Source organism: Mus musculus, chromosome 3, assembly GCF_000001635.26.
Source record: "Mus musculus strain C57BL/6J chromosome 3, GRCm38.p6 C57BL/6J".
Lineage (NCBI taxonomy): Eukaryota > Metazoa > Chordata > Mammalia > Rodentia > Muridae > Mus > Mus musculus.
Window position 1 is genome coordinate 143,737,088 of NC_000069.6, and position 72,089 is coordinate 143,809,176.

Genomic DNA, 72,089 nt, shown 5'->3' on the forward strand with positions numbered 1-72,089 from the left:
TCTCTCCCTTTGTATTCCTGTTGCTCCCTGTGGCTGATGGGGTGTGGGGGTGAGGGGTGAGTGCTAAGAACAAGGGTTTTGCCCTGTCCTCTAGATGCACGTGGTCTGAGGGGAACTGTTACACTATTCCATTTCTTCACATGGATCTCTTGATTGCTACATACATGGGGAACTTAGACTAGATGGATGACAGTTGGGTACATGAGATCTATACTCAATCCGATCTCTGGACATGTGAAGGTTTTCAGTGATGCCTAATGTGTACCTTCAGTATCTGTTTGCCAATGCATGGCATTGCCATCCTACGTGTTTTTTTCCTCTTGTTCTCTTTTTCATCTCACACCTTATTTCTTCAACTATAATGTAGACTACCTGAGGAAAGAGAATATAATATATAATAATACATCCTGAACAACACGTCTTGACTGCTGACCACATTGCATTGCTACCAGATGCATGTCAGCTAACTAATGCGATGATAAATTCTTACAAGCAAGGCAACAGGAAAAGGGTTGGCTGTGCCAAATCAACCAGGAGTGGAGGTGTGGCAAGGTGGGAAAGACTGGAGTGAAGACACAGATTCATTGGTACTTTTTTAAAATAAAATATACATTTTCAATGTACTAATAATATAATGGCTCTATGATTTAATTGGTAGGTAGAAGCCAAGAATAGACCTCACTAACTCACACTAATGAGAGGTAGGCCCATTGCAGTCCAACTGAGGTCTTTCAGTAATTGATTTTTTTTTTTTATTTTTAAAATATGTGCTTGCCTCTCTCCAGCCAACATACACATACAAGTTGACTGCCATACAGAATACACTTTGTTCTTTCATTTTGTCGGGCGTAGTTGTGTTTTAATTATTTATGATAATACTTAATAGTATATTAGTAAGTGTCCTGTAGAGTGGCATGTAAAAGTAATGAAGTCTTAGTAACATGAGACCACGACAAAGCTCACAGCTATTAAATCTCTGCCCAGAAGTGAAGCGAGACTGTGGGGTTCTTTGTGAGCACCGAGGGCTTGCAGATTAGGGAAGTGAAAAGCAGCAACCTTCTCTGACTTACATTTATTAAGTATATACTGATATTTTAAAACTTATTGAATATGACTAATGGATTTGAATATGACCAACACGCTAAGATACATGTTTCCTCTCTGAGTGCTGTTTAGGAGGTATTAAGACTTCTCTAAAACTGGCTCAGCTGGCTTTCTACTTGATACCATTGTGCTGTACACTTTACTTTTATTTCTAACACTCACAAAACCACATTCTATCTCCAGAATATTAAGGATAATTAGAGCCTGTGAAGATTTTTAAATTTTAAATTAATCTCTTGTACAGTCATGGCTGGAATTATAATCATTTCCTGAGGAAAAATAAGATTAATGTTTTAAAAGTTATGTAAGACTTGACTTTACATATTTTTTTGCTATTGGTATATTTTACATACATTTATTTTTACTTAAATATTCTGTTACGTCCAACTTTCCAATTCCAAATTCCAGAAATAAATTTTACAAGATCCAGTTGAATAAATTCTGCCAAAAACCTCTACCAAATACTCCCTCTGACACCCTCTCCCTACAAGACAGTCCCCTCCTGGCAAGAACTTTGTTCTGCTCTGACCTTTTAAAATGTTTGCCCAGTGCCTTTGTCTAGGTAATTGAAGATGTCGCCCAGTCCTTGTCAGCCTTGCTGGATAGACGGTGTCTTCCCACTCTAAACTGCTCCTTCAGCATCTCCTTCCAGTTTTCTCCTTATTCCCTTGCTTTCTCACAACTCATCCCACATCCTCTTGGAAAAAAAATGCACATTGGCACCAGGCTCTTTTTCTAATCAGCTCTGTTCCCTCTCCTGCTAATTTTACAGAGTTTATTTTCTCACCTTGTACTCTACTCATAGAAAACTGAAGAGTGTTTGGTCCTATTACTAAAATATTGAGAATATGTGTGTTTCGAGACTGTACATTTAAAATGGCCATTTTTTAAATTATGGAGTTCTTATCACTACTTCAGTTTCACTAACAAAAGAATGGAAATTAAGCATGCGAATCAGAACAACAGTGGGAACAATAATAAAAGTCCAGAAAGGATGTCTTATCTCCATTATTGTGACTAACACTTGGTACAACCTCACAAATATCAAAACGATTAGCTTAGCTGAATATTTTTATGGGCGCCAGTCTTTTATAGAAACATACTGTTTACAAAAACTTAATCATTTTATTTAATCATCCGGTCATCTGAATTAAAATAGTCATCTTATTAAAATAGTTGATTGTGACTCGTGTACTTAGAAGAAGTATCCACGGGATACTGATTAAAGACCACAGCTAGAACAAACTTGGAATACCACATACATAGCTTTTCCAAGAGGAACTCAATCTGGAGCCTATGTCGATGGAGAATCTATACAAACTACAGTTGGAAAATCTCTTGGAAGTATTTGACCTTTACTGTGATATATTCAAAAACTGGTCATTTGCAGGGAGAGCTACTTGCCAGAAAGAAATAGAGTGGAGTTTAGATTTATGGCCAGATCACTCAAAACAGGGATTTGATGATCATGTTCAATTCCTAGGTAGATCTCTAGTCTACAAACTTAGGCTTAAGAGACAAGCAACACTTAAACACAGAGTATTAGAAAATCAAACCTTCAGGGGATAACTATGATTCATTCAAGAAGTCTGCATTCAAAATTAATTCCCAGCTTGGAAATTCCAAAACATAGAATGCGACTGTTTATAAATGGGAGTCATTATGCATAGGAAGGAGAGAGTTATACGTAGCTTATTCTTCCATAAAAAAATCTATGTATTATAAAGTATGTTTAAATGCTCAAATATTTCAAAGGGAATGAAAGAATGATTAAAAGAGTAGTATTGTGTTAGTTTATATACATATATATATATACTTTTTTATAAATATATATTTATCTGTGTATGTAAATGGATACATATATGGCATAGATGTGTCATTTGGATATAAAAGAGATTAGTCAAGTATTGGAAAATGTAAAACAAATGTGTGAGTTTTTTAGTATAGTCGTTACAATTCAAATTTAACTGTCTATTTAAATAAATGATTAGATCTAGTTAAAGATGGAATTAAAAAATAGGAAGATAAGTGTCTGGAAATGACTCATAATACAGCATGAAAAGCAGAGTTGGGTAATAAGAAAAGGAGATATCCCGAGGAGAATAGAAGAATACAATAGAGAGGATGGAGAAGGTGCCGGGTTGAAATAATTAAGAAATCATTCCAAAATCTATATCTATGAATTGCCAGACTGAGCTAGCTCCAACATGATAAATACAGTGGAATCTAGACCTGGGCACATCATAGTAAGACATCCAAGCACCAAAGGATCAAAGAATCTTCTAAGAGCAACTAAAGAAACTAAATAGGAAACGCACTGTGAAGATAAACTTATACTGACAGAAGAGTTTTTCATAGCAACTAAAACAGAATCCACATAATGTAGCAGAAATCATTAGTAAGTAGTTGAGAGTAAACAGCAGTTGACTAGGTCTGCTCTTGTGACCCGATCACCCTACAAAGAAGTGGACTATGGCATTTTGCGATCCAAAATTCTGCCCAGGTTCCATGGCTGACGCTGTCATATACAAGCTGTGTGTGCGTGCACACACACACACACACACACACACACACACACACACACACACACAATCATCAGAGTATGAAAAGGCTGATTAATACAAATCAAGTATTTCTAATGCCTGAAAAGGATTGAGGTTAAAGGCAAAGGAGATGACTCAGGGATCCATGATTGTATGGTAGTAAGGAGCTCCCTGTAATGATCAGGGCTTGCACAGTTTTATGAAATCAGTTAAAGGTACATTGCAATCCATAGAAGTTAGACACATAGCAAGCATTGAAACAGGTCTATAACAGACATAGCCAAATCCATGATGGGTACATTCCAGTGGCTGGTCTTAAACAGTAGAGCACATATGGGAAAATATGTCCTTAGTCAAATTGGTACTGTCCAAAAGCAATATGACACAATCCAAATAAATCATTTAAAATTATGTAGCAACTATATTCAAAACAAACAAAAATAGGCAAAAATTAGATTTTTTTTACTTATTCTACCTATGTAAAAACCATAAAAATGTCATTGAGATAGTGTCTCATATTTTCTCATGTGTCTGCAAGTTTAATATTTATTTTATTTTTACTATTTTTATTTATGTAGTTGGTGTGTGTGTGTGTGTGTGTACATGTATGTATGTATGTGAGTATGTATTGTGCATGTGTTTCGTGGATGTGAGTGGGTGGATATGCTTGCCCATACACACACCTGCATTATCCAGAGGAGGACACAGACATTAGAGTGTTTTCTTCCATCCTATTGGTCTCTTTGTCCCAATGTCTTGAAAGAGTCTCTCACCGTGCTATAAGCCTACTCTTTGAACAAGAGTGCCCAGCTGGGGAGCTGCTGTGAGTTGCCTACCTCCATCCCCAGTGATGATGTTACAGGCACCTGCAGCCATGCCTAGCTTTTATGAGGGTATGGGTAACCATCTGAACTCAGATAGGTCTTCATGCTTGTCTAGGGAATGCTTGTACCCAGTAAGCCATTCCTCAGGTCCCAAATTCCACATATGTTTAAAAATGGTAGAAAATCTCAGACACTAACATCTTATTAGAAGTATTTGATGAATGCTTAGTATTTATATACTTTAGTGTTGCAGGGGGAAAAAAAGAGCTACTCTTACTTCTAAGTGGTTCTGAGCAAGTAAAAACATCCCCAAAACTTAGTTAAGCATCAGATTTTAAACTTAAGCTCCCATGTGCCTTAATTTAAACCAAAGAGTTACTTTTTCCATCCCCATATAGAAACTGCCAGCTCTCATGCTGGAGTGCACAGACCATCACTGGTAAGCAGTCTGTTTTCAAAGCTTCTCTCACAATTTTGAGTCAGACTGTCGGACAGGTGGGAGAGAACTTCAATGTCCTTCAAATAACGTCCAATCATTTCATAGCGGGCATGCAGAGAGTCAGAACAGCCATGGACAGTGGAGCAACTGAGAGTCCATGAGCAGCTTCCCAGTAAAATGAGAAGAAATCAGTTCTTCCTCCTGAGTATAGAATTTTCCCTGCCTCTACTCTGCTTTTCTTCCAATGAGCTGCTAGCACTATCCGATGTGTCCTGGGAGAGCTACTGTAACACAATCTGAACCCCCCTGAGTTCAGAAGGTCTAGACGTGATTCCTAGACTGCCCATTTATTGGTTGTATGGTATTAGAAAAAAGTTGCTTGTTTTATCTGAGCCTCAAATTTCCTATCAACAAAGTGGAGGAAATGTTAGTAATTAATCACATGGTTTATGGAAAGTTAAGGCACTTTGCTTCATGCTAGACCTTGGTCGAAAGAACACAGTGCTGTTAGCTAATGCTGTTCTGATTTCTACAAAATGTAAGCCTTTTAAGGTAAGGAGCTGTGCTGGTTTGCTTGGAACCTCCCTTAGAACTTCTCTGGGCATACATTTGTGTGCACAATTATTCAGTGAGTGACTGATTTGAGCATCTGTGCAGATCAAATGCTACCGGCACCTGGATGTAGACTCCTCCCTGTTTTGTGCCCTCTGTTCATTGCTTCTCTGTCTTTGTGGCTCTTTTCCTCCCTTAACTCTTATCCTTCTCAGCTCCAACAGTCACAACAGTCTCCAAGATGGATGAGAAAAATAAGATATAAAAAGAAATCTCTTAAAAAAAAAGTTTAATAAGGCAAATCAGTCACGGAACAGAAGTGAAAGTTAACGTCATGGCTGTAGTGGTATGCCCATGCTATCATCTGTAATCTCTAGCCATAGTTCACAGTGAGTGACCCCCTCCATGTGCGAGGACAGTGCTGGATCACCCTGTAGATGGAGCTAACTGCTGCTGTCCCCTGGATCAGCACAGTTGCCCTGTGTGCAGCCGTCCTCCCAAAGTCTGGCAGCGCCATCAGGAAGGTCAATCTGCCCGAATCTGACTCTTTGAGTAAAGAACTTTATACTCTATCACAGTGGCTGCCATTGAGTGTAGAAATCAGTTAGGTTACTGTCACAACCTGCTGCAGGATGACCAGCAATGGCTCAGAGGAGGAGGTGGTGGCCACTCAGTAAAATTGAAACGAGAGGGAACTGGACTAGCTTCTCCTTCCGGTTTAAGAAACCCGAGTCCCATCTACATGCTTGTTTTTATCCCCTGCCCCCCGCAAAAAAAAAAAAAAAAATTGCTTCCACAGCGAAGCTGAGCCACCCTGCTCGGCTTCATTCCTTAAACTAAGTTATTACAGCTAATACTGTGGTTAATGGTTTCTGGAAAGATGCCGTCTATCAGCACTGGAGTGTACACATTTTGGCCCAAACGTTGAGAAATCGCAGGTATGTGAGGTAAAGCCTGGGTGTGCCCGCCTGGAGAAAACGGCTCATTAGGATTAATCTTTTACAGACTGACTAACATGGGGGGAGGGGCGGGGGGCGAGGAGGGGGCTCGCCTCGCTAACTCCTGAGCCTTCCTCCCAAGCTTTCAAACAGGTTCTGCTGAAATGCAGCTGGTCAGTCTTGAAGCAATTCCTCACACATATGGAACTGAAATGTCTTGATTTTTTCTTTTTCACTTTTGTATACTACCGCAATTTCTTGAAAATCAAATGGCAGAACCTAAACAGAGGACTTTTCCATTGCCAAAAACGCATGCCTGCTCGGGGAGAGTGTGTGGGGATTCATCCAGCATGCTTCGAGAGCTTCCAGTGTAGCCTGGGAGAACTCCGTTTTACCTTCTGTTCTGATTCCTGAGTTCTGCCAGACTTTTGTTTGGGAAGAATCTTTATGCAGCCTCGCATTTGCTGTGTCGTAGCAGAGCAAGCTTTCTACACTGGATCCTACTTTTAATTTGGGTGAAAGGACCATCCTTAGCTTTTTGGTAGGAGAGACCAAAAGAACTCAAGGCAGGTAGCAGTCAGTTTAGGGTACAAGACATTCTTATGGGAACGTTGTTTTTTGTTTTTGTTTTTGTTTTTGTTTTTTTTTCCGTCAAAATTCTTACAAAACAATATGAGTTTTCTGTCTAAGTGCCACAGTCAGCTAATAGAAGTAAATTCTCTCCCAGGGTAATGCAATTGTTAGTCCTCCTAAGCAAAAAGAGGCAAGGAGACTGGCGCTTCATCAATAAGAGCATACAGGCCCAAATACCTACACAAAGAAATACTCAGTATAATTTATGGCATCTCATCATGTTGAACTGCATTCCCAGTAATTCGCTCTGGCAGTTTTTACTCTCAAAATGGAAATCTTGGTATTTTTATATTTTTTGCCTTCATAAAATAAGATGAGTTTGTGTTCAACTGTCGTCCATATACTTGATAATTTGTCTGACTGGGTAAGGTTATTAGCAATTTAAGAAGTAAACCCACTTGGATTTTCTGAGTGTTAACAGAAACAGGAGATGGCTGTGGTGATCTCTTAGAAGTAACGATGTAACACACAAAAGGAAGACATAAGTAACAAGATTTTCCATAGGCCAATAACACCAGGGAAATTCAAACTCAAACTCCCTCGATTAATTTCCAGGGATTAAGTGGTTTGCATTGAAGTCAATGAAAGTTACATTTTTACAGCACTGTGAGGTCAATTCAATTCAGAAAAGCAGACAGAGCTGCACATTGGCATTTGAGTACTGCAGTTGCAGTGAACTCAGATCAACTGGGTGACTCATTTCCTTGGAAGGCTCTCCCTGTTTGTCATAGAAAGGTGGGAGACAAGTGGTCCTAGCCCGGGAATCCTGAAGGTCTCTGTGGACAGAATGCTGGGCCTTGGAGGGCATTTAAAGTATTTCCCCAACACAATACTTTCGCTGAGAAGCATAATGGGGCTTAACAAGATTGAGTGAGTTCTCAGTATTGGGGTTCACTCACCTGTCTTTCAGAAAGAGATGTTTTTAATCCCCTCAGCAAAATCCCTTCAGGTAGTATTGATTTTCTTGAGTTGGATGTTGAGTTTTAAGCTTTGTAATAAGGATATTAATTTCCATGTAAAACTATCTACAAGGATAGCTTTGAGAATTGTTATCTGCTGTTTTTAACATTCTCACTTGGCCTCTTAAAAAGCTACAAAGAAAGTCAATAGAATTTCACATCTGACTCCCATGTTCCTGTTCACAAAATGATTAAAAAACTAGGTTTGGCTGATAATGAAAGACATATACTGTATAATCCAGAATGGAAGGTCACTGAGTTTAAATGATATTGGCAAGGTCACACAACTGGGCACTGGAGATTTCAGAACTTTAATTTACAGCACATTATTCTTGGGTGGATCACTGAGTTCAAGCATGGACATGGCAAGTCATTATGGGTGAGAAATGATATTTTGCTGTATTTGGTCACCTCTGTGCTAATTTTGGGATATTGTTTGAAAGGAACTCTTTTAAATCTCTATTCTTTCATCTGTTGAGTTGTACTAATAGCATCTATAAGTTTAGGAAACTTTTAAATCGCTGATCTATGAAGGGAAGGAGTTAAGTGCTCAACACAATGTTACTGTTGCCATTCTAGTGTTCCAAGGGAGCCCATTGCTCCCTTGCTTGTTAATATACACCTGTATGCCTGTAATTTTATGTACATATGGTTATGTTTATGTAGGCCTCAGTAAATATTGTCAGTAATTAGACTGTATAGCTTTCAAGATATAAACAATGGAAGGTCATAGATGTGTGTTCTCTCTTTTAAATATAATACTGGAAATGACAAGGTGTGAGCATGTTCTCAGGGCTCACCAAAACCTGCATGCCTACAACCACTAGTATGGTGCCCATACTGTGTGGAGAGGAGACCAACTCCATGTCACTGACCTTACAGTGTTGCCTGGGGTTATAGGTCAGCTCCCTGTTGGCGAATATGTTCCATTGGACTGTTCTTTTACCATCTGTGGGGCCAAGCTCTGTTCCTACCAGAACACACATTAATTCTGTATATGGATTTGATAAATGCAGTCTGTGGATGTGCACACAATGCTCTTTATTACCATGTGAATACTGTATAGGGTAGGATCAATTAACTCACTCTGTGGCACAGGGAGGGCTACAGTGTACTATGTTCTGTGATCACTGGCTAAATATATCATCTTCCCAACTGTCTTCATTGGAGTTTTATTACTGTGAAGAGATATCATGATCAAGGCAACTTTTATAAAGGACAACATTTAATTGGGGCTGGTTTACAGGTACAGAGGTTTAGTCCATTATCATCAAGTGGGGATCATGGCAGCATCCAGGCAGGCATGGTACTAGAAATGAAGCTGAGAGTTCTTCATCTTGTTTCAAAGGCATAGGAGACATCAAAGACCACCCCACAGTGACACACTTCCTCTAACAAGGCCACACCTACTCCAACAAGACCACAAGGAGTTCCACTCTCTGTGGCCAAGAATTCAAACACAGGAGTCTATGGCGACCATACCTATTCAAACAACCACACCTACTATCCCTCAGCAGCTGCTCGATAGAACAATTGAACAGTATTTGGAAACCCAACTATGTCATTGGTTAAAATAGAAACTGCATCCCCTGGTAGACCAATATACTTCACAGCAGTATCTAATACAGGGTGCTGTTTCTTCCACATTCAGGAATCATGAGGCCAGCAATGACTCTCCTAGTGAGGCACTATCATATATTTTGGGGCCATTTTAACAGACTTATATTTTCTTGGTCTAGGGGTCATAGTTCAAAAAGCATATATTTCCACTTAAGATCTGGCAGCTGTACTGCACTGTCTGGGAAAGACTGATAATGTCCTAAACTCTTTAGGAAGGAAGGCTTGAACCATGCCATCCAAACAACAAGGGCTAAGGAACTTGATAAGGAAGAAGTATGAGGAATGGAAAGTGGGAGAAGGCAGCCATAAGCACCAAACACATCTTTGCCACAGTGGCAGACACCATGAAGGCACATGGTACAATCTATCTTCTTCTATTGCTTTGTAAATATAGATTAGCATGTGTGACTGCAGAGACATGCATGGCATCTTTGTTTTCTACATCTTTTTATTGTTTTATTATTTATTTCAGATGTATTGGTTGACAATAGTTTCTGGATGCTGAAGAAAATGTCACCCGAGGACTTTGTATCCTCTGAGGAAAGGTGTAGGGTGATTTTCAGTTATATTTCAGATATTTTCATGTGAGGCAGAAATATCACTTGTTGAGCTTTTACTTGGAGATTAACAATAGACAAGAATGCATATTTGACACATTTTCACGAGATGGACTCGAGTAAGTATTACCAGATGGTGCTGTGAGGATATTTTTAGAAATGATTAAAGTTCAAAATCAGTTGACATTAAGAAGGATATGATCTCAGATAATATAGGTGAGCCTGTTTTCACCACATAGAAGGCCTTTCTTAAATGACAATTCTCTCTAAGGAAGAAAAACTTTACCTCTGGATTGCAGTTGCAGCCCCAACAAAGTTCTCCATTCAAAGGAACCAAAAACCATGCCATAATTCTCTTAACAGATTCTGTTAGTGTGTTCCTTCTTTGTACCTAAACCCAGCAGTATAGTGTGTGTGTGTGTGTGTGTGTGTGTGTGTGTGTGTGTGTATGTGTGTGGTGTTTAATCTTTCCAAATTACCTTTCACTCTGTACATTGTATTTTCTTGTTGAGTCATATAGTCTATTTTTGTATAGATTCCTTATATGCCAAGGTTATATATAAAATAATGTTTAAAAGATTTCCTCTGCCTATTTATGCTTTATCATGCTTTAAAATTTGGAGATATTTTTAAACTTTAAGAATTTGTGTTTTTTCAGTGCTTTTTATGATTTTTGTAATCACGCTTAGAAATAAATTTTTATATTTTCAGTGAAGAAGGATGATAGTTCCAGTGCCTAGAAGGTTGAGGCAGGAGAATTACCATAAATTTGATGCTAGCCTGGGCTACACAGTGAGATCACATTTGAAAAGTCAATCAAACTGAAACATTTTATCTATTATTTATATCTCAACCTGCTTGACTCATTGAAGCCACAGGTGACCCTGTCAGTGTTCTTTACCCATCACTGACTCTGAGGCCTCCTGCAAACCCCTGTGACATATCTCCTCATCTTTCTCCTCTGTCATACTGGAGGTAAGACTCAGGATGCTGTGTATCCTGATGAGTGAGCACCCTGAGTTTGATTTTTCCATGGTTTGCATCCTACCTTCTCAAAGAAACATGACTTTGGCCTGCCTTCTGCATGTAAGCAGACTCTATTACTTTCAGTAGAGACCTCCTCTTCCCACACTAGCCACTCCCCAGTGTGACTCAAGCTCATGCCCTCAGCCTTCTAGAGTGGTTCTTAGAACCAGGAGAATTCTGAAGCAATACCCAATTTTTCCTTCATTTTGGACCTTTTGTGTTCAGATAAGGACTGCAAAATCTTCCTCTGATTGATGCAAATGAGAGAGTGATTAAAAACTCTAGGAAAACTGAACAGATAAACAATAACTATGACTCACAAGAAGTGATACAATAAAACCTGAATAAATGGGACAGGCACAGGGCTGAATTTCTATATTCCCAACACAGGAAAGACTGGATTGCTGTAGGTTCAAGACTAGCACGAACTATTCACAGCAAGTTCCAGATTGCCCAAAGCTACATAGACAGGTTATTTCATTCAATAAGGATAAAACTACGACATTGCTTAAGGAATTGTGGAAGAATCACCAAATAAATTAACCAGGGGTCTATAAAGGGGTTAAAAGATGCCTCACTGACAGACCAACAGGTTCTTGAAGAACTAATAGAAAGTAGCCAGTGAGATGCTCAGACATGCCTATACCATGGAATGTCACGGGTTTCATGCTACATCAAGGCCTGTTGTAACAGCTTTGGCAAACAATCAGCGTGGCCTAAGCTGAGTGTGTGGTCGTGAAACTTGAGAGGCAGAGAGAGAGATTAATCTGGAAGATTCTAGATACCAATGCATCCATTCAAAAACAGCATTCGAAATATATAATAACCAGTTTGGCTTCTCACTGACCACCAAAGAGGGTGACAAGCACAGACCAGCACTCCAGACAGAACACTAGGAGTGTTCGCTTCCATGCTAGTGTTTGAAGTGTTTGAATTCACAAGTTCAAATTAATAGAAATTCTTGAGCATCGGTGTGACAGGAGGAGCAGTGTAGGTAAGCTATAGATCTAAATGAATTGGTAACTGTAATGGCTGTGGTTTCACAACCTAATGGGAGGAGGGTCTGAGAGCATGTCATGAGTGCCTGTGTCGCACGCAGAGGTCGGATGCCTGCTCCCTAGTCACACAAACCATACGTTGCATGGGCCACTCACCCATAAGGATGTCTCTCCAAAGGACAGAATCAAAACTGTGAACAGTTCATGAAACCAAAAACGTCATTGTTAAGTTGACGATAAGCCTGCTCACTGTTCATTCTGATACAGCCCAGGAATGCCCCGTAGGGCATGCTTTAATGTGTTACAATAATCCATCTTTCAAATTGAAAGGTTAATTTTGGTAAAAAGTAAAAAAAAAAAGAAAAAAAAGTATCACATACTTATTGCATTTGAAATGGTAAGATGGCAGGTCATTTTGAGGCAATAAAACTTTTCTCTTTTAAGTCTCTAACTTTGAAAAATGTATCAGTAGTACAGGAAACAGCTAGCTAACAAGAATAATGCTACTATCCTCTTTAGATTTCCAAAGTACTAAAGGACACTTTTAACATTAGTTAATTTACATTTGTTGGAATTCTAGTTTATTTTGCCTCTGAGTTAAGTCATGGCTATTTTTAGCCATCTGTTCTGCTACAGATAGATACAAAATAATGCTTGTTTATTGACGAGCAGAGAGGAACCTAAAAACTTAATGCAATATATTTTGTAGGTGTTTGCAGATCCCAAGAGGAAACAGGAATATTGTTTATGATTTTGTTCTTACCTAATTCTCCTGTACTAACACATTTTCCCTTCCCTTATGTGCTAATCCGTTTTACAGTATCTGCTCCCCTTTGTTCCTCATAAAGAGGGGTGGAAGGCAGAGTCCAGCTTGGTTAGACATGCTCTGACAGAGAGCTCTAGCAACATGGAAAGGTGCAAACCTGTTCAGGATTTCACCTAAGAAATGACAGAGTAATTACAGGACAAAGTGTCCTTCATGAGTAAAAACAACCAGGCTGAAGTGCTTTCAAGGCTAGTGTGGCCTATTTCTCTCTTGGCACGCTGCATAAATCATCTACCGTGGAGGGGTTGTTCTCTCACCACATGGCACACATGCATGAATGCATGCACCAGGGAGAGAACATGGGAGCCTACTTACAACCACGGTGTGGGTTAGTGGGCTCAGGGTCAGCATTGTGGAAATCCCACTTTACTGCCACCAACCCCCCGCCCCCAGTCATGAAACCTCAGGCACAGGAAGGGGAAATTTAATCCATATATGTCTGCCTCATTTTCATTTAAATCATGGAGGAAAAAAGTTGTTTTAAGAGTTCTTTGATGTCCTAGACTCCCTTAAGCCTTTTCTTAGCCTATATACTTAAAAACAGGAATTAGCATTTTCCCAGGTATGGAGGAATAACCTATGCTCTCCCCTCCCTCCTACTCCACACCCTCCCTCCACAGTCCGTACCCCAGTTCTCAACAGCAGGGAAAAATGATGGAATGCTAGGAGACAAAAGAGCTTACCTGAGGATCAAACACACTGACAATATGAATTCCTTATGTAGGGCCCACAGCGAGGCTGAATCATCAACATTTCTGGTCTCTCAGGACCTCATCCTGCCTTGAGGACCTGCCCAGGAACAGGCTGATCTCCCACACTTGACTACTGTCTGAGTTCTGTAGGAGTCCAACATGGATCTTAATGCAAGCAGCTTTTCTGCCCTATCATATTTTTGATAGCCCTACAGTCGTGCCCATGTTGAAACCCATATTTTTGACCCTCTGGGGGGTACTTTACTTCTTTGCTTTGTGTCTAATGCGTATCATTTCATTCTGGCTCTCACATTCAGGACAGAGCTTCTTAATCATTTTTAGATACACAAGAGTAGGCATATTCCGTCTCCCTGTGCACAGTATTATCCAAAGAGTAATCTGTGTTTGGCTAAAACTCAAGGATTCCCACAGTGAAGCCCTCACACTTTAATCAATGGAGAAATCTGAGGGAATTGTTTAGAAGAAACAATTCAGTCAGAGAAAGAGAAAATATTATAGGTCCTTGGTCCAGAATTCTTACTTTTGGGGGAAAATTTTTAAAAATAAGACAGCCATGATATGAACACATGTTGTCTCTCTTTCTCTAACACAACTAGAGTGCCATAGTCCCTTTAAATACAATTAATATCAGGAAGAGTGACTGTCGTGACATTCTATGGAGTACTGTGAAGAAATCTATTCATCCCATGTCATGTAACAAGCCACTTTGGAATTTAGAAATAAGATTCCATTTCTCATGGATTCTTTCATGTGAGCTGATTCCACACTGGTTTGAAATGCAAGGTTAATTTTATCAGCCTTCAGAAATTTCATGCTGGCTATCAATGGACTTCATGGTGGGAAGAACATAACAGTGCCTCTTAGGTTCTCATTGCTGCCATGGCCTCTGCTCCATCTCCACGAATACTGGGTCTGAGCCGAGAAGTCCCATTGCTTTCTCAATGGCCTGCACGTACATCTCTGTGCCTTTGTGTAACCCATGCCTGTCGTAGGACCAGTCTTCTTTCTTGTCTGATAGATTATCCCATCAGTCTTTGAGGGCTATCTGGAAAGAGTCCTCGGTGTATTGTCTCCCTAAAGTCTATGGGGCAGGGGTTTGGTGTTTTGTTCCCTTAGCTTCCCCTAGGGCAACATACTTTTAGAGAGGGATGTCACATACTGTTCCTATATTCCAGGCCTGGCTCAGGAAGTCTGTGGCAGAATGATGCTCCAGGAAAGATACACTACATACAACACCTACTTCTCCCTATAAGATAGGAGCTTCAAATGCTGCCAGGACAAAGAATTAGCTGGTCTTAAGCCTTACTGTTGTGACAGATGCTGATGGAAAAGTGGGTGGGTAGGAGATTGAACTGATATCTGGGATGGATAGATGGATGGATGGGTAGATAGATGAAGATAGATAGATAGATAGATAGATAGATAGATAGATAGATAGATAGATAGATAGATAGATAGATAGATGTAAGCATAAATGGGATTAATACATGATTATATTCTGAAAATCTTAACATTCAAACTAACGTAATAAATTCATCAATACTTAGTAAACCCTGTGAAGGGCAACAAAAGCTATACAAAATGAGTTTCGGGTCAGTTGGTGAGTTAGTGTTGACTAGGGAAGATAAACAGAAATTCCAGAGAAACACAAGCATGTGCATCGTAGAGATACTCTTTGAAGCAGAAATAGTAGATGTTGTTATCAAAGCAAAGTAAGGAAGGCTACAGGCTGTTTAAAGTAACTCTAAAAATGCTCTAAAAAACTGTGATTGAATGAACAATTGACTGCACAGCAGAGCAGTGCTCTGCACTATGAGATTTCATTAGGAGCAATTATCACTCAAGTGTCCATTTCTGTAGCTGAAAAAGAATTTTAAGACAGTTAATTTGGGAAGGATTTAAAGAATAGTTTTAAAAGATTTATTTCATTTTTAAAGTGTACATGTGTATGGGTCTGTGTGGTTATGTTCATGTGCATGCAGGGGCCTGAAGACACCAGAAGGAGGCACCAGATCCTCTAGAGCTGGAGTTATGGGCGTTTGTGAGTGGCCCTGCATGAGAGCTAGAGATGCAATCAAGTCAAGATCCTCTGTGAAAACAGCAACTTCTCATAACTACTGAGCCATCTATCCATGCACACAGATAGTTTTTAATAATAATAAATAGCCAGTTGCTGGAAAGAAGAGCTGCTCTTCCATTCTCAAAATAGGACATACTACCTAGAGGACAGAAGCAGACAGAAGGTAGAAGATTCAAATAGTCAGTGGACAGAAGGTTCTGGGATGCTTACCCTAAAAACATTCTTCATTTCATTGCTTAGGAAAAAGCAGGTTACTAAGTCATCAGAGATCTTCTGTTGAGTTCATAGTGACTGCTTGTTGATGGTACAAGGAAAACTGTCCCCATATACTCTGCGTTCTCACATTTGATATTCTCACTTTCACACTTATTTGTCAAGGGCTAATATTTCTCATTGGCCCTGAAAAGTGTAGACTCTTACTAGGAACCCTTCATGTGTGTTCCCTTTGCTGTTTAAAGTAGAAAGGGGCTGGAAGGAGTGGACAAAGCCAGGACACGGCCTCTTTCTGTTCTTCCCAAGGGTGATCCTCACAGGCATGCATCTTGTCTTGTCCATGCCAGCCCAATTTTCTTTGTTAGCATATGCATGCACACAGCATCTCCTGCTGCCTCTAATGATCTGCTTTCTAAATTACTCTCTGCGCAATCACACTGCCTGAACAACTCTGCTGGGCATTAGGTTTGGAGACTGGCATCAATCTCTTTCTCAACCATACAGCTACAGGAGTGCTAAGTCATGGACTTAGGAACACTGCTTCCTTCCAGTACTCAGCCCTTCATCTGAAAGTGCTCATAAGCCTGCTCCACACTCAGGCCATCTGATCTTGGTTCCCCTGGTTTTTTTCAATCCTGTATTTAAGCACTTCATCCATATATCCTACAATACAATGTTATTGTGGGGGTAAAACCATAGGATTGGCAAAGCTCTGACCTTTGAAGTTGAAAGCTTTTGTGAGCTCTGCCACAGAACTGTTGCTTCCTATGCTCCATCATGATTTTCTTCTGTTATTTTGCTTCATTCATGTCAAGGTTTGTTTATTGAACAGCTGAGTCACTACCCATTTCAATGGGAAAAGAGAAATAAAATACACAGACCCATCCTCTGCTCTATCAAGTTATCTTAGAGTGGCATCGCTAAGCAACCTTGGAGAATTCTGTAGAACAAGTTACAAAAATAGAGCCAGCTTATTCTGGTAGAAGCTCAATGAGATTTTTCTAGACCTCTGCTAATCAGAACATGGAATGGCACTGGACATCGTTAAGATATTTTGACCTTTTTTTGATGTAGGATTTTTATCTCTTTATTCTCCCAACCTTTGCCTAGACAAATCCTAACAGCCCCTCAGAGTTCAGCTTGGAATTAATCACATTTTAAATGTTATTTTATTTAGTGTGCTCGGGGAGTCCACACACACATGTGCACACCAGTGGAGCTGTCAGAGAACAACTTGCCAGACTTGGTTCTGTCCTTCCACAACATGAGTCCCAGGACTCAGGTTACCAGACTTGACAGCAGGAACATTCACCAGCGGAGCCATCCTGTTGGCTCTTATGCTTCAGCTTCAAAACAGCGTTGCGTTGCGTCGCATTGCTTCGGAACACTCACCAAGGTTTATTGATGCTTGTTTCTGGTCTCTCATCCCTGATAAACTGTATTCCCCACGGAAAATGAGACATCCACCCCTCCTGTTTGTAGCTGCTTCCCAGTTCTAGCTGACAGCAGATACTTAGTATGCTTGTTGACAGATTCTCACTTTGAACTTTTCATTAGTCATCGATCTTCAATAGGGACTTCTCTGGCTTTGTGCTGTTTTGGTTCCAGCTAGCTCTCCCCTTTCTTGTTAAATAGATTTATCGAGTCTGTGATTGCTTGGTGTGTATGCTCATGTGCTTGAGTGTGTGTGTATGTATGTATGTGTGTGTGTGTGTGTGTGTGTGTGTGTGTGTGTGTGTGTGTGTAGCCTTTTAGTTTCAGGGGTAACCTAAGTGTATTCTCCTCTCATCTGCTGTTCTCTGAGCAGCTGGTCTCCATAGTCAAGGTGAATCTGATCTTTGGGGTCCTGGGACAGATTGGGAAGCGCCATTTTGAGAAAAATAAGGCCAAGTTCTTGGTATGTTCCTAGGGCTGGAAAACTGATCTCTGCCCACTCATCTCTTCTCTGTCATTTCCCTGTAGGATCGGCAGGTGTTATTGTCTACCTAAGACATGAATGGTGACTTGGAAAGCAAACAGAATTTAGTTTTAAAATGTCATGTATCAGCATGAGGAGATAAAAGTCCTATATAGGTAAAAGGTGTTGTGATGAACGGTAAACAGAAGTGGGAATGGAGAGATAAGTCTGTCACCCACCTGGCAGTTAAGTCAACGTGACTCTTGAAAATCAATCACAGCTAATCAATCAATTAGCAGCTTTTGGTTTTATTGCTTCTATTTCTTACTCATTCATTAACTACACAGCCTCAGGAAAATGTTTTAACATCTCTGTGACTCTGTCTTGTATGTTGGCTTTATAAAATACTTGACCATAGAGGACGTGATTAAATGTGCGGGTACATGTTGAAGCATTTATGCACAGTGCTCACCAAATGATGGATGTTACAGTCCTAGTTTATTTGACCTATAGGAAAACTGTGGGTTAGGAATCGAGGAAGAAACAAGAAGAGAAGAAAAGGAGAAGGAACACAAACTAAACTGGTTTCTAGTTTCCTCTGTGTTACTCTACCTTCCACACTGTGTAACCATCACCAAAGCCTGAAAGCCACCTAAACCTGAAAGCCAGTAAATGTTGTGTTCTCAGGGCCCCGTTTGCTCTGGAGTAAAATATGTACATTCCAAAGGCCCAGCTCCTGTTCCTCAGTGGGTCACAATGGATCCACTATAAATGGAACGTGAGTAGCACACAGCCATCTCCCTCAAACAGCATCGCTATTATGGCTGAGGTCTACAGTGCCAGAACCTGATGAATTTGCTTGGGGACCCTTGTCTGCTGAAGGCTGTGCTATTGATGGTCATGCTAAAAACACCCATGAAAAGGCTTGGCTTTTTCTTTGTTTCCTCCTGTAGGTAGTAGAGATGTGGAAAGACCTATTTTTCTAAGGTAGTTTGCCTCCAAGCTATGGCCTATATCATAATGATGAAATAGTAAACACTCATGATCAGCACCATGCATTCGCAACTAGATTCATAGCACTGAATGCATTCCGTATAACAAACCACCACCCTTGTTTGTGGATCCTTTGCACAGCATGAAGCAGGACCTGAACAAATAACTAACCCCTAATGTTTAATGTTTAGGCCAGGCACTTGTTTCTGGCTTTAAGACATGTTCAAAATGTTCAAAAGTCCTGCCAAACACAATTTCTTGTTCTTGAGTTACAATGTATTGAACTCTATTATTCCACTTTCATCTGCTCCCCGTGTAATCTCATAGTGTGGAGTAATTTAAAAGAAATATTGTTCCTACATAGCCTTCTTGTTCTAACTTGAAACCAAATTCTGGTCTATTGTAAAGCTCAGAAAAACTCCCTCAAAAATCTGAAGACTTCTCTGGGTTCACCACAGATGTTTGGTCACATCTTTTCCAAGTACTAAACTAGATATCCCAAACCAGCCATGTCTCAAGACACCAGCGCAGAAACTCTGAAGCTATTTCAAGGAATTATATGAAACACTACTCCTTACTCATCCCAACCCACTGACTGAAAACAGCGTATAACCCACTTGGCCCAGAAAGCCAAGTAGAATGAGAATGGTGCAAGAATGTGAAGTCTTCCACACAAAGGTCTCTCACACACAGACAGTGGCTGCTCTGGCTTGCTCTGAAGACGCTCCATACGCAATTAGGGTTTTCTACTGAATTCCCAATGTCGTCTTGGGCTCGGCTAAGAATCATTCACTTTGATCCACACCAAATCCATATTTTATAGGACTGTCCACAAAGGAAAATGCAACTCTGAGTTTCCTCTTGGCTGAGTCTAAAACTAACCTCTCACCAGGACAATTTATGGCAAGAATGTACTCATCAGACCCTACTCTCTTTATAGCAATGCTCACCTGAGAAGGAAGCCTTCCTGCACTGTTCACTGAGAGTTTGCCCCTTCCTCCATGCCTTTTCCCCTTCCACCAGTATTACCTTCTATTAATATTGAATTGTGGCACACCTCCAATATACATCTGAGCAAACAATGTAATAAATATACTGGAAGTGTTCTGTTGCCAGAGATATGACTTAGCTGATGGTCAACTAGTGACAGAGACAAGACAGATCCTAGCATGGGCCAAATGGGACACATGGCGAAATCTCACTGGGCCACTCTTGGTTTTGGAGTCTGGGACTGCTTATTCAAACATGGTAGAAGAGGCTATCTTTAAGATGCATGGCTAGCCACCAAGGCAAAGTGGGACGGATGCCATTTAAATGGAGACTATATCTGCAACAGCCAGCAAACTTTTTTTTTCAGAAAGAAGTGTTTGTCGAGGACTTCGAATCAACTTTGTATGTAAATGGATACTAAAAATAAGCCATGCGCTATGCATGGTAGGTACATGGCTCCGTCTCAAGGATTTTGCAGACGAGTTAGAAAGCAAGGCCCTTACCTACAAAACATTTCCTCCACACATCCATTTCTATTTTCAGCCAATGCTCTGTGCTGTGTGCCCCCTCCCATTGAAAGAGCCTCCAGACTAGCTTTCGGGGTGACAGACATTCTGCCTCATCACCAGCTCCATAGACCAACATATGGAAAAGTAAAAAAAGGATCCGCAGCCCAAACAATGTGCTTCTGTTGCTTGTTTCTGAGTGTTCTGTTGGGCTGGTGTTCTCCCTGTCCCACTGATAATGTTTTCTCGTCTTAAAAAGTGGTGAAACCAAACATAAGTTAGAGAAGTGTCCAAAAAGAACAAAGAAAAAAATGTGGAAAATATCTGTGGTTTCAAATGATATGTTTCTGTTCGATTTCTTTGAAAATATTTGCAGATTTAGAATATTTGAAATGGATGGGTCTCCCTTGGAAAATTCAACTTTCAATACAAGAGAGAGATTATAGAGAGAGGATCAGCAGGTGACAGGTGAATGCAGGCTTGGCTGAGAATACAGTATGCTGCACATGCTCTCCTACAATTTCTGTAAATCACTTCTGCCTGCCTGTTCCCATCTCTGGATTCACTATGTGTACCACTGTCCCCATAGCCCCCGACTCACACCGCACACTTCCGGTTCTGAGCTCAAAGAAAATGATAGCACTTTCCATTTAGTCTTTGGCTTTGTGTCCTGAAGCTTGGTCCATGTCACATAGACTTGAAAGAGGGGCTAGGATTGGACCTCAAATATTTCTTCAGAAAGATACAGCGATCTTAATCCCCCTGAGTGCTTTCATTTGATAGTATCATCTTGTCAGAACAGATAACTATCTTTGGACTGTAGTGTATTCTTCTCACCCATATTTGAGAAATGGAAGGAATCTTCTTTTGGCAAAAAAAAAAAAAAAAAATGTACTGATTTCAGCTTTTGTTCCACTGCCTTATTGCACCAGGAGGTTCTGACTACAGATGATTGGCTTTTGAGAAATCCAGAGGGGGCCACGATGACAGAGCCTCTGACACAGGCAGTAGTAGTAGATGGATATTAATTATCTATAACTACAAGCATTTCTGTGTGTGTGCTTTCTACCTGCTGGGTCAGGTTCTGTGATACTCTGACTTCACTCGTTGTGTGAATCTCCAAGAGTCCTTCTAAGCACCCTGGGAGGACATGCCATGAAAGAACATTACAAGAGGTACTGGGAACCAGAGAGAGAGAAAAAAACACAGACCTCCCAAGCCCCTGGAGCCTCATAGTGTAAGTGAGACAATATTGAACAAAGCTACAAAGGCATGAAGAACATTCCACTCAATGCCATCCAAATGACAGAAATGGTATTGGTCACAAGATTTTGAGAAAAATACTGTGGTCTAAAAATATGACTCAATAGACATTTGAATTTTTTATGTGTATGAGTGGTCATGTATACTCATGTATGTACATGCATGCAGAGGTCAGAGGTCAAACTTAAATATCAGCCTTTAGGCTCCTTTGAATTTTCATTTATTCATTATTATTATTATTATTATTATTATTATTATTGCCTTATCTATTTATTCCTGTGGAGGCCAGGTCTCCCATTGGCCAGCAACTTGCCAAGTAGGATAGGCTTGCTTTGCTGGCTAGCAAGTTCTAAGGAACTGTCCGTCTCTGTCCCTCCAGTGCTGGGATAATAGATATGTTCCAAGACACCGAGCTTTTTTATGTGGTTTCTGGGGATCAAATTCATGTCCTCTAGCTTGAATAGCAAGCACTTAACCAACTGTCTTCCCAGCCTGAAATTCTGGCTTCAGGAGACTATTTAGTCCTTGGAGACAAGGGCTTTGGTCTGATGCCATGGACCACGGTAAGGATAGATGTTAATAAAGCAAAAGCCATGAGGTTGTTTTAAGAAACATGTTGCTTGCAAATTAAAGTTGTGTGCCACCTTTCTTTTTTTCAAAGAAGTAGCTAGAGTTATAGAGGCAGTCAGGCTGTCTGGATGTGTGTTAAGCTGGGCAGTGAGGGCGCCTTATAGATGAAGCTGCTGAGGCCCTTGTTTGCACAGCAAAGACTTGGGAGATAAGGGGGAAAAAAGCACTGAGCTGCAGGCTCCAGCTTTGAACTGTGCAGATGGGAGATGTGTAGAGAATGTTACAAGCCCCCTGCTTTGACACAGATAAGAGAAACAGAGAGAAGATAGAGCCTTGGGTCAGAGGGCTGAGTGGTTGGAGAAAGGCAACACTCATGCATTTCAACCAGCCATGCTCCCAGCCACCAGGATGCAGGAAGAGGGAGCTAGCAGAATGTCGGCAGGAAGAACTGCCATTTCCAAGATAGGAAGGCATATCCAAAAGTATAGAAACACACACACAGGCAATCAATTGGCTTCCTAAGAGAATCATTCTTGCCAGGGAGAACTCACAGCCAGAACACAGCAATGAGCTATGAATTTTCTCTGATACTTGGTCTCCAACTCCAGGCTGAGACCTAAAAAACTTGTAAGTCCAGGTTGCCCAGTTGACCTGTTGGTTCTTAATAAAATTTGATGGCAGGGAAACTAAATTGCTAATGCCCCAGCAATTGACCTGGCGTTGACTCCACTCCATCAAATTCTATAAAAAGATCAGTGTCCCCAGAATCACACACATTTCCTGGTCAATCTGAGGGACAAGGTGTGCTGGTAGTCGGTGTCAATTTGGGCAAGCTGATGCATTGGGGAGATATCAACCCTGCAAGGCTGAAGTTTGTCTCGTTTGGGTTCAAGCATGATAACAGAGCTATGAGTAAATTTTTAAACTAGCCGTTAAAGATGCCTTTCCTATCAGAAATTTCAAGGGCAACAACAGCTGGACTAAAAGAAGAGGTAAAGGTAAGATTTATTTAAAAAAAAACAGAAATTGCATATTTTGAATGAAAAATAAAAGACATGCAACTTCTTTCAGGGTGTTTTGAGAATAAAGCAGTGCGCTTTTCTAGATGGGCTGGTATCGAGGGGACTGATAAGCTGACCTGCCACAAGAATCTAACTTTGTTTCTTTACTTGTGAAGGGAGGAAATGAATGAAGGTACCAAGTGTAGAACTCACAGTGAGCTTTCAAGTGCAGATCTCGACACTTTTATCCTGAAATTTAGGAAAGATAACTTTTAATTACAGTAAGAAGAACCACAAAAGCAATGATTGATGTGAACCTGGTGTGTCCTGATTCTTTATTAATCTTCTTAATTAGAAGCAAACGTGCTTTATCTGCCAGGAAGGAGAGGAGCTGGGTGGTAATGTCCTGCCTTTGCCTCACTATGGGACTATGGAGCCTGATTGCTCAGAGAGCGGCATGTCTAACTGATGTCATAAGCTAAAGAGACCTAAGTGTCTAGCACTTGTTTTCAGCAGGGAAAGACATCTTGTGTACATCTTGCAGCCAGTCGTGTGCTTAAACAGCCCTGCTAGAAGGAGGAAATCCTGGAGGAAGTTTAAATTCCTACAATACCAGTATTGAGAGCCCATGCCTACCATGGAAATAAAGTATGGTAATAGAAAATGGCAGGTGTTAAGGAAGATAGAAAAGAAGCCAGGGCATGATGGAAGAAGGTGAGAAAGTTGGATGAGTAGAGAGGTAAAAGGGGAAGGAGTTGGGGGTATGATCAAAATATATAGTATAAAATTCTCAAAGAATAAATAAAAAACATGATTAAATAAGTTAACTGTGGCAACAGAACACAGGTACAGGACAGGATGCTGTTGTTTACAACTACTGGGCACCTTCACAGTTATTCTGGATTACACGCAGTCTCCTAGACACAGGTGACAAAATATATTCAAATAAGTAAGATTCCATTTCCATCCTCTAGACCTGCCTTGGAGCAACCTAGACAGGCTAATACTTACAGAGAATATGCCTGGGATTCAAAGCAAAATGAAGAGGAGAGTAAGTTAACTGAGGCTTGAAGCCACATCTAGGCTAAGTGAGGCCAGACTGGCAGCGTAGAGGGCCTCGGGTCGAAAGGTAGAGCTCAGCCTACACAGCACCGCGTGGTTTACTGCTATATGTCCTGACCACACTTCCCTCAACTCTTCTGATCCTACAGTTCTGGAGAATTTTATATCTTTTGTAATACAGTCTGTGTTCTTGAACATTGATCAGGTGGAATAGAGCTAAACATGGATACTTCTGAGGTTTTCTTTTTCCAAAAATTCGAAAGCTTTTAAGTCAATCCTGATGAACGAGACTGGGCCTTGGGTCCTTTTGTATTCGGCCTGGTCTTTTATGGAATAGAGATCGATTGATGGTATGCTGAAATTCCTTCAACACATGACCAACTACCTGAAATGGCAAGCTTTCTTGGCTCTTGATATATATATAATAACCCAGAAGAGACAAAGTGTGGAGAAACACCAGGTGCAGACCACCCTGTGCGGAGACCTTTCATAAATTATGTTTGTGCAGATAACATGTGAAGGGTTTGTTGGCTTGCTGCTGTTGCCTCAAGTAGGGCTTGTCATTATCCCTCCAAGAGTCAGCAAGTCTCCTTCTCTTGTTGATGGGGTGAAAGGAACACCAAGCATTTGTTTCAATAAGAAACACAGAATAAGGACTTGGTCTGAAACAGACTGTCTCCAGGGTGTTGTAGCTTCTATGAAGCCTTCTATGTAAAGGCACAAAGAAGCTATGAAGTGGCTAAACTTTGGGAAAGCAGCTGCCTGTTAAATTGTGTCCTAGAGTATCCTGATGTCCCCCATCAACCAACTCCTCTTAGCTTCTTTTTTTCAGGAGCGCCTATGCCAACATGAAGTCAGAGTGGTGAGGATTTCAGGAGGGAGTGCAGTATATACCCGACTCAATCTGTATCTCATGTTAAACTGAGTAAACCTCAATACTGTAGATCGTGGGTGGTCTGACCATCACTGATTTGGTATTTTACTATTATTCTGATTCGTCATACTTAAGCAAAGCAACACAGTAGACAAAAATCCTGGGGCATTTAAAAACTTCTTAGAAGATTTATTTTATTTAAAAGTGTGGGTGGCATATGTGTGTATCTATGTATGGGTTTATGAATATGACTGCAGATAGCAGTGGAGGCAAGGAGAGAGGATCAGAACCCTTGGAGCTGGCAGCCTTGAGTGGCTTAACGTGGGAAGTAAACTTGGGTCCAATCAGAGAGCTGTAAAAGTGTCTTGTGGCTGAATCTTCTCTCCAGCCCTATCAAAGGCTTTTAGTATCCAATCTTTGCCTTATAAGGTGCCATTAACTCCTGTGGTAAGGCCAGTTCTGAAGGTCATAGATGGCATCTGTGTGCACACCTGTACAAATGTGCTCCTCCACTGTCCCCAGAGTCTTAGGTTTTGAAGTCTTCATTTCCACTGGGGATGCATTTATTCCCACTTTCTACCAGGTGTTGAATTCTTTCTTATTTGCCCGAGCTTTAGGGTTTAATTCTGGACCACTAAGACTCTTTTGAGTTGTAGCCAGCAGAGAACCGCTCCAAGACTAACTTCATCTCTTAAAGATTACTTATTTGATGGAAATGTGGAGGCTTAGAGGAAATGATGGAAAATGCTTTCACTTGGATTTTTCCAACTGTTTTACTTCTGCCAACTGAAGATCAGAGGAAGGAAAGATAAAAGCAAAGGCCTAGTTAACTCAATCCCATCCGACTCGCCCCTCTCGGGATCCTATTAATTTATAAGTCAAGTTATTCAACAAATTTATTGAGCACTTACATTAGGCTAAGTAGTATGTTGGAGCTAGTGATACAAAAGTTAATAAGATGCAGTTCCTGGTAGAGCTTGGTTGTGTTAATATATATTCTTAACAGCCTTGCCAGGAGATTTTGATGTAGGTGGTCTGAGGACCAAAATGTACCAAACTCTGGTGAGTGACAATTTACTTTTAAAATCTCAAATTTCTTTTCATTATAGACAAAGGAAGGTACAAAATGTTAAATGTCTTTTAAAGTTTCTCTCCAGGGCTAAGCCTAGCCATTGGAGTTCCCTATAAACAAAGAACCATGTTGATAATACCTTAACTGATGGCATTAATGCCTCCAAATGAATCCTCTTTTGATGACTATAATTGTACAGTCTAGCTTCTCTGGTCATTCCAGGCTTTCCCACAAATATGCTGTTGGTTCTCCAAACTTTAAAGAGTTTGAGTTGGCTCAGTGAGCGAAGGCATTTGCTGCTGGGAATGCTGACGTGGGATCTACCGGTCGAACCCTCAGAGTCAGAACGAACTGATACCAGAAAGCTGTTCTCTAACCTTCTCTAACAACTGCACTGTGACGCATCTGCTATACCACAGACCGGCACCCAACCGGTCTTAACAAACATGGCCTCTGACATACATAAATACAATAGTATTTTTTTAAATATACTTAAATGTAAGCAAGGGTTGGGGGCGACAAGAGACACAATGTGCCTAGTGGATTTGTGGGACTCCATGTCAGTGGGGAAGAGCAGGGCTAAGCCACTTACATAACTCTGCTGAGACAGAGCAGCCTTCTCCATTCAGTCTTGGCGTGGATTTCCAATGTTCTTTCCTCTTGCCTGTAATTAGAGTGTTGATTTTAAGGCCCTAACAAAGTGCTCACAGAGGTACAGGACACTCTGGGCCTGCAGAGAAAAAAATAGAAGGCTCTGATCTTTTCAACTAGTCCCTTGGACTGAATGCAGAGAACCCCATGATAGAATTATAGGCATGCCCCAAGCAAAACATGGTCTGTGTTTTCAAGTCTTAGGATAGCTGCTTTTTTTTCTTCTTTTTTTCTTTTTCTTTCTTTTTTCCTTTTTCTTTTCTTTTTCTTTCTTTTTTTCTTCTTTTTTGGGGGGGGCAAGGGAAATAACCTACTCTGAGAAAAATAAAATAATGGTTGGGGTGTGTGTGTGTGTGTGTGTGTGTGTGTGTGTGTGTGTGTGTTTGTGAAAACACCATTGCCTGAGAAGTGTATGATTGCCTAAGACTATCTAATAGAACCAAAGAACCCTCATCCTTAGCAACCCCACAGTTACGATCATGACTATTTAGGAGTGACCCCAAGGGCCAGGACCTGACATGTTTATAATGTTTCAATTCCTAGGTTGTTTAAGGCCAGCATCTGTTCTGACTGCCTGAGTATCCGTCCCATCTGGCAGGATCTGAAGACAAAATGGGCTTCACAGCATTTTGATATGACACTCTGGTGTGTGGCTGTGTGAAGTTGTACTCTGGAATCCCACTTATTATGAGTGAATGGGCCCAGCTGGATCACTCTCATCCCCGGTCTGAGGGGCTCATATATTTTTCAAGCTAGACTTCACAAAACGATGTTTTATTGATGCCCGCACCAAACAAGGATTTTCACAGTTTCAAAATGTGTTCATCACAAATGTGGAATTGTCTGCTAAGCCACAGGTGGCATCAGGGAAATCTCTTGTTCTTGGCTTGAAACCTGAGTTCTGTGCTTCATCCCATCTTCCTCATTCTGCCACTTGAGGTTTATGAAGTGCCTCGCTCTGATCTCCTTTGTGTAGGAATTTATAAATCGTAATTATGTATATACATGTCTTTGTGAAGGTGTGTGTGCATGTAGGGTCCATTGTCTATGGAGGCCAGAAAAGAGCATTGGATCCCCTGGAACTGGAGTTACAGCCCGTGAGACTAATACTGGGGTATGACATTGAAGAAGCAGGCTTAGCCCATGCTCTCCAGAGAGTGCATTCTAATACCTTCAATTACATCCAGTTACATTCAGTTACGTTGCTGAATCCATGGGCAAGGACTGGCACTGTTACTGCTATCATTGCTGCTGATCAGGTAGCCTTACTATTTGTTATTTATCCATAACACTGTTACAGATAGCATTTTAAACACTGTCTATGCAGTGCATATATATATATATATATATATATATATATATATATATATATATACCAAATGACATCATGAAAGGATACTATTAGCAAGCCCACCTTGCATATTGAGAAAGCCCATCTTGCAAACCCTGTAATTTCTTCAAAGTTATGAAGTTAGTCTCAGTTAAAGCCTCCATGAACAGTCAGCCTCCGTCAGTGTAGAGCGTGGAAAGATATAATCATTAACCAACTTAAATCAAAACTAAGTAAACTACATTTGAAATAAAGAAATAAGCTTGGTGTGGGTGCACGCAGTTTCCCTGGCTGAGGGATGTGAGTTAGGGCTGAAGTCCCTGGCTGTCCTGGCTAGATCTCAGAGCAGTCAGAGAGGAACTGAGACATTTCTTTGGCAGCCTCTCTACTGAAGACCATTTACCATAAGGCCGAAGCTTGGATGCCTGTCATCTCATGAGCCAATCCATTTGACTCACAAAAGGTTCAGTTTGTAGACTGCTCTACCCTGAAGCACCAAAGATGTGTTTGGTAACTTTCAGCCCTTGTGACTTCCCTCATATAGGGTGACCCAAAATGACTCTGATAGGTCTTTGAGAACTCCAGCTCTCAGCTCTCTTTTCTCCAGGATGAACCACTGACACTCTTGGCTCAGTTTCCCTGGAGATTTGACTTGCAGCATGTACCTCCCTGGGATGCTTTACTTACACTTAGAATATAGTTTGCATAAAAGTTGGAAGAGTCACACATAAGCCAATGGAGCTCCATCTTCTAATGATAACGATACACTAAAGAAGCACTTTGTCAATTTCCCTACATAGCAGCCAACTAGCCAAGTAATCACTACATCATTTCATAAGGCAACCAGTCTCTCAGATTTTTGGGCCCTTAATCCTGCTTTTGTTTTTAGTTTGAGACAAAAAAAAGAAAAAGGCATTTCTTTGACATATTCCTTTATCAAAAGACAAAACTGAAGTCTGTATTTTGAAAAAAAACTGGGAAGGAACTAGTTTTAACGTATATCTATCCATTTTCTGTTGCTATATTTCAGGCTATGCAATGTAAAAAGGAGAGAGATACAGTTTGTTTCTAGTTCTGGTGGCTATAAAGTCCATATACCGTGGCACCAGTATCTCCTGGGAGAACTCTCTGGATTCATCATTACATGGAGCTGAAGAAAGGGAAGTTGGAGGTCACATGGCAAGAAAGGAAGCAAGAGAGTAGGGCTGGATGAGGCTCACTCTTTTATAACAAGCTGCTCTTACAAAATCTAATCTACATTCTTATGAGACAGAACCTATGGTAAGATGTTAGCATTAATTCCTTCACACGGTTCAATCTCTCAATTGAACCGTTTGATACCTAGGTTCCAACACATGGGTCCTGGTGGGACAAATCACATCCAAACACAGCTGGTAGACACTCTTCATCTCCGGCTTGCTTAATACTCACTCTTTACTTACGTTGCTCCTGTAGGTTTTTAGTGTCATGATCTGAGTTTTCATTTTGTGTTCTCCACCCCCTATCACCATCCCCTCCCTCTCAGATGCACTGTGGTCCTTCTAAGTGCTGCTACAGAAATGTGACCCCATGATTCCCAGAGGGCATGGGGTTTGGATCTACAAAGGAAGCTTTTGAGTTCACTCTCTGCTTGTATTCCCCTGCTGCTGTTTGCCAACTAAAATATTTTTGTCTACTTGCTGCATATTAAGGATGGAGACAGAAAGAAATAGTGGCATCTACCTGGGCAAGGTCTCTTGTGTCACGTAGGGAACTGTGACAAGGAGAGGATGTTCAATATGTGGCACAGTAGAGGCCAGGTCAGGGTCAAGTCTTGGAACACAGAATTCCAAGTTTCTGAGATGGCAGGCTGAGCTCCTGGCCAAGATGTCAGAAAGTCATCAACACAAATTGGAGTCTCTGGAGAGCATCTTAAGGCGCTGTATTTTTAGAAGGGGGAAAAAGTGGTCTTTAATACCGATGACTGAGTAAGAGTTCATCTTTATAGCCCATTATATTGATAGAAAGAGCATATAATGGCCCTTCATTAAAATCTAAAGTCTCCAATTATTTTATTATTGTTATTTAATATCTATTGAGTTCCAGATTTAATTTTACCCAATTGGTTCTATAGATACTAATGCTTGGTTAGTGTAGAATTTAATTTAGGCTTCATTCTGATCTTATATTTTTTTAAAATCTTTTTAAAATGTTAGTTCCTTACCCTTTCCAAACAGCACATAAGCACATATATACTACAGTACCAGAGAGCCATAGAAATGGTACTATACTTGCTACACATTATTTTTTATATTCTCCTTGTCCCAGGACAAAGGAAAGACCTTCATGGAAGAAGTAAAAGATGTGTGGTTTTCCCCTATCCTCCTAACCTGAGTCCCCTTCACAGCTACCTACTGCAAATGGAGAATTTTACCTGGAATTGGAATATTTTGTTCAAAAGTAAGTCAAATTTTGCACTTTAATTCCCTGGACCTCAACTCTAACTGACCAAGGGCTGAATCACACCTTTCAGGCAAAGGAAAGCAACAAGCACATATTACAGCTCAGCCCAGCCACTGGCCATGGACTGCATAGAGCACACATCCTGCTGCAGGCGTCTGGTAAAAGTCAGCCTCAGCTCTATACTTTAGCTTCAGGGGCAGCAAGTTTCTGCTTTCATACAGTAAAAATGTGAACAGCATCATGATTACTTATAGCATAATCATGAGGACAGACCAGGGCTTCTTGAAACTAAAGTTGAATCCCAGACCCACTTTCTCATGGGACATCCAGGCTGTCAGTAACGTGTTTCACTATTCACACAAATATGAGAAGTGCCCAAGGTATGTCTTAAGCATTTGTCCATATTACCAGGTCCCCATGAAGCTTCAAGTCTAGAAGTCTCTTGATGGTCCTACTCAGAAGTGAGCTCACAATTCCTTCCCATCGTGGAGGCCCTTCTCTGTCAGAGTCAGCCTCCTCTCTCACCATTCCTCATTAATTAAGGTGGATAATGATAAAGAGAAGAGACTCTAGAAGAAGGTTCAGGTCCTAGGGGAGAGGAAATTATTGCCCTCCACTGGTGTAAAGAATCAATTTAAAAGTTATCAATAACTGATGAGAAGCACACGGCTAAGGATGAGGATGGGACCCTCATTATCTTCGTCAGTATTCATGAAAATATTACTTATAAATAAAAAATTCCATCGGGGTGATACATAGAAGCATGAACACTTTAACCATGGTTTTAGTCTTTCTTTGAGAACTTCATGCAACATATTTTGATCATATTATTTCCCTTCCCCTAACTGTTCCAATGTCCTCCCACACACCGTACCCTCAAAGAACATTTGTTGAAGTGACTCACAATATTAAGGTATTCCTTCAATATTTAAAACCAAGACAGTCTAAAGTAACAAGAAAAGCAGACACTGACCCAAATATAAAGAACACATAAGCTGCTAGATGTCGTATAGACTGTTTTCTCAAACTGGTTTTATTCATTTTGGTTACCATACAAAGAAATGAATTTCACAGTGCCATTTACATGCATTCATACCATAGTGCTTTAATTTTAAAAACTCTGTTGTTGTTATTATTGTTGCTGCTATTAATCATCATTATAAACATATATTTCAATTATTGATATTCTTCATACTTTAAAATTATTTGGTAATAAGTAATTGTTAATAATTAATAATGGTAATAATTATATTATTACTGGTGTGTAGGTATGTGTATGCATGTGTATGCATGCATATGAACGTGTGTGTGTGCACACCACGCGCACACACGCATGTAAACTTGCCACAATACATACAAGGAGGGCAACAGCCAGCTTTGTGGACTCAGTGCTCTCTTTCCACCTTTGTATGAGTTTCAGATATAGACCTCAGGTTGCCAGGCCTACTCAAGTATTATTACTGATCTAGCACTATCCCTATGAGACCTTTTAAAAAAAAAGCAGAAATTGTGGTGAGATATTCTTTGCATATTATATAGTCTGTCTACTTCAAGTATATATGTTAATAATCTAGTTATATAATTATCATCATACTTCTGTTTCAAAATGTTTTCAAAGTGTATACACACACATAGTATAGGTGGATATATTTTCTGAGCTTTGCATTTTGTGCTAATTATATATAATAAATTAGATAAGTTATTGTAAAAGACTACAGTTATACAATGTGTGTTCTCTCATATTATCTTCTCACATTTTTGAAGTCTATCTCTTTTACAGTATTCATGAATAGTTTGCTTCTATTCCCTGCTGAGTAATATTCCTCTGCATGGATATAAAACCTTTGCCCATCTCTTCTCCACTTTAAGATGCTTCTAATTTGGACTATTCTGAGTAAATCTTGTGAGCAATGTGTAAGTGTAGTTGGTTGTCTGGCTTCTTTCCCACAGCGTAGAATATCTAGCTCAGGTATCACAGTGAGAGAAGAATTTGGGGTAAATCAAAGACTTCAAATTGAGGCACATCTCAGTTGGATCTACATCATATCATCTACATACTATACTATGTATCCTTCTCTCCCCAAGATAAATTTGGTATTTGTTTTTTGAAACCAAGATACTTAACCTGTCATACCGGATTGTCCTAATATGCAAATGTTGAAATATATGTAAAATTCTCAGTCTGGACCTAGGCATTGAACAGTTACTAAGTACTTGGTAACTGTTATTCTTTTGGTATTACAATCAGGGAGGAAGGTTTTAGATAATCATTCTTGAAATGATTACTAAGCACAGAGTAATCATAGCATGCTTCAAACTGGGCTTAATCATTTACTCTCTGTGGGCTCGAACAGTACTTATTTTTATGAGAATTCAGTTTCCAATCTATCCTGGCCGTTTTAGGGTTGCTTGAGTGGTTTGTTAGGAACATATGATAAAAGACATTAGCATCAAGTTCTGGTACTGTAGGGGAGAAGGGCTTTAATTAGCATAGATCTGCTCTACTTTAGATTCTTAATAAATCATATACTCCAACATTATTTGAGGGTTTCTGTACTTCTTTCTCCCCTCCCCATACCCAGATTGACTTCTCAAGTGAGGCCCCACATACAAGTCCTTTCCTCACATCTGAGAGAAGTCGAGCTTCTGAAGACCCATGTTCTGCTGGAAATGACACTCAGCATCTGTGTGGCACAGGACAAACATTTCAAGGTACACTCACTGTGGCGCCAGCATAATGACCCAATTTAGCAAAACTGCACATTGCCAGACAGCTTTCCAGGTGAAGACACTGCCTCACAGGGACTTAGTGGACAAAGGACAGAGCTGGAGCCAGGCTATGTGTCTTAAAAACAGCAATCCTATCCATTCACCCCATGAGTCTGGGTTCTACCAGAGGAATGAGCTTATGACCATGTGACTCTCAAAAGCCCACATGCTCTAGGAAAAGTGGTTTTTAAAATCAAGTTAATTTGACTGGTCTATGTTTCTCTGACTGTCTTACCAGTTTATAAGGTTGATAAGAAACTCAACCTTAAAACTTAATTTTCTGTGATTTGCTTTTTAATGTATTTGCATTATAAAAAAAGAAATAATAATAACCCTGAAGTTTATGCAATCTAAGAAACTAAGCCACTGTGGGAAGGCCTTTTTTTCTTCTCGCTTTTGATCTATCATGGTCACTGGCGAGACACAAGGGACCCATGTCTTTCCAAAGCTTCTGGAGCCTTTGTTCGGGTCATCAAACCCTGGAGATTCCACCCTGGGTGTTGTGTCTGCTCTCAGTGTTCCTGTGTTTCGGTCTCAGGGTACCCATACCCACAGAAATCTCACCTGCTCCTTACACCCTGAGGGTAAAACCATCTTTATGGGCAGGCAGTCTGTGCACAGCCTCTTCCTTCTCTTAAGTTCTATTAATCAAAGCCATCCTTACAATCCTCTGAAGGAATGGATGCTCTGAACACCCAAACAAAATGTTCAGATGGCCTCTTCCACAGCAGGCTGGAGTGCAGCTTCCCAAGATGTCATGGCAATACCACAGCACACAACTCATTTGGAATGTGCTTGCTCGGTCACATAGAAATTGTCAGTAAATCACTCTGCTACAGGTTGTCATATTAGAGAGCAAGCTCAGAAGGAGCCAGTGTTTCGCTACCTTGGATTCTTCGCATACAGAACAATGGCATTGCTAAAGGACATGTGTCTGAAGACCCCACTAGTCCCTGGAGCTACTAATGTTCACTGTAGCTGCCTTGATATTTAAATTTTTTTTCTCCTTAATTTCCCATTTTCCTTTATTCTATGTGTATTTCTTTGTTCTCCCTCCCCCAAGTATATTTAGCTATGCAATTTCAAAATGGTAAAGTAGATACCAATGTTGCTAATATAGAAGTATAAGGGTAGGAGACAACCAGAAGAATGATGATAGAAATGAGAACTACTGTTGCCAGTCTTGCCTTCACATGCTCTCTTTATGAGCTCTCTGCAGATTTGTTAGCATTTCCAGGGAAAGAATGCAAGGACCAGTGGCTAGTGTATACATCTGAAAGTGTGCACCTTGTCTGAGGGTTCGAAGGGGGTGAGAAGGGCGCATGTCCAGAGGAGGGAATGCAAAGCTTTCTGCCAAACCCTAGAACCCTTTCTGGAGATTGTTTCTTCTGATCCCATCACCTGTGCAGCTCTGCAAATTGAATATGGTATTGGTCCAACTCCGAGAGTAGTCAGCTCAGCCTGGCTTTTGTCTCTAATGGGTCTCTTTATCAGAAAGAGTTCTAAAATGGCTGTTTTAGAAGTGTTTTAGAACAGAGGGAGCCAAACAGGTGATATCTTTCTCCAAAAGGTTATCTTCCCGCAGCACGGAGAAGTTGGTTAACATTGGAGGAGGCACATTTAACAGATTGGCTTAGTCCCCAGTAAAGGTCAGGAGTCTGTCTCCCCTCCATCCTTCATGCTCCTCTTTCCTCCCTGTTGCCTCTTCTGCTTCAATACTCTGTCTTATCTTGAACTATTCTAACTTCCACATGACACAGAGAAGAATACTGGGAATGTGTGGAGAGCATTATAAAACTAACAGTTTATTACTAACTTGTCATGTGCTTAAAACTTGTTAAGTAAGTTTCTCTGTCTCTCCTCTGTCTCTCTATCTCTCTCTATCTCCCTGTTTCTCCTCTCTTTCTGTCTCTCTCATTCTCCCCCCTCTCTCTCTTTACCACACCACATTTAAAACAATTACCCAAGAAACCCAACCACACAGCTCCTATTTACTAGAAAAATCAGATTCTTTATTTCACGTTTTGCATTTCTGTAATTTTCTTTCTATGTTTACCAAGTGGTGTTTCCCCTCAATCAATATATTGTATAGGAATAGTACTATATCCTTCAGACCCCCAAATCCATTGTATGTACTTTATTATTGTTGATATTCGTGGTATAATTATTTGTCTTTTAGAAACAGGGTCTCGCTATGCAGCTCTGGCTGGAACTCACTATGTAGAATAGGCTGCTCGTGAACTCATAAAGATCTACCTGCCTCTGCCTTGGAAAGACTGGGGTTAAATGTACATGCCACCATGCCTGGATTACAATTATATTACTATCCAATTTTCTTTTTTCCTTAAAGCCTATTCATAATAATACCTGTATGTAAAGTTCATGTTTTCACCATATAGTCGTGTATAGATGACATTTTATCCACTTGTCAGTTGGTGTTAGATCACTTCTAGTGCTTTCTATATTGTTTTTGTTTCTTTTTAGAACATGTATTTACATATTTCTCTCTCTCTCTGTGTGTGTGTGTGTCTGTGTGTGTGTGCCTATGTGTCTGTGTGTGTTCGTGTCTGTGTGTGTCTGTGTATATGCATGTGTGACTCTGTGTGTGTGTCCATGTGTGTGTGCATGTACACTAAATCACCACCATGCTCCATGTGCTTATGGAGCTCAGAGGGAGCCTCTATAAGTTGATTGTCACCTGTTGCTTCGTGGGATCTGAGACTCAAATTCAGGCCCTCAAGTTGTACTGGGTACTGAAGCAACTCTACCTTTGCCCTGTTTTGACTTCTTTTACAAACAACTATGAGCATTCTTGTACAAACCCCCAAATTCACATCTGCAAAGTGTGAACCACAGCCATTCGCCAACTTCTATCTCTGAGGCTCCATAATATTGTCAAAGACAGCGAAGAGCTATGACTTACATAGATTACATTTACAATGTTCATGGTGTTAGAAATACTGATTCAGTAGCAGGCAGTGGTGGCGCACACCTTTCATCCCAGTGTTTGAGAGGCAGAGGCAGACAAGATCTCTGTGAGTTCCAGGCCAGCCTGGTCTGCAAACAGTTCCAGGGCAGACAGGACTACACAGAGAAACCCCCAAAAGAAGAAATAATGATTGAAAGTGTTTACATGCTTATTAGTTTATGTAAAAGTAGCCAGATTAATCCTGTCGTGCATTGCTGTAGATGAAATATTTGTGTCTCTTCCCAAATCTGTAAGTTGAAGCATTAGTGTCTGTGATAGTATATGGAGGTAGAACTGTAATGTGTAATTAGGCCATGAGGTTGAGATCTCCAGAAACGGTGTCAAAGCTCTTTTGAGAAAGGACAGGAAAAAAAAGATGATATCTTTCTCCACCAGCAAGGAAACAGCATGACGTCCTTTGGTAAGTTTGGCAGAAGGCTTATTATAGAGCTGGGAGTACCAGTCACTACATCTTAGATGTTACAGCCTCCACAATAGCTGTGGACAAATCTCTACTACTTAAGCCATGCAGTAAACAGTATTTATGTTACAAGAGTCTCAACTGACTAAGACATATATTAAAATCAATAACAATTTTATGAAAAACAGTGTTTTTAAAAGAACAAAATGAATTCAAAGAGTGACATCATTTTAACTTTTTAAATTGTATAGCTTAAAAAACAGTCACTACATTTTCCAGTTGGGCTTGGTTTTAGTGCAACTATTTGAAAAACATCTGCTCTCTCCAAAATGTAATTGGAAACAAGAAGTGCTCCCAGAGTTGCCGACAGCTTCACAGACCACACTCAGAAAAAAAAATTCTGCCTTGAACTTAGTTTTTTTATTGTATTATCAAACTGTTCTTACATGTGATTCTATCATTTATAGTTCAACCCATTGTATATAGGACTTATTTCTCATGTCTTTGGTGACATTCAGTTGTTTCATGTTTTAGAAATCATTTCAAATCTGAACTATGGGAAAGGGTATTAGACTGCAGTTGTGATCTGTGCTTGTTTAGTGATTAATGACATTGACCATGCAATATCTTAACAACTACATTTGTTTCCTCCAGTAAAGTACTGGGTAATTATTTTGATCATCTTATAATTGAGTTATGTATATTTGCACTGCTATGATTTTTTTATTTGTATTATATTTCATACATTTTCTGTTGATGTGTATATCCATAAACATGCACATACTCTTTCTTAAGTTGCACACTGTTCTTTTCCAATTTTCTTTATGAAAATAAAAGTCCTAACTAAAGTTTAGAGGCTTCAGTGATGCTTGCCGACTCTGCCTTTCCCCATCCCAGGTGAAGATCTAGTATGAGAAAGCCCTTTCTACTCTCAGTTCATGAATATATTCTCTGGCATCATTTCTACTTCTTACTTGTTTGTTTTGCTTTTCACCATGAACTCTAATTTTTCAAATCTAGAACTGCTATTCTCAGTTTAATTTATTAAACTGTCCTTGCCTTCATCTCTGGCTTGGCCACTGGGTTTTGATAAATCAAATGTTACATAGCTGTGGCTCTATATTGAACCTATGGCTTCTTTTGTGTGTTTCTTATCAAAATCACCGTCTCGACTGCTGTAGCATCCTTAGGAGATTTTATCCATGACAGTGCCTACCCCTTCAGCTTCTCCTGTAGGAACATTATGGATTCCTTTGTCTTTTTTCCCATGTAAACCTTGGAATTCTCATGTATACCCTATATATAGGAAAAGGAACCCTAGAAAATAGGCAGTATATTCTATCTGCAGATCAAATTCAGAAGGTTTGACATCACCATTAAATTGAATCTCCTGTTCTTTGAATATGGTAGACCTCCAAAAGTTTTAATCTCCATTAATGTATTTAAATAAAAATTTTAAAAATATTCCATAAAATACTTTCCTGCCTTCTGCTAGATTTATTCCTGGACGTGTTGTCTTTAGTGGTGTCATTAATAATGATATTTCTAATCCAAAGTTTTAACCATTTCTTTCATAAAATAATAGAACAGGCTCTTCTTATATCTGGCATTTTAGCTAATACATTTTTGTCTAGTAACTTGTCAATTCTGAAGAGTACTCTTGTAGACTTTAGTAGACATTGCAATATATATGTGTAAACAATATTTTGCTTCTTCTTTTCTAAGGTATTTATGTATTTATTTTTTCCTCTTTCTCAACTAATAAGAACCTCTACTCTAATTATGACCAGAAGGGCTTGTTGCTGGCTGGCATTTTGTCAGTCTCATGGTTTTTTTAAAAACTTCACTTTGATACCAAGTCTTACTCAGTTTCTCAAGCTGGTCTCATACTCACTGTGTAGTCCAGATTGGTTTCCAGTTTTCAATCCTTCTCAATCCAATTCTCAGGAGCTAGAATGATAGGCACCTGTAAATGTGTCCAGTGACAGTCTCCCGATTTTACAGAAACTATTTTAAAGTTTACCTTTATTTAAATATCATGATAGTAATGGAATTTTTACAGATATCCTTTATCAGTTTAAGAAAAGTCTCTTCTATTTTTAGTATACAGTTAAAAACTTTTCATGAATAAAAGTTTTTCATGAATAAAAGTTGAATATTAGCCAACACTTCTCTATCTACTGAGAAGTTGCCCTGCATTAAGAGGAAGAATCAGACTGTATATGGATAGCCCAGGAAAAGATCAAAATTCAAAATTTTGAGGTATAACTTCTTCTGAATACATATGATTTTTAGATCACTGTAAAATCAAAATAGTGTTAAGGCAACCTATCCTAAGTTGAGACTGTGTGTATTTGCTCTATATTAATATGAATAAAAACAGAACTTTATATCTTCCAGAAATATTGTTAATTATATAATTATCCTTTCAATCTTCAGTATTGTTGGTAATATTGAAATCTATTTTGAACTATTCCATTTCCATACACTAAAATATTTGGTAATTTTCTGAATTCTATGCCAGACAGAACTGTACCAGGGAGAATACTTGGAAATGTCTTTCCTCCATGTAAAGATAAGATTTTTACCGTACATAGTTTTCTAAGTCACTCTTCCCTGTGAATAGAGATATCTGTGGATTTGGCTTTGTAGGAAACTATTGTCTCAGAATTTTCAAGTTTTGTGGCTCTAAGGTTTGCTTTCCACCTTTGTCCCTCAAGTTCATAAAAAAACAAAACAAAACAAAACAAAACAAAACAAAACAAAAAAAAAACCATGGATCCCCCAAGGTATACCAGTTGGCTGTCAGTTATTTGGATTTTGTTTTTTCTTATTTTGAGCTTCAGGGAGCTTTCTGTCACATATTCTTTGCTTTCATTCATTTTTTTATTACTGAAAATTTTTCTCTACCTTCTTGTCTTTTAGATATGTTTTTAATGTTTTGTGAATTAATGTAGAATTGTAAAAGGAAGATAATCGACTGGGCTATGTAGCCTCTATTGGATAAACTAGACATTCTTGTTTATTCTTTTTAAAAGTATTTATATCATGCCTGAATATTGAAACAATATGAAGTTTGTCAAGCCACAAAATATTACTTCTATTTCATGATTAAACTCCTCAAGGATTATTAAATGAGAGATGATTCCTGGATGGGAAGATTAGAAAGAACTCTGATTTGAGTCTACTTGCATTCATATGCATGGTGTCAGAAGATAGAATATTATCTATCTATGTAGTTAGCATTGTGAGGAGAGGCAAATGTTGATATACACCCATGTTTTTAATCACTCAGTCAAAGATATATATTTTGTACTTGCTGGAAGTCAGACTCTAGGCTAGAAATCCAGCTGGGGAGAAGACAAAATGGAACTTTGCATCCACAGAGTTGTGCCTGTCTGAAAGTTACTGTTTCCTGTCACCTGTGGGGAAAGTCAGGTCATGAACAAAAGCTCTTGGGTACAAAGAAAGAAGCTACAGATGGCAAAGGGTGAGGCTGGTTATTGAGAAAGTGCCAACCTGCTACATACAGTAGCATCCCCAGACATGAATCTATAGTCTTTAAGAGCAAATCAGACTTCTTAAGTTTGCAAGCAGAGAGTGCTTGGGGAGCCACATTTACAAGGTCTGCAGAGATTGTAAACGTCTCTAATAAGATTTTTGCATCTGCTGTGTATCTCACACTATGGTAGGTAGAGTATTGGAAACTGGCAGCACATGAACTAGAACAAGGACCCCCCACACAGCTTACTTGTCCTAAGGAAGACAAAAGCTCCACGTTGAACTTGAATCTTGACATTGCCTATCCAGAACATTGGTCCATCATGGGATGTCAAAAAATGTCCTTTATTTACACTTCATGCAGGCAAACTCTATTCAATAACAGTCTTCCTAGCAAGAGCTCCCCACATGCCACTGGGGAACAATTGCTTTGCTATACAGCACTTAAAGGGACTTTAAAGGGAAAAGACACATTTCACACACTTATCTACTGTGGTTGGGAGTATGCTAGGGAAGAGATTAGTTTTAAATTATTGAATCTGCATTCCTTTGAGATATCAACATAATTGCAGAGAGATACCTTTAATTTTTTTATATATATTTACTTATTAATAAAGATGAAATTTCCATTCATACATGGAAAGATTGGTCCAGTGGAACAGAACAATGGTGTAATGAAATCTCTAGTTCATTAACTTGGAATGCTGGGATTGAATTACTAATTTATGTTGTTTGTAATTTCATAATATAAATTATACTATTTTAAAATATAGGAGAAAATGGTTCCCTTGGAATCTGCCTTCCTCTAACTCTGACTAGGAAAGTTTTATTTGTCCCTCAGGAACTGGGAAGTAGGGAGATTCACTGAAAAATGGCCGTTCCACAGGAGCACACCATGAAACATTCATAGTCCTGCTTCCTGCATACCAGGAGGCTTAATAAGCAAAGCCAGCCCCTGACAAATGCTCGTGGTATTCTATGGCTTTTGAAAGATGTTTTTATAAAGTTAAAGGTAGATCTTCAAAATCTGACTTCAGAGGGATTGCCAATTTATTTTTTCCCAAGGGACCCACTCAGAGATGAAGACATATGCACCATTTCTATGAATTAGCAGTTTGGAAGAAAAGGGAAAAGAGGGAAAGAGGGTGAGCCTGGGTATAGGAGAGGTTGGATGGGCTACAGTGCAATCTCAAAGGAGGTCTCAGCCATGCCAGAACTCTGGAACTGGGCTGACCATCAGAAGGAGCTAAGTGGGTCATCATTTACCTTTGTATAGACCAAATACTGGATGAAGGATGATCCAGTGAAGTGGGCATGGCTTTGAGTGGAGTATGCAGTTCCGAGCTGCAGTAGTCATATGTCTTGTAGTTTGAGTAAGGTATCTAGAAGCCTCACTGTAAGCTCCTCTACCAAAAGGAATTTCAACAAAATCAGACAACAGCATGTCCAAACTGAAGGGAGGAAAAATAAGTGAGTTGAGAGATTTTGATGCTCACAAAACATTACTTTCACTTACTAGGAATCTTTTTTTCATACATAATAGTCATGTGCAGACAAGATATTTTGTTTTACAAGATGCCATGAGGATAAAACAAGTCAGGGAAAGAGATACCAGGCACTGGTCATGACATAGACTAAGCTACAGTGTGTACCTCCAAAGCTCATAAAAGCTATTACATGATAGGTGTTGATTCTGGAGAGGGAACTGATTCCATGAGTATTAAAAATTCACTAGTGTTGGGCAAGAGAGATGACTTAGCAAGCAAATAAAATAATACAAATCATGGTGACATTGGCACACACATACATGTATTCACTTAGAAGAAACATATAGTTATTCTAGAGTGTTTTCCTTACCCCAGGCCCTTCTATATCATTCTAGTGTTAGTGATGTCTTCTCCCAGAGGAACACTCTCACAGTGTCTTAATTCTTAAAAGTTTGTGCCTATATCTTCCATTGGTATTGTTTGTGTCCATATCTGAAGCTGTCCACAGATTGTAGACCTAAACCACAGATCGGCAATTACTAATGAGTTGTCAGTGAGTAAGTCAGCATACATAACTATTTATTCTTCTACTGAGAAACAGATTAGTCTAGACACTAGCTTTTAAATTTATGGGTCATGGATATGGTGATCATGAATAATCTTGCAATAGCAAAAATCTTTTGCATGTTCTACAACCAAAATTAAATTCAAAACTAAACACACAATGAATCTGTGTTTCTAGCAGCACCCACCTGTGTTGTGTTGCATGACTTCACTATGGCCTTGATTGTGAACGCACTTGCTGATGATTTTGTATTACTCGGGTCCCCAAACCATACATAGTGGACAGTGCAGAAATCACCTACATTCAGATTGGATAGTATTGTATGTTATAATGTTGTCCTAGGAAAACCTACTCAGTTTTCCAGATCAGCTGTATATATGTATTGGTAGGGCAATACCCGTATTGCGTGCTTCTCAATGTTTTTGTTTTGTTTGTTTGTTTCTTTTTTTCTAGACAGGGTCACTTACTAGTGAGGGAATTTCTAATTGGTAGCTGGCCGGCAAAGCCCAAGGTTCCTACTGTCTGAATCCCCAGAGTATGAGCTTTTACATGCTTACACAGCAAGTGGTTTACCTAATCAACTATCTCTTCAGCTTTATGTTGTCCGTATTATTGATGTCTGATAGCCTGGTGAGGTCATGGACATTGAGTTCATGCTACACTGAGGTCAGACTACATCTCTATGCCTAAAAGTATCTATCTATCTATCTATCTATCTATCTATCTATCTATCTATCTATCCTATCCTATCCATCTACTTATCTTTCTATATAAATTATACATATAATAAAATATTATTTCATCCAAAATTTCTAACTAGGCTATTTAAAGGCCATAGTTAAATAAGAAGTGGGGATATCAAAGGAAAACACTGAATAAATTGAATTTAGGTTCTTAAAGATCAGAAGAAGTAAACTAAAAGTCATCGTGACTTAGAGAGATCTACAGGAGGAGGAGGAGTAATTTTCAAGATTTATAGAGCTTTGCAATGTTAAACTTTCTCTATTTATCATTTTTAGTTGCTAGAAATTTTCATTACATCTTCCATGCAGTTTCATGATTCACAATCCTCTAGAGAGCTGCAATGAAAACCTTTCCCTCAGGAGAGGGATCAGACCTTCCAATACCCACAAATGTTTGCAGCTAACCTGTATTTCCCTAGTCTGTTGTCTTAGATGGTGGCTCTCCTTCATGACTTTAGGTTGGAAGGAAATCATTCATTCCGGTTCCTCCTGCAAGCAGGCACTGCATTTACTTTGGGAGGTTATAAACCAGGAGAATCGTGGTTTGTTCTAGAACAACCTAGCCACACTTCATCATATGTAGGTTCCTTTCTAAATAGTCACACAGCCTTGAAGTACTTGGATATTTCTGAACATTCAAAGAGGACCTAAAATCTGAAGGCCATATTGAACTTGCTATCCTGAGCATTTTCAAGGTCGACTTTGGTACTGGTGCCTTAGTAACTAGAAAACTCTGAGAGACTGTTTCCATTGGATAACAAGTTAAAATAGTACAACATAGAATTTTCTTTGTTGATGTTAACCTTTTGGCTCTGGTGTTTTCTTCTTCAGGTAGCACAGGAGGAAATAAAAATTAGATGGATGCTAATACATTTCTTGTGTTTTTTTTTTCTACTTCATATAACTGTTTAAAAAAATCATCTAGTAGAATTCTAAGCAGGATGTGAGGCCACGTGAAGGTTTGCAACTCTGATGTAAGAAACACAGCTTGCCATGAACTGTTTAAAGATGAGTTCCATTAACAAGAAGCAAATGAGTTACAAGCCACAAGTTCACATGTGAAAGGCACTATGCTGACTAATTGGCTGTTGGTCCAGTATGGCTGATGTGCTGTGTCTGTGAGGCTTGTTTCTTCACCACAAACACTTGAGGTCCTGTTAGCCAGACACAAGGTCTGGTCACTTACTTCTGTTTCTTGCCTGTCATGCTGAAGGATGTATGTTGAGGTTTGTCTGTCCTTGACTTCTGGGTTGGATTGTTTGTTTGTTTGTTTGTTTTGTTTTGTTTTATTGTTTTTCATTGGCATATTATTTCTTGGGTGTAACATTCCCTTAACATTTACTAACTGGATATTGTCCATAGCTGAGAATACCTATCTTAATGGCCCTTCACCAGCTCCACTCAGCCAGTGTCTTCCTGAGGTAGCTCTTGTAACTCACACTGAGGTGTGGTCTGTTCACCCACCCAGAACCTGTTCAGAGTGAGGTGGAGGAGTCACCTCCATGAAGCCAAGTCCAGGCTTACCAAGTTTCCACACATAGAAATAACCGAGTGTTAGAACTCCCAAAGTCAGAGACTTGCTCAGGGAAGAAATAACTGCAGTTGTCATTATTCTTCAACATAAGAATTTCCTAATCGGATTAATCATATTTAGCACTTCCTCAGGCTGTGGAGAATTACCTGAGATTTATTAAATGCATGGTTGCCCTTCAGGTCATTTACACAGAAGGACACAACAGCCAAAAATGTTTGTCAGACTGATGTATTTAAATCTTGAAATGTGAGTGTGTTCTCTAGGACTAACGGGAGAAAGGTGATTGGTTTAACAGTCCCATGGGTGGGGCTTTTGTTTATTTGCTTTTAGACTTAGAACTTCCCTGGCCTATCAGCCATTCCACTCAGAAGAGTGGAAATAGATTTTCCTGATGAGGTTATTGTAGCTTTGTAGAAAGGCTGGTATGCCCACAGACCCTCTCATGCGACTGAAACTCTTCCATTCATTTCTCTCTTGATGAAGTGACTCTGCTTTTGTGCCTTGTTTGCTCTGTTGTAAGTGAGCACTGGTCTGTCTTCCCAGAAAATACCTGCTTCCCATTGTCCAGAGACATCAGCGTTGTTGACAAGACATATGCCTTGCCATACACTGATAGGATATTGGATTGGAATGCTAGGGAGAACAGGTTCTCACCCAGGTTAGATGGGTTCCTCAGCTTGAGCTTGAAGAAGCAAGAAGTCGCTCGGTTGTACCGATATAAAGCAGTAGCATTGATAGTGCTCTGGGATGCACACGTCTTTGTTTTGGCAGTCTCTCCTGTGCTAAGGTCTTCAGAACACATGCAGTACTATTCTGAGCTTTCCGGAAGTGAGACAACTTTATGGTAATCATATGCAAAATGTTTCTCAGGGTTTTTTTTTGCAGTTTACTTTTTTATGAGTCTGTTAAAAATTTAAGAGAAGCCTTGTTGACATTTTATATGCTTATTTTTCTTTCAAAGGAAAATTGGAGGATTTTTTTAAATTTTCATAGTGAAGATGATAAAAGGTGAAATAACATCATAATTCTTATCTCGTTCCACTTGATATTTGGTTGTTTTAGTCTCTTTTTATGAATTTTATTCATCTTCTAACCAGTTTTGTATATATCATTTTATATATATATTAAAAAAAAAACAGATTTATTTTACTTTTTCTATTTTAAAGATTTTGCCTGGAGCTAAAACAAGCATGCAGGTAAAAACAGAACCAAAAGATCAAAATTCTTGAAATACAACCTCTAAAAATTGTTAATGAATACTACGAATATTTTAAATGTCACCACTTCGATGTTTTATGTACCCTAAAAAGGGATTTTGATGATTCCTTTATTCACTGAGAAAATTAAATTAATGGATGTCTTGTTATCTTGGCCTTGGTTGTCTTTGAGCGTCAGTCACAACCACCTCTCTCCCAATGTGCTTAGAAGATGGATACTGCTTGTTTATTTACATTTTTCTGGGCATCTGTGTGAAGACATGCACATGCCTCACCATGGTCAGAGATACACACACCCACTTTAGTTATGTCAAGCTCTCTCTGGATCTTGGTCCCTGACCTTCATCTTGCAGACTGGCTGGCTTTCAAGCTTCCAGCGCAGACTTCGTCCCCACCTCTCATCTTAATGTAGGAATGTTGGAATTACAGACAACCGCCATGGCTGCCTTTTGGTTCATGGCTTTCAAGGGTCCAAATTCACATCACCAAGCTTGTGTGTATGGCAAGCAGTTTTATCCACAAAGATGTTCCTTCATCTCCAAAATGGATACTGGTCATGTAAGGACACATGTGTGCACCCATTTACTAATTTATATAGTATTTCTTCACCCAACATTTAAGTATCTGTAGTTCTCCAAATAGTTTACTTATGCTAGTATTTCTTGACCTGTCCATGTGATATGTTAGAAGAGATACATTATGAAATTTGGGGTACAAATAATTAGATTTATCACAGTTCTTACTTTGTTATCTTTTGACATATACATCCAGGTGCCACTGTAGAGGAACTGGTGAGCTGTTAGTCAGCCAATGGTCTACACTCCTCGATTTAGTTATCTAATCAGAACCTATTGAGTGCTTTCGTTGTGAGAAACTAGATAGGTATGAATATAGATTAAATATATAGAGAGAGGTGGAGATAGAAATCTATGTGTGTCTACACATGTATGTGCAGTAATATAGCAATATGCATACACACACACACACACACATATATATATATTGAAAAATATTCAAGTTTTATTTTTATTCCTTTACTGATGTATTAGAAAGGTAAGAATTAGGAGGCTGTCAAAAAAAAAAAAAAAGGCAGTTGAGTTCCTTCTAAATAGGCAGGCATGTGACACCTGAAAGAGGAGGAGAGGACACAGTGGATATTTTCAACAGAGCACTTGGTATTAGATTGAATCATGAAAAACAAAAGGCAACAATGAGCTACTGCATCAGAAATAACTATTATTGTAGCTGTTTTCAGGAGATGCTCTTCTCACTCTGCTTTGGGGTGAGGCCTCACATTACTCATTAGCATTCCTTCTTTGAAATGCCTTTGCTTGGCATGTGTATTAATTTGATGTCTTGGGTTTCCTGAAATGAGAGATTGAGTTGACCTGTACTGGTGCCTGGGAGACTGTACCCTGTGTCACATTAGAAAAGGAGCATTGGCTCTAACCTTATATGGTAATGCCCAGCACAGGAGCACAACACTGTCGTTGTGTTTCCGACTTCCAGCACCTCATTAACTATGGCACCACATAAGGTCATAGAACTATGAGAATAACTTTGGAAAGTTTATAAACATCACAGAGAACATTCTCACGGGTGTTGGAGGCTGCATGCATCACTTCTTGGGGTCAAGCAAAGTTCTTTTCTCCAGACAGCTCACCCTCCAGTTGCAAGAGAAGGCAGGCTGCCCACATTTTCTGTCCCAGCACTCACCCCCACTCCCATACTCAGCATCTGTGCATGTCTGCCAGCATGTCACCAGGGGAAGATTGATAGCCTCTTAATAATGTCTCTCATATATTTCCCCAATGTGGATCTTTTCCCAGTCCCTGGGATCTTAGAGTTCGGCCCTCACCGTGAGGCTCTGGCACCACTCAGCCCTGGAGTCTCCAGGGAACCAGATTTCCAGTCATTGGTACAAGTAAGAATCTAAGAAGGAAAGAACTAGGGACATGGCTCCATCAGTAAAATTGTATGTCATTCAAGCATCAGGACCAAGGTCAATCCAGAGCACCCACATAAAAAGCTGGTGGCCCACACTTATAATATCAGTGTTAGGGAAGCTAAAACAAGAGGGGTTCCTGTGGTTACTCGTGAGCCAGCCTAGTTCAAGTTCAAGTCTGTGAGTGAAAGAGCCTTTCTCAAAAGACAAGATGGATAGTTCCTAAGAGAAACATCCAAGGTTGAACTTATGCTTCCACATATATGCACACATGTATGCGCCCCACACACACACACACAGAGACAGAGACAGAGACACAGAGAGAGAGAGAGACAGAGAGACAGACAGAGACAGAGACAGAGACTCTAAGTGTGAGAAGTGGATAAACATGCCAATCCAGGCAATCCTAATCACTAGCTCGAAGTACTTTCTCCTTGTCACAGGAGAGATTTAGCCAACTCCCACAAGGTCCTTTTTCTCTGGCCATTAGACTGAATAGGCTACTCCTCCTACAGCTTCCCCTTAATGAGCATCCTCCTGGTTAGCCCCCCTCCAGTGCAAACATTCCGACAGTTCCCCACCAAGCCCAACATCACATGTTAAAGTGTCATAGGAGGTGATGGTATCTAGGTGTGTGTGCAGATGAGAAGAAAGCCTTTCTAGACTCCCTCCCCTACCTTCTAAGTACATTAGAATGGGAGGTAAAACCCACCACTGGCTTAAAGGGCATCAGTCAGACTGTTAACTCTTAGACTTTATGTTTAAGGTCGTTATTTGGATCACAGTAGATTCCTCTTTCCTTCTTGTCTTTTCCCTCTTTTCCTTCCTTCCACAATAAAAGTGCGTCGTTAACCTTTCCTTAGACCACCTGCCCTCTTCCAATGCCTGCAGTCTTAGCTCAGGTGTGCTCTCAGGGACTTCTGTTATGTCTCACCCCTCCCTCTGTTCACTGCCACTGTCCTAAATGAAGATGAGTGACGATCACATTTTTAAAATATCCCTCATGTTCTCATTGTTAAATTTTATACTTAAGCAGGCCTACTAGTAGCTAAAGCTTTGGAGTTTTTGTTTTGTCTTGTTTTGGTTTTGTTTGTTTGTTTTTTTCTTCTTTATTTTAGGGCGCACACATGAACTCCAAAGCAAAAAGCCAGGATGTAGTATTCCAAATGACAGTAGCCCTCTAAATTAAAATAACAAAAATTGGCCTCCTTAGCAATTTTTAAGATATTGCCTTCTCCTTCTAGTGGCAACTCTATAGCTAGAGCCAGGTTGCCAATGAAGAAGCTAGAGAAAGTACCCAAGGAAAACACATGGTGGGACTTGTGGCTTTAGCTGCATATGCATATGACCCTAGTCAGTCATCAATGAGAGGAGAGGCCCTAGGTCCTGTGAAGGTTCTATGCCCCAGTAGAGGGGAATGCCAGGGCCAGGAATGGGAGTGGGTGGGTTGGGGAGCAGGTGCTGGGGGGAAGGATAGGGGATTTTCAGAGGAGAAATTAGGAAATGGGATAACATTTAAAATGTAAATAAAGAAAATACTTAATAAAAAATAAGATAAAGTTAAAAAAAAAGGAAAAGAAAAAAAGTAAAAGAAAGCTCAAATTAAAGTATAATGTCCAAGAATCTACAATAGGCAGGAAGTGCCACCTACCTAGATGCCAAGCAGCAGGTAAATGGATAATGAACATGTCGAATGTGTACACAGTGGGATTATATTTAGCTGTTTAAAAGAAAAAGTGAAATTTGCAGGAAAAAGAATGAATCCAAAGCGTACTAAGTAACCCGGATGCAAAATGACAAACCCAGCGCCTGTTCTAATGCTCTGTTGCGTATGCTGACCCCAGCTTTGAGTGTTCACACGTTTTTGCACATTCATGTGCATGCGCATGCACATGGTTGTGAGTAGGACGCTAGACTATGACACTACAAAGAGCTGCACTGGAACGGTGAAGGAGCTGTTGGAGAAAGGGGCTAGCGCTGTTGCCTGTCTCCTCTCAGCCAACACCAAGAGGAACTGATGAACACTGAGGTAGAAAATACTCACAGGTCTGACCTTTGTGGTGCTGAGAATTGAGGAGCTAGCCGATAAACTACCAGTCAACGAGGACATATACGTGACACACACAGTACTAACTGCCGCGGAGAAGGTAGATGGCTTTGATCACGTGTCTAACTGGGCAACGCCCTGAGATAGGAATTACAAGAAGGTCTGAGAGAGGCCATATCAGCTTACAACTGTAAGATAAAGACTCAGCCCTGGCCAAGCTCTGCATAATAGATCCCTGGATAGTAGCTGGTAAACAGCCTTCACCTAGGACAGAGCATGGTGTAGAAACAAACTATGTGGTGGTCTGTGTACAAGCAACATGGTGGACAGATGCAGTAGCTGCCTAATCTGACATGTATAGACTATGTATAAGGATAATAAATCATCTAGAGAATAGTCAATAAAAGATATATATTTTATTATAATTATGTTTGTCATTATTATTATTAAAATTGTCTCATCCTTCAAGAGTTAAAATGAAAATAATGTTAATAACAAAGCCTACCCTACAGAATCCAGCTGCAGGTGGCCGGACAGATGGCTCAGTGGTTAAGAGCACTGGCTGCTCTTCCAGAGGTCCTGAGTTCAATTCCCAGCCCCCACATGGTGACTTATAATCATCTATAATGAGTTCTGTTGCCCTCTTCTGGCATACAGGTATACATGCAGATAGAGTAGTCATATACATAAAATAAGTAAATCTTTTAAAAATGAATTCTGCCAGAATTAAGGTATCTGTAACATTCTTACCAAATTGCCTGGGACACACCGCTCAACGTCTGATAGCTGGTTCTTCGGTTGTTTTGTTAGCTAATAGTAATATTGGCTCCAACAGGATCAGTTCCCTGTCTTGTAAACTTACTGAACCCCAAATAGTCTCAGGTCACTGAGCTGTTTTTAGAACTGAAGTTTAGTCTACCTTTCATTTGACGAGAGTCCCCATCCTATACATGAAAAGCACAGTCGTCAACCCTGATTCCACGCCACCAGGCCTTCCTCAGCTGACCACTCTGAGTCCAGCTGAGTCCATCATCAGAGAGGCTTCACCGTGTACGAACCTAGATGTGCAGCTGAGTGTGCCTGTTGGTGCTTGTCTTGTCGCCTTATGAGTGACTTTGGCCTCAGAAGGGAACACAGCATTAGACAGGCTGTCACCAGATTTTACAGTCTCTGTCTCACTAATGTGAACTGCAAAGAGGGAAGGAGAGGGTCATTTGTATAAGCCAATATGCTGGAGCTGTGTCTCCATTAGTCGCCAGTCTGACAACTTTATAAAACAGTCAGTGAGAAGTGCACGTTCTGAAAGTGACTTCAAAAGAAGAAAGTCAACAGAAGGAATGGGAGGAGGAGGAAAACAAGGGAGTAGAGATAAATACACTACACTAGATGATAGCTATGTTTCCAGAGAGGCGTAGAAACGATAAAAACAGAAGACCTTTTATGTACAGATTAAATGGAAAGCAGCCCACAGGCTCCCTGTAAATCAGGCAGTGATCTAACAGGCATGGAAGATGCCTGTCACTTTAGTCTTCTCTCTATTTCTGTTTAATTTGATTTTACCAAGAATCTGTTAGTTAACAACATTAAGGCCCGGTGCCCGCAATGCAAAACAAATGTAGGGTGTGTGTGTGTGCGTGTATGTATGTGTGTTTGGGTGTAGGTGTGGGGGTGGGGGTGTGAATGTGTGTATGCATGTGTGTGAGTGTGTGTATGTTTGCATGCACACATGTACAATTTAACTGAAATTTACTTTTACTTTGTGTTAGATATGGCAAACTAATAACTAAATAATATCTTCTTCCCCCACCATTCTTTTTGCTCCCACATGGAATGAGTATAGATTTGATGAAGGAATTATTTCTGTCCCTTTGGCATGACTCCAGGAGACCCACAAGCCAGAATTTGAGTCTGGTTCATGTGTAGTAAGTTCCTCAAAGCAAATTGATTGCACGAATTACAAGATTCCCCATATTTCAGACAAACTCCTTTGGGAATCTGTTTCTAGAAAGCTCTAACATTAATGAAACTGCCAACACCCCTGGTTTGGGATATGCTCCTTGGTTTCAGTTTGTTTATTTTTGTTTTTCCTGTTTAATAAAGCAGGTGAGACAGAGCTCTGACTTCTCCTTGTGCTTTTCCACTTCGCTCATCCTCTTGATCTGGTCTGAAGTTCTCGATTTAAGACCAGGAGAGGCAGAAACCAGAGCTCGAGCTAGCACAGCTCATCCACCTGCCACGCTGCCTCAGTTTGCTTAATCCCTCAAACATATTGACTTAAATCATTACCGAACAGGAAATCTGGATTGCAAGATTATCTTGTTTACTTCTACTGTGAAGAACACTCTGACTGTCACCAATGTGGTGAGACTTTTCTGTCATTTGTCTCTATATTTTGATACAATACAGGTTTCTGGGTATAGGACAGAGGCCAAGACTCATGTGTGGAAGGATCTTTTGGGTGTAGGTGTGGGGGTGTGAATGTGTGTATGCATGTGTGTGAGTGTGTGTATTTTTGAATGCACACATGTACAATTTAATTGAAATTTACTTTTACTTTGTGTTGGCAGTTTCGTTAATGTTAGAGCTTTCTAGAAACAGATTCAATCTCAGATACTCAGAAACTGCTGTCTATGTATGCCTGTGCTCATGGGCACTGCACACCCATGTTGAATGTCATCAAGGTCTCCTCGGGTAGGAGAACATTGAGACTCTGCTCTCTTAAGCAGGTCTGCTGAAGGGACACTGGGACCCCATCATTTCCTGTTGAAGCCATTAATTTGTAAATGTTGCTTTGTTTTCATCCTATGCAGCTGGACTTGACAATCACTCAAATGCAAAACTCACAAAGAATTAAAACCAAATCTCCTCTTCCTGCTACTGCATCAGACTGACATGTTCTCCTTTTTGCGTTTTCCCCTTTAAGTGTAACAGGTAGATGCTGGAACTATTTACCCCCGTGGTTTTAACCTCTTGCAGCTGGGAGGGGGGCTGTACGATTTAATTAGGGTGGCATTGAGTTCATTTAGTAAAGTATGTAGACGTGGCAACAGCTGAACAATATTCTTTGTCATATTGGAGAAGAAGAAGAGGCTGTCTTCGGAGCATTCTTTTCATATTTTGTGGCTCTAAAAGTAGCCAGTTAATTAGATTCCATGGTTACTGCTATTGTTATATCTGCTTACTTGAAGCGTAAAGATAACCATCAATTGTACACTCTTGACTACGCTATTAATGGCTTTAATATCCCCATTGTGTTTACACTTCGAATTGTAAGGAACACTTAGCTATTGTGGTTTTTTTCCTCATAGTTACTCAGTGAAGGCTGCCTCCCTCTGACGCTCTTGCCACTTCATCCCATGGTATTAAATGTTGTTTTTCTAGTGAGGTCTTGAAATGTGGAGCATTATGTATGAGTTATGCTAATTTGTTAGGGCAATGAATACATTAATTTCATTAGTAAATGGCCTCAAAGCAATAATTACCAGTGTAGGTGTGTCAAAAGCGATCATGCTCAGCTCTTCCAGTTAATTATTAAGATTTTGTTCTGAGGGGCCCAGATTTGACATCCAGCTTCATGTTAGCCATAAATAAAACCCTCAAGTGTGTGGGGATGAGGAAATGAAGCCAGGATCTTGCTTTGTGCTCACATACATCCCCCTCTTGTTCAATTGTTACTGCCAACAAATGCCAAAATAATCAGAGGGTCAGTGACATAAAGTTTTAGTGCCCCACAAAAGGCACAATTATTACAAAGAGCAGCTATGCTTTTCTGTACTCTTATTGGCCTCACATAACTTGGTTTTAACGTAGCTAAAAACCAAGTATATGCCTTGCTAAGATGAATTCTGCTAGAAGTGTTATCTGCAGTTCATTCCTCTTAACCCTAAAACTCACTTTATTTTTTTTAAATAAATAGCTTTTTCCCCTAATGGATTAATTGGCTCTGTGAGTCGTCTGTATTATTATACGTGAGCCATTTGCTGCTGAGCAGTAATAGTAGACCCTCTATCCCAGTATTCATTTCCATAAAAATCTGACATTCTTTTTATAACGATACACCTGTTGGAAGCGTTCAATGCCTCTCTCTCCATTTGCTGCAGTTATGTGTGAGGTCGTTCCAGTCGGGGCCATCTCTCCGGCTGTTTATGGAAGCTTGGAATACAAGCTGTGCTCGGTGTCCTGGGTTCTGCTCTAATGGGAAAGCAATGCTCTCAAGAATTTTTTGGAGAAAAGGAATGCCTTGGAGTTTGAGAGGCAGATGACATGTGTGTGGAAGGAGCCAGCACAGACTGTGAGCCAAAGCAGGGAAGGGAAGCAGGCTGGGGCTAGACAAGATGAGGGAGAAAGATATTGTAGAAGAATTACTGGAAGCCTCAAGATGAATTTTTTGCTATAGGAGTTCTGTGATTCTCAAATTGTCTCAGTTTCTACAGAGGACTGTTCTCAAATCAGTCTCCAACAACCATACTTATCATAAAAATCATTGTACCTGGTTGGAGCTGACAGGGATTTTGGTTCTCTGGTTCTAGACTCTTCCTAACTAGTGGGGAATGGCACTCTTCTGTTCTCAACACTTTTCTACTCTCTGACATCATCACAACTTCCTGTTTCTCTCATTGCTCGCCCTTATATCAAAGCTGTTCTTTTCTTTTTCAAAACACTTCCAAATTTTCAGCCACAACCCTGAGACTTCACCTGGGCCTGTGTATATACCAAGCTATCATACACTCCACCCAGTGTTTGGAAAGACAGGTGTTGTTTCACTCCAAAGCAAGTTTTGATTAACTTGTGTGGGGCAACAGGTTGAATGCTATTACTGTTAAGGATCAAAATTGCTTGGATAAAGGCAATGTAGTCAGTCTGGCAATCAATCTTTTTAAAGGATGCTAGTTCCTACTAGCCGAGTTTAGGCATTATTTGACGTTAGTTGGTTGATACAAATTTATTGTAAGTGGGATTTTTAATGGTAATCTTGATTTATTCAGCTCTCAGCCCTATTTGAAACATATTTACTGACAGGAACATATGGCCGGACATCTACATTTTTGTAAAATGTACATGAGAAAACTTAGAGGTAAAGATGACCTCTCCTTACATAAAACACTAAGACATATAACTCCACATGTTCCTATAAAGGGGCATTAGATCTAAGTTACAGGACACAGATTAGTAACCAGACCCTGTATATATCACACTCTCCAAGTTATCATTTCTGTCATACCCAGAATGATAGTAGTAATTGCGTTGAGCATACTCTGTGCAGTCATTATATAGAAGCCCTGGTAAGGACTTTGACTAAGGAGTGAATCTAAGCTCCATGAACTGCCATGAACTTGGAAAAACCACAAAATCCTAAGGCAGAGTCATCTCACCTGTAAAATATAGATAATATAATATTATTTACTCTATAGGGGTTTCACAAACATTATGTGAACTATTACAAACCAGGAGGCCAGGCTTATTGATGAAAAATATAGGTACTAATTGGCATTATTATTGGTAGTAGCACATTTTTCTTAAGCCATGATGCCGGGACTCTGAAAGTCAGAGGCTAACAATGACACATTTGCTGCCTGAACACTGCCACCCCTATAGCTCCCAGAAACACTTCAGATTCTCATCAATGACCTCAGCAGCGGACTTTCTGGCATGGGGACCTTCACATGCTGTAGAGGAGTTTGAGCTCCTTAACCAACCTTCCAAATGTTCTTCCACTGTTTCCCAGTGTTCTGTGCTGGCTCAGGTGCCATCTATTCTTTCTCCCTGGTTAGTTGTTTGTTTTTGTTTTTTTTTTTTCCTCACTATCTCCTTCCCTTAGCCCACAGCATCTGCCTCATAGTTAGATGTGTTTTCTGAACAGTGAGAACTCTGCTATGTTTCTCTATTCCCCCCTGTTCTGGTGGCACAAATGAGCACTTAGACCCAACTTACATAGAGACCTTGTGCAGAGAGGGTAGAGCTAACTGATTTTAAGGAGAAATGTCCCCAAAGAAATCAGCTCTAAAACAGTTTCCCCTGGAATGTCCTTTTTGCATCTGTCACAAGATATCTACACAATTTCAAATGCTACTAAGCACCATCCATTGTGCTAAGGCTTTCCCTAACTATATTATTTAGCAATCATTAATGTACAGGTGCAACATTACTGTTCTTTTAGAGGTGATAAAATCAAGACTCAGAGAGAGTGTGTATTACCTGATCAGGTTCATATGTCTTGTAAGTACTAGGGCATTTATTTATGCTCACATATGATATCAAAGCCATTCTCTTAACCACTACCTCCCACACCTGCACTAAATGCTGTAGATTCTCACTGTCCACATGAATATAATCATTCAGAATAAGTCATGGGACATTTGCATAGAACATAAAATGAGACATTTACCAACACACACATGCACACACATGTATTATCTTCTATTTTTAAGAATCTCAGCCATATTCCTCATCTTGAGGGAATTCATATCAATGCAAGAAACACCTAAAACCTGCATCCTACAGATACAGACATGGTAAAGTCATAAATGTGTGCTTGAAATTTGTGTCTCTCTGTCATAAATATTTATGGTGCCTGAGTTTTCTTTTATAATTCAAGCAGGCTATACTTTAAAGAGTTCTGATGTGTAGAGCCCAGATGATACCAGAAGAAACACTGAGTTAACATTGGGACATAAATAAAACAAGACCAAATGAGTTCTAGTCATCAACTTCATTCAAGGAGTTCATTGGTTACCAATATGGTCACCAAGTTTCCAGGAGACAGTAGAGTTGATACCAGAGCTAAGATTTATCTCAGATACCACTGTGCTGAAGCCACCCTGCTACATCCATCCCATTGATTCTTGTGTCACTCAAAGGCTACAGATGTGGCTACGACTAATAGCACAGATGCTAAGGCACAAATGCAAAGGATTATGAGACTCCATAACAGAACCCCAAAGTGTTCTCCCAATATGAAGATAGTGACCATTGAATACTGTGTTCTAGCCTTAAAAGTCTCACTTTCCAAACTTAAGCAAGATGTAAATGTGGGTTCCCCTAACCTTTGATCTATCTCTCCAGTCCTTAAAAATGTGTCCTCTTAAATGGGAAAATGTGTTTTCACTTATAGACACATACACACAGAAGGAAGGAAGAAATGAAAGAAGGGAAGGAAGGAAGGAAGGAAGGAAGGAAGGAAGGAAGGAAGGAAAATAAAAAGAGAGAAAGAAAGAAGGAAAGAAAGAGAAAGAAAGAAAGAAAGAAAGAAAGAAAGAAAGAAAGAAAGAAAGAAAGAAAGAAGAAAGAGGAAGGGAGGGAGGGAGGGAGGGAGGGAGGGAGGGGGGGGGAGGAAGGAAGGAAGGAAGGAAGGAAGGAAGGAAGGAAGAAGAAAGACATGTTTTCATCATCTGATCATGGATTTCAATTACTGTCATTCCCCTTGTCTTTAAACCTTCAAAATTTAAAAACCTTCAAAAATTAAAAGATGAAATTTTGCCACAATTTAAGCAACTTACATGAAAAGGAAAATGTAGCAGAGACCTTCATCTCCCCTACTTAACTACTGATTCAGTGATCTGTGCCTCTCACTGTGCATTATTCTTCAAAGCATATAGTTAAAGACAAGAATAGAAGGGCTGAGGTCCATCAAGGGCTTCTTGCCCATTAAAGCCTAGAACACAACTTGTTTTCATAAGAGAAACCTTGAGCACCAACCCCAGAGAAACCATACTCTCGCAGATATCTCCCCGGCCCCAGCCCCTCTCACGAGGGTCATTGCCTCCTTCCAGCAAGTTCTAACGCCACCCAGCTACAGAGCTTTTAGATGTGAACTAGCAGTCTTAGCACCCAGCATCTCCTGGATCCCAAGAGAGCTGTCCCACGAAGATCGTCAAGCTTATTTGTAGGGAGCCAGTGGTGGTCCCTTGAGAAGAGACAAAAGCCAAGCCCTGTTTTGTTAACAAAGCTAGAATGTGAATCTAGAACTTGTTAAACAGTTGTGTGTCTCTGCTTATTCATAGGGATTTGGGTGAAATCTGAACTTTTGAATTTTAAATTAATATTTATGGCAGAGCTAACACACTTTAGTAACGTAAAGAAACTGACTGAAAGATGCGGTTTGCACCTACGCCCCACCAGAAACTCATTTACTAACAGAATCCAACCCTAAGTAAAATAAACAGCTTTGGTTCTACTGACTTTTTATAACCACCTTAAGGGAAAGGTGCAGAGGAGAATTGGGTTTCCATGTGGATTTAATTCAAGAACTTCCCAGGAAACTGCTAGAAGGCAAGACAGTAGTGAGCCAACTTTGTTCTGTTAAGTCACACACACACACAAAAAAAGGACTCCACTGAATGAAGGGGATCAAACACAGCTGCAAAGAGGAAATTTAGAATTATCATCCCACCACTATCAGAAGGTCCTTTATGTTTATAGCTTCATAAAAGTTCACGGTTAGAGTGTTTGCTGCCAACTAATAAAAAAGTAATGAAAAATTTTGCAGATTTTTTGTGTATAGACAGCAGTTATCTAATCCCTAAATCCTGGTGAATTCATATATTCAAAACTGTTTGAAGCAGAAATGCCCATGAATTTATTTGAGATCCCTTTAAAGCTATAGGTCTCAACCTCACTGATGGATACTGAACAACAATATTGTTTGGCTGTGTATCTATATGCATTTGACAACATATCGATTTCTTATTGCCTGAATATTAGAAGAGCCATAAGGAAGCGCAGATACTTCGGGGTGGATATCATCAGGAAATAATAAATAAAGGCGGTGTCCCATTTAATGCCTCTTGGTGTGTATGATGTCCCAGGAAACCCTGGACTCTGTGCCTTTTCTTGATGATAAAGGAAATCTCTTTTACTTCTCTTTTTTTTTCCTTAAAAATAATATTTGGGCAAGGGAGCTTTCGTACTTCCTGTACCCACACACCCATCCACATGAAGAACACTATTCCTATGTGACGAGCAACAGGGAACACATGGGAAAGCCTGAAAAATATTGCTCCTGCTATGTGCAGTGTTCCGTGTTCTTCTCCCTGTGACTTTCTTTCTTTTCTTTTCTTTTCTCTTCTTTTCTTTTCTTTTCTTTTCTTTTTTCTTTTTTGTAATGTAAAAGAGCAGATACCCTCCACGTGTTTCATAAGTTCCTCGTGCCTCCCTTCCTGATCACATCGCTCTCTCAGCCCTGCACCTTCACCTGGCCTGGTCCAGCTAGTCAGCTTTCACCTCAAACAGATTTCCCCTTAACCTTTACTTTTCATTAGAGAGCGAGGCAGGAGGCAGTGGGGGAGGAGGAGGATGGAAATTGGAGGTGTTTCAAACGTCTGCACTATATTATGCCAGTATATGAAAAAGTCATAGACTTTGAAACGAAAGGTGAAGCATGGGGCTTGGGATGTGGCATTAAAATTCATTGCTGCCAAGAGCTCATAAAAAAAGAAATCTGTGTGTATTTGTTGCTCTTATTATTTATAACAAATAATTATATGATAATGCTTCCTCTTTAGCTAATTGTTTGTGTCCATACGGACATTTAGCTATTATTATTTTATTATCACGAATATAATTACCTATGAAATCTGAATAACAGCAGCGTGCTGAGGGGCAGCCAACATCAATGTACTTTGCATACGGGATCTCCGTCAATCTACATGAAAACTACTGTACATAGATTTAAGGATCTGACTATGAGTTGCAGTTGGAAAGTTCCACAATGTTACGGAGAGTAATAAGGAGCTGCTGGTCCCTGCCCAGGTCATAGGATCAAAACCTAATAACTAGCTCACTCCATAAATCATTGTCATCCCCAGACCCATATTAAATAAGTAAATAAAAAGTGGGCTTTTACAGCTAAAGAAATCAAGGCTGAAAGAAACAATTAACTTGTAAATGTCACATAGTTATCCCAAAGTGGGGCCCGGAATGGAAAACACACATTTCTGAACATGGCCGTACTGCCTTGACTGCACAGCCATGTCATCTGAACTCTTTGATGCTCCTTTCTTTGGGAGTGGTTATTAACATTGGAAAGCTTGAGCATCCAGGATGGAAGCCCAGATTAGCACCCAATGCATTTTTTTTTATTAACAAAAACATAAGCTTCCCCCATGAGAGCGACTGCCTGGGAGGTATGAAAGAAATATCCGGACAGAGGATCAAAATAAAACAAACCCAATCTAAAAGCCCTTCTTTTAGAATGAATTCGGTGCAGCAGGGGTCAAAGCAGACCCCTGGGTGCAAATGAAGCTGAAGACATCTTTTGCTTTACACAGATGTTCCACTCTCCTCCAACAAGCACTTTTCCGGTAACAAGATTCTATTATACATAAAATGGAAATGCAGCCAGCTTGGGGTTATTTTGCAAATTTTCAGAGCTTTTGAATTTTTCCCCACCAGTGATCATGAGACCCAAATAAAAACAAAGTAACACATACACACACTCTCTCTCTCTCTCTCTCTCTCTCTCTCTCTCTCTCTCTCTCTCTCTCACACACACACACACACACACACGCATATGCACATGCACACACGCATGCACACATACAGACACACAGACATGACACACACATTCATACTCTCACACACACACACATACTCATATTCTGTCACACACACACACACACACACATATACACATAATCACACAACTGGCACATTCAAAGTCACACACACTCATAAATACATACTCACAGTCTTACACACTCATATATATAATCACACACTCACACATTTACACTCACATACACTCAGCCTCACACACTCAGATATACCATCATACACACATATTCACACATACACACTCACAGTCTCACACATGTATACAGTCACATACACACACATAAGAAAATGTGTGCACACACACTGACTTCAAGACAGAAGGTACTAAAGAGCTCTCCGGAACTGCCTTTCTGGTCCCACACTGCTGTGTGCATCTTGCCCTGCAGAGATAGCTTCCAGAAGGGCAAAGCACCTAAGTTCCCCTGCTACTTGCCCATTGTTCTGACTTTGCAGGCATATCACTTTTCACAGCAGCACAGTTGCCAAGCACCCAGCAAGATGCCCTACTGAATAAAGCCACACCTCACCGTCTGCGTCGCCCTGCCTGCCCCCTCTGAGCCAGCCATTCGATCATCCCGTGTGGGATGCCTGGAGCTGTTTGCTGAATGGCTTCATGTTACTCTTTGACTGAGAGAGAGACAAATGTTCCATATTATCTTTAATTTCCATAAAATTGTTTTAATCTTTGCTTTATAATAAATGTATAACAGTGCCCTCAGGGGATCTCTGTTTTGTATTATAGGTGTCTCCATTGAAGTTATATGCAAGAATAAAAAAACAAAACAATAAACAGCATTTCTCTTTCACCCAAAGGACACTGAAGATACTTGGAAACAAAAGATTCCTCTACGAAGTATCCATAGGACCGATGGGAAATTTCCTTTGCCCTGTAGGGTTCCATCCAATGTCCTGGTCCTGGAGACATAGTTTCTGGCCCAATCAGGTCAGGGACATAGGTAATAAGGAAGTCTGTGCCTTCTTTGGGACTATTCCCTGTCTGAGTGTCCTATTTTTATATATGTACATATAGTTAAAATCTATGATATATTGAGACACAGCTATAAAACATAATACATTAAATAAACAAAAATGTATTCCAATATGTCAGGTTTCAACCACAGAGCTACAGTGGATCTTTAATAGTCCAGTCTGATGAAAAAGGAGAAGGGGAGGGGGTGGGCTTGGGGAAGGTCCCATGAATACATTTTTTGACATTTTGTTTATTATCGTTTTATCTAGGCTAGGGTGAATGGATGGACTTGTCAGCAGAAATCTCCTGGTGAAGTAAATAAAGAATCTTACTAGGCAGGGAGAATAGAACTCGTGGCAAATTGCTCCCAAAAAGATCTAATTTATTGGTTTCTTTTTCTCTGTGATTCTGTACTGGATTCTGGCTTTGCCAGAAGAAACAGCTGAAAGATGACATGAACCCACCCAGGAAGGGAGAGAGTCCTCTCTTCAGTAGCAAGGGGAGACTCTCCCCGGCTTAGACACAGCCCTTTCTGAAAGTTAGATCTAAGCTGCAGGGTAGCCCGTCTCTATTTTCTCATCCCTTAATAAGCCACATTGCATTCATGAAAGAATATATTGAAAGTGGCTATACCAGTTAGAATATTACAGCTATTTGGGCTTAAGCATCATAAAGACACCAACAAGGGCTCCTCAGTTATTAATATTTTTCCAGGTTAAAAGGCAGCAATAAATCATGAAGAGTGTTTCCAAGAAGTAGCACTTTTACAGAAAATTGCTTGCTGTTTAAACAAAATATTTGCTCTTCATCTCGGGAAAATATGAGGATGCTTTTGAACAAGGAGCTGTTTTACCTGCTCTCTGCTGCTCATAATTAGCCCCAGTCTACTTTCAAAAGGCACTCGTGTGTGTGTGTGTGTGTGTGTGTGTGTGTGTGTGTGTGTGTGTGTTTATGCCTCCATGTGAGCACAGAAGCAAGCATGCTTCCCTTCAGGTCAGATAACAATGACTCCCTTCCATCTCTTGTTTGAGATAGGGTCTTTGTGACTTAACCAGGTAGACTAGGCTATCTGGCCAGTGAATTCCAAGATCTGCCTGTCTACCCGCAACACACACACACACACACACACACCATGTCATATCACTTGAATTACAACTACACAGCTATGAGCTTGCACACCTGGTTTTCTAGGTCAGTTCTGGGCTCAAACTTGGGTCCTTGTTCTTGTGGCCATAAGCACTTTGTGTATGGCATCATCTCCCCTGCCTATTTGTTGTTTTTGTTTTAACTTGCTTGCCTGGATCACAGCCAAATGGACAATGTTTTTCTCAGTAGCCTGTGTTTCTCCACAGAGACTGGTATTCTGCATTTAAATATTTGGGTTTTTTCATTTTTTTAAATCCTTCCTTCTGAATAGGAGGTCTTTACGTGGTCCTCTTTTCAACATAAATGAAGAGAGCTGAGTAGTCAGAACACTTTGATCCAGTAGACAGAGCTAAGAATCGCCCCTCTGGCTGTCAACACAGGAAGATCTGTGCACACTTTTGAAGTGACCCTCTTGTGAACTTCAAGCTAAAGGTCTGCTCAGGAATGGAGCCATTTAGCTCCAAGAGTTGGACCTTTTCTGTCTTTGGGCAGTGGCTAAGAGGAGTGGGTCACACAGATATTAACCTATCTTTCTTCACTCCTAGATTAGACTTGCAGGAGAGCAGGAGGTAATGGATCTCTTCCACTGTTGTATAGTGTTCATTTGACCTCTGAACTCCATTACAGCCTCTTATGGAAGCCAACAAACATGGCTGACTGCATCTCAGCCACTGAAGGGCTAATTATGGTTTATTGTTTATTCTCTTAGCCTGGAAAGGAAGTACAATGGTGAATATCTTCTTAAATATTCCCTTTGGCCAAAAATAAGTGTGTTGTGAGCAGATGGGATCAGATCCATAGGTGAAAAGCAAATTCACCTACTGTCATCAAAAAGGGTAGGGACACCATTTTCATAGTTTTGAGTTGAACATGGGTTTGCCGCAAGCCCATTGAAAGAAAGTAAGTTCCTGAAAGGGCTCCTTGGCATTCCAAGTAATGATTATAAATCTACCAGGTTAATTTACAAACCAATAAAGTCCTGTCAACTCTCCTTCTCATCTTCTAGAAATCAGGTCTGCAGAGGGAGGGGGAGGGACATAGAAAAGCTAGCTGGTTTCTAAGGAAATATATTCTAGCTTCTCACATATTCCTCTTAAGCCTTGTTCTGGAGTCTAATTCTGTGCACTGTGGAATATGGAAATCCTTGCAAATGCAGAAAGCATTTGGGGGTGATAATAGCTTACATTGTTAGTAGTGAAGCCTTAAGGAAATTAACAATAAGTGCATCAGAATTATATCCAAACTGCCATCAGATTAAATTCAGAACTTGAAATGAAATGCTGATGCATCCAGCTCCTTAGCCACCAAGCCTAAGTCCAAGGCTGCTGCAAGGAGACAGTGCTTAAGAGGTCCCCTGGCCCTCCCTTTTGCCTGAGTAAACACCTTGTAAATTAGTCTAAAATTTTCAAATTTTGCTCTAATTGAGGTTCCCTACCTGCTCATTTGAGTTTGGGTGTGAAAAAATACATCAAATCCTAACACACAAAAGTGGCTCTCTTCAGCAACACTTCATCACGTGGTTTCATCAGATGGACTTAATTTTCTGCATGACATTATCTTTTCAAGCTGACAGGTGAGTGAGTTGTGATATTTGCATACTCAAGACAGAATGAAGCAGCTTTAACTATGTGTCTGCTTGTGTGGGAATTGGGGCAATTTTTACTTTGAGGAATCAAATAAACCTTTAAAAAAACAAATACAAATTTCCTCTGTGAAGGGTTTTGTTCTTGCCTTGTCATGAGAACGCTCTGAGCTATTTTTAAACGAAGCTAACATCTAAACAAGTTGTCTCAATACATATAAGGTGTATACATCCTTCCTCTTGAAGGTCTCCTGGCAGTTTTCCTTGCTGAACATCCATGTAATTGTAGACCCAAGAAGAGAGGCGTTTTATGGACAGAAAGGTTTAAGATTTTAAATCCTGAATTCCAGACAAAATTAATTACTAACTTTGAATTTCATTCATGATTTCCAACATGGTCCAATTCAGACAGAACTTGTCACCTACCCCTACATTGATAGCTCTGAACATTGGCAGGGCCAGTCTCTCTTACTCTGCCATGACAATCAGTGTGACGGTGTCTCTGAACGTGTATACTCACTTCTCATTAAATGTTGAGTGTCCACAACACGCTAAGTGTTATTTAAACTTATACTTTTTAAATTACTTATTAATGAGTGTAGAAATACAGACTAAAAGAATCAGCAGGCTGTACAAGAGAGAATCCCAAACTATAATAAAAATGTAGGGTAAAAAGGCCAGGTAAACAAACTGAACCCATCAAGACTTGATACAATTAGATGTGATAGATATGAAGGCTATACATTCATTTGACTGGGCCACAGGATACACAGATATCCTGATTAAAGTTATTTCTGGGTATAACTATGAAATTCTTTCTGGAAGTGATGAATATTTGAACTAGTAAACTGAGCAAAATATATTGGTCTACCTTACTCTGATACATATAGCAGAGAATGCCATTGTTTGATGCACTGGGAATGTGAACAGAATAGGGGGCTTGTGAGACAGCACATGGGGTAAAGGCCATGCAAACCTGACAAGCTGAGTCTAATCTGCAGAACCCTCATGAAAGTCGAAGGAGAGATCTGACCTCATGAGGTCATCTCTGACCTCCACAAATGCACTATGGTTTACCATAAACAACAATAACTCTTATTAGTGCATTCTGGACTTAAATTCTCTTATCAACGTCCCAGGTGGTCCCTAGATTTCCACCAATGCATCTCACCTGTTCTCTCATCTGCCTCTGAGAGAGCCAGGCTCTCCTGTGAAATATATTCATCAGGGCCACAGGGACAATGGCAAGAAAAGGGCAGCATTTCTTCCTCCTCTTCCTTCTCTTCTTTGTCCTCCTTCTCCTCTCCACACTTGTCTGTCTTATCTTCACTATGGTCCGATCTCCATCTCTTTTTCTGACTTTCCTCTTCTCCTGACCTCCATTCTTGAATGCCTTCTGCATGTTGACAGCATCCTGCTACATGGCTTATGCTAACCCTTTCCGGTTGTCACATTATAACCCAACCTTCTTGTTCACTCACCACTTAGATATTTAATGCACCATTGTTTATGTTAAGAGTGTATTCTGCTGTCAATGACAGAAAATAGAACCATCAGAAGCGTAAACACACAGGTTTATTGATGTTAGAAGGTGAGCATTCCATGGCCTGGCAGCCCAGAGAAGAAACTATGGTTCTGTAGCTACCTAAAGGCCCACGTCTCCTCTACCTCCCACGGCCATATTTTTTTTTTGTATGTGTTTGATTCTCATTATCAAAGGTGGGAAGGTGGCCACTTTACCTCTGCAACCCTTTGTGCATTCCAAGAGGAAGATAGGAAGGCCAAAGACAAAGGACAAAAACCTTTCTTCTCCTAGATGATACCTTGGTTTGGTTTGGTTTTTTTCCACAGCATTCACTCAAAAATGAGTATCTGCATTTTACTAGCCAGATCCTTATAGCACTGCCACTGTTACCTGTAAAGGAAATTAGGAATTGGAGCATTTCTCTTTTCAATTTATGCTTCCAAAAATTTCCAGGGCTGACTGAGGACCATGATGACTGAAGCAGCATTTCGCATTCAAGGTATCTGAACTTTTCATTCACACAAACCAATGACATCATCATTGACTTCTCTCTTCCACTAACAGCATGCATTGAATTGACTATAAACCCTTTTATATATACTTTCAAAATGTAACTAGACTCTAGCCACGACATACTACTTCTCCCATTTACATCTTAGTCTGGGTTTCTATTATTATAAACTCCTAGTTTCCTCAGCTCCTCGCTGACATCATGGGGATTATTCTTTACCACAGACCAGCTGATTATTCCAAAACTTCGCATGACACTGAGACAATTAGAAAGTCCCAGATGTCTTTATGGATATTTTCCTGAAGGATAGGCAATGTTAGGTAAAATTTATTTTTAAAAAGCTAATTTCATATTAGATCGTTGTTGTAAGTACTACTTAGTGGGTTTAGGTTGTTATTGCTGTTTTGTTTTGTTTTGAAATCACTGAAACTTTTAAGCTCAAATATTCAGCTGCTTGGTTGCCATCTGTCAAGCCCTCATCACATGTTGGACTTCGCTATAGCTATCAGGAGCAGAACACAACATACTGCAGGTCAAGAAGAGAGGATGGCCAGACCAGAAGTTCTATTAGTGTTTCGATGATTCCCAAGACCCATGATGCTCTGAGTAATACCTTTGCTACACCAGCAGATCCATTATGTCAACCTCAGCGAAGGCTTTAAGCCTACCACGTTCAGAGCTGGGTTTACAGTGACTTCTTGAGCTGACATTATGGAAGTTGTGCCTGCTTTAACCGTCTCATTGTTGCCTTGGGAGGCTCTGATCCAGTCATAAAGGCTCACCTAAAAGAGATTTAACTCCATCCCATCTGTCCCAGCAAAGGCTCCAACATAATGATTACGTCAGGAAACTTGTTTCAGTCACAGCAACTCAAGGAACCCTACAGTGGCTCTGGGAAATTTTTATTTTGCCAAAGACTTCAAATGCACTTTAGATAATCCTGTCCCTAGCTACTCTGAATGACACAGTTTCAGTCTTGAGTTGGTTAGAGAAGGCACACTTGGCCTACACATGAAAATTGGATCAAGCATGTCTACTGCAGCTGTATAGGTGGGAATGATTAAGAAGTTTGTCTTCAGTTGACATGGAGATGTGCACACACAAAACTGGCCATAGAGGAAGTTCTCCTCTTGCTGTCTTTAAATCAGTCAGTGGACGATCCTATTGGATACACACACACACACACACACACACACACACACACCACACACACATCTGTGCTACAGCACCAGTCTCTAATAAGTCCTTATCCAAGTGGTTTTTTTTTGCTGCACGAAGTTTTTTATCATGGTTAGGATAGAATAATCATGTAACGTGAAAAGCTGACAGCTTGTAGGGCTAACATGTTCAGGCACATCCACCTGCAAATGGAAAGCATAGGGGAAACATTCCAAAGGGCAGCCACAAATGTATACCCAAAGACAGACACTGTAAAGAATGGAAATTATTGTAAAAAAAAATGCAAATCCCCGCCATCAGGAGAGTTCTGAAGAACCAGGGAGTCACCAACTACAGTTGCCAAGGGGTGGTAGCACTAGAGTTGAGAGACACAAAGTCACAAGTTCAGAGTTATAGCAACAGCTTTTGAGTGCTAGGGTCTATAGCATTTAAATTTCATGGTGTCACACTTACAGCAGAGGAGTTCAACAACCTGGGCTGGCAGTATTGGACACAGACCTATGCTGTGTGCTTTAGATTTCTACCGAGTAAAACCAATTGCCTATAGGTCCATGTCAGTCAGACTTTATAACATAAGATAAAATAAAGATTAAGATTTATTTTGGCTCACAGTTTCAGAGATGGCAGTCCATCATAAGTGAGGGTTGCAGGAGAAGGGGTGGAACAGAACAATCATATGATAGCCAAAAGACAGAGAGAAAAAAAAACCTGTATTTGTGGCCTTTCTCCTTTATACCTTATTTTACCCAGGGCCCTTACATATAGGATGGTGTAGCCCAGATTCAGGCTAGCTAAGACTCTCTAGAAAGCATCCATACAGACTATAACTGTCCATAACTATACTTCACTGATTTGCTATACATTTCTCAATACAATGAATTTAATTAAAATTAACCATCAGAGGGTCAGGTTTCTTCATTCCTTTAAGTCTCCACTTAAATTTATTTATCATAAGGCCTTCTTTGAACACTTCATGTATAGCATCGACGTCATCTAAATTGGTCCCTTAGCATTTTTCCCAATGGATCTCTCTCTCTCTCTCTCTCTCTCTCTCTCTCACACACACACACACACACACACACACACACTGATATATTTTGTTTTGCTTGTTTTGTTTTGTTCTATGTTCAGACTTGTCTGTTTTCTGTTCCTTCAACTAGAATGTACTTAGGTGATACCATGGGCTTGGCTCCATCTGTTGCCTGTACATTATAATCTCTCAGCCTGCAAATCACAAAGTTTTGTTTGCAGAGCACTAACATGATGCCAGGTACATCATTATCATAACCTTCTTCAATCCTTCCATGTCCATGAGGTGAGCAATAGTGTCTTTGTTTCACAGCTGAAAAACAAGTCAGAGGCTTATAGTGGCTTACAACTTAAGGTCTCACAGGGGATAGAGGGCAGAACCAAGATTTGGCCCCATGAATTCTTGACTCCATCGGGAAAATTTTCAACAGCACAATTTTATTGCTTCTTAATCAATATTAAAAGGATGACTGGTGTATTTACAAGCAGATAAAAGTCGAAATTTCCTTATCCCCTGAGGCTGCTTGGTTTGATTCAATTGACATTGGGTGCTTGGTTGCTCTCTCTCTCTCTCTCTCTCTCTCTCTCTCTCTCTCTCCCTCTCCCTCGCCCCCTCCCCTTCCCTCCCCCCTCCCCCTCCCCCCTCTCTCTGGTTTTTCCGAGACAGGGTTTCTCTCTCTCTCTCTTTTTTTTTTTTTAGCAATACAAATCAACATTTTTTTTAATTAGGTATTTTCCTCGTTTACATTTTCAATGCTATCCCAAAGGTCCCCCATACCCACCCCCCCGAATCCCCTACCCACCCACTGCCCCTTTTTGGCCCTGGCGTTCCCCTGTACTGGGGCATATAAAGTTTGCAAGTCCAATGGGCCTCTCTTTGCAGTGATGACCGACTAGGCCATCTTTTGATACATATGCAGCTCTCTGGTTTTTCTGAGACAGGGTTTCTCTTATACCCTCTGTTTTCATTATTTGCAAGTAAACATCACAAGCTTCAAGAATCCTTCAAAAGTTCCCTTCAAGAATGCATCTCCTTCCTTCCTTTCTCTGCCCCACCTTAGCACTATCCTACAACAGTTTGAATATTCTCTCCGAATATCTTTTTAAACCAGAAAAAAACTTAACACCACTTCATGAAAAAGACCAATGAGGAGGAAACAGAATGTTTGTATGATGGCCTGTTGGCTTCGGGTTCTCCCTTTTGTAGTTTATCGAGTTGCCTAGCATTTCCTATTGTGGAAAAACTTGAAGAAAAAAAAATCCCAAACTGAAGAATCTACGTCTCAGGAAAGTTTAAGAATAGAATTGGTAAATTATGCAAATTAGTTAGGATCTGGACTTCAGAGAAATTAGACTAGATTTATTTAACGAAAGTTATTTTTTTATTAAAATAGAAAGTTTTAATTCTCCAGGACTCAGATACCTATTTTTCTCCAACTGGCAATGTTTTTGAGAAATTTTGTGAGGAAATTTGGCACGCATGAACTTAAATCTGTCTGCACCAGAGGAGGAACTCAGTAATTCACACTTCTGAGTTTACTTGTCGTCGAGTAAGCATGTATGTATAGCCTATACTTAAAGTAGTGATTTATCTGGGTCAGACAAACAGCACCACTCTTCCACTCTCTGCCATGCCTTTTATTCTTGAAGACCTCACCCCCTAAGAGAGCCTGCTACTTATCAGGAAACCAGACCAGTGAATAAAGTTGGTTTCGAGTAGCTCTGGCCTTATAGCCTTACCTGAATTAATGTTTAACTCAAGGCTTTAAGAGCACAGGAAAGAATTAAAAGTGGAGAAACTCCAGGAAGGAACAAGAGAGTTGCAGGGTCTTGAACTGCTACAGAAAATGAACTTAGCCATAATATTGCAGAAAGGATGAAGGTAGGTTTTGTGTGCAGTGCCTCTGTTCTTCCAACCCACCAGGATAAGTCAGATGGCCAATTGGTACAGATGATTCCACCAGACTCTCGGTGCTCAACCTGACTTGCTCAGCTTTCTCAGCTCTATACAAGAATGCTGAGAGGTTATTTGTAAGCCAGGCCATGTTCTAAGCAATTTCTCAAACATTAGCTAAATTTAGATCCTCCACAGCAAGGGTTAGTATTGTGTGTTGGCACAAAGTAAGCACTCAGAAAATACTGAAGAAATTGAAGCACAGAAAGACTAGGCACAGTGCTCAAGGTCAGGCAGCTAGAGGGTTGTAGGACCTCATTAAAAACCCAGGCAGTCTGGCTCCAGAGCTTAAGTTCATCAGCGCCATGCAATACCGCGCCTGCAAATTGCACCAAGCTCCGACCGTTCGCCAGCCGCCAGTGCTTGTGAACTCATTAAAGTATACAGTTTCTTCCTTGGCCACACAGAGTTCATCAACTGCTCTCAGTGCTGAAGTGTCATTCAGAGGAAAGTTCTGGACAGGAGTCCCAAGAGGCCGTTACAAGCAACAACTCCACCACAAGCTAGAGGCATGACAAAGCATGCTACCTCTTCTTTACTCTTTGTTTCCTTGGCTCTAAAAGGAGTGAAAAGGACTCCAGATGACTTTAAGGTCTCTTCAGCTATGATATTTTATGAACCTGTGTCCCTTATTTTTGTTTCTATTTCTCTTGGGGGGTTTTTAGTTTGTGTGTGTGTGTGTGTGTGTGTGTGTGTGTGTGTTGTTTTGTTTTTTGTTTGTTTGTTTTTTTAATTACAGAACTTGGCTTTTATACCAAACCATGTGACACAAAAGCTACTCATGCTGTCTGCTGTGATATTCAAGTAGTCTGTGATATCTGTGACTACTTCCAGGGACTCGGTGTCTAAGGCGGGAGACAAATATGAATCAACGGGATATTCTAGTGTCCTGAAGAACTAGCTCAGCGTTCTTCCCCAAAGGTACTGGGAAAAGGTGAAGTCACTGAGAGGAATCTGCTGTAAATAGGGACAAGATTTTTCAGAGGCAATAGTGAAAAACAATTGCAATCACAAATTGAAAAGAATCTAAAATATATACAAGTAGATGTATTGTTTTGTCTAACTATAACTTGGCTTCATTATAGTTCCAATATACTGTAATTCTTAAAATGAAAAGGATTAGTTAAGTGTTGACTTTTGGGGTTATATTTCTTCATTAATAAAGACTGTCTGACTGGGTGACTTTATTTAAAATTTTAACTAGGACCTGATCATTGAAGAATATCTTTATTAGGCGAAGGAATGGCGGAGAGTAGAAATAGCATATTCTATGCAAGTGTGAAGACCTGAAGTTAGATATCCAAGATTGAGGTAAAAATCTGGGCATGATTGTAGCATCCAAGTCCTTTAATACCAGAGCTGTGGAGGGAAAAGACAGGAAGTTCCCTGGGATGTATTGGCTGAGAGTCTAGCTGTAGGTCCAGTGAGAGACCTGCCCTCACAGGACAAGGTGAAGAGTTAGAGAGAAGAAGAACAGAGCAGCCTTCTGTGGATTTCACAGGGACATTCTCTTCCCACCAGTACATAGCATGCACATACATACAATATTATACCATACATACACACACACACACACACACACACACACACACACACACACACACACACACACACCTATCAAATAAATAAATAAATAAATAAATAAATAAATAAATAAATAAATAAGAATGTCTATCAAAATTGTGTTCTCCAGCTCCCCAAAAGACCAACATTAGTCTCTAAGTATTAAATAATTCTCTTTCGTACCTTGAGTTACTCTTGTCTGTTAA

At 40.0% G+C, this 72,089-nt stretch overlaps 1 long non-coding RNA gene across 2 annotated transcripts; it reads left to right on the forward strand.

The window, feature by feature from the left end:
* Positions 1-6,190: 6,190 nt before the first annotated feature.
* On the forward strand, positions 6,191-35,699 carry Gm33867. 2 transcript variants are annotated; one of them, XR_867684.2, is made up of 4 exons: positions 6,191-6,400; positions 29,265-29,515; positions 30,542-30,673; positions 33,259-35,699. It is a non-coding gene; the product is annotated as a predicted gene, 33867 (long non-coding RNA). The 2 variants fall into 2 exon arrangements; XR_376153.3 differs by lacking the exon at positions 29,265-29,515.
* Positions 35,700-72,089: the final 36,390 nt, after the last annotated feature.